Source organism: Thunnus maccoyii, chromosome 23 (genome assembly GCF_910596095.1).
Source record: "Thunnus maccoyii chromosome 23, fThuMac1.1, whole genome shotgun sequence".
NCBI classification, from domain to species: domain Eukaryota; kingdom Metazoa; phylum Chordata; class Actinopteri; order Scombriformes; family Scombridae; genus Thunnus; species Thunnus maccoyii.
In genome coordinates this window covers 25,914,154-25,985,537 of record NC_056555.1, presented here as the reverse complement: position 1 = coordinate 25,985,537, position 71,384 = coordinate 25,914,154, and the positions used below count along the sequence as shown (strand labels likewise).

The 71,384-nt window shown below is 37.1% G+C and overlaps 5 protein-coding genes and 1 long non-coding RNA gene across 10 annotated transcripts in view; 2 read left to right on the top strand and 4 right to left on the bottom strand.

Annotated features, from left to right (window-relative positions):
* cped1 (cadherin-like and PC-esterase domain containing 1) overlaps positions 1–4,332 on the bottom strand; it is a 50,984-nt gene extending 46,652 nt beyond the window's left edge. For both annotated transcript variants that reach the window (XM_042403410.1, XM_042403411.1), the window contains exon 1: positions 3,211–4,332. In XM_042403410.1, the coding sequence (XP_042259344.1) occupies positions 3,211–3,474 (264 nt within the window). In that variant the 5' untranslated portion in view covers positions 3,475–4,332. The remainder of the gene's footprint in view (positions 1–3,210) is intronic.
* Positions 4,333–5,970: 1,638 nt separating this feature from the next.
* On the top strand, positions 5,971–11,045 carry LOC121890926. The gene is made up of 3 exons (XR_006093975.1): positions 5,971–6,516; positions 6,680–6,829; positions 10,124–11,045. It is a non-coding gene; the product is annotated as an uncharacterized LOC121890926 (long non-coding RNA).
* Positions 11,046–12,092: 1,047 nt separating this feature from the next.
* Positions 12,093–14,962, bottom strand: LOC121891040 (erythroblast NAD(P)(+)--arginine ADP-ribosyltransferase-like). Its single transcript, XM_042403751.1, has 3 exons — positions 14,857–14,962; positions 14,574–14,658; positions 12,093–13,138 (listed from the first exon to the last, which is right to left on the bottom strand). Exons 2-3 carry the CDS (start codon positions 14,646–14,648, stop codon positions 12,425–12,427), a joined length of 789 nt encoding a protein of 262 aa, XP_042259685.1. The 5' UTR covers positions 14,649–14,658; positions 14,857–14,962; the 3' UTR covers positions 12,093–12,424.
* A 17,376-nt stretch (positions 14,963–32,338) lies between these two features.
* LOC121890974 (erythroblast NAD(P)(+)--arginine ADP-ribosyltransferase-like) lies at positions 32,339–36,035 on the bottom strand. Its single transcript, XM_042403649.1, has 3 exons — positions 35,629–36,035; positions 35,355–35,439; positions 32,339–33,919 (listed from the first exon to the last, which is right to left on the bottom strand). The coding sequence occupies exons 2-3, from the start codon at positions 35,427–35,429 to the stop codon at positions 33,209–33,211; spliced, it is 786 nt and encodes a 261-aa protein (XP_042259583.1). The 5' UTR covers positions 35,430–35,439; positions 35,629–36,035; the 3' UTR covers positions 32,339–33,208.
* A 5,646-nt stretch (positions 36,036–41,681) lies between these two features.
* Positions 41,682–50,177, bottom strand: ing3 (inhibitor of growth family, member 3). Of its 3 annotated transcripts, none has more exons than XM_042403733.1 (12): positions 50,034–50,176; positions 49,829–49,900; positions 48,009–48,109; positions 47,859–47,924; positions 47,042–47,138; positions 46,870–46,941; positions 46,520–46,639; positions 46,077–46,240; positions 45,794–45,984; positions 44,542–44,734; positions 44,418–44,456; positions 41,682–43,614 (listed from the first exon to the last, which is right to left on the bottom strand). In XM_042403733.1, the coding sequence occupies exons 1-12, from the start codon at positions 50,059–50,061 to the stop codon at positions 43,498–43,500; spliced, it is 1,260 nt and encodes a 419-aa protein (XP_042259667.1). In that variant the 5' UTR covers positions 50,062–50,176; the 3' UTR covers positions 41,682–43,497. The 3 variants fall into 3 exon arrangements, with proteins under 3 accessions (XP_042259667.1, XP_042259668.1, XP_042259669.1); XM_042403734.1 differs by having other exon boundaries at positions 46,523–46,639; positions 50,034–50,175; XM_042403735.1 differs by lacking the exon at positions 49,829–49,900 and having other exon boundaries at positions 50,034–50,177.
* A 2,479-nt stretch (positions 50,178–52,656) lies between these two features.
* On the top strand, positions 52,657–69,734 carry tspan12 (tetraspanin 12). 2 transcript variants are annotated; one of them, XM_042402547.1, is made up of 8 exons: positions 52,657–53,098; positions 53,175–53,331; positions 60,400–60,482; positions 60,863–60,998; positions 65,139–65,204; positions 66,753–66,860; positions 66,990–67,133; positions 67,729–69,734. In XM_042402547.1, exons 2-8 carry the CDS (start codon positions 53,266–53,268, stop codon positions 68,089–68,091), a joined length of 966 nt encoding a protein of 321 aa, XP_042258481.1. In that variant the 5' UTR covers positions 52,657–53,098; positions 53,175–53,265; the 3' UTR covers positions 68,092–69,734. The 2 variants fall into 2 exon arrangements, with proteins under 2 accessions (XP_042258481.1, XP_042258480.1); XM_042402546.1 differs by having other exon boundaries at positions 52,657–53,331.
* The last annotated feature ends 1,650 nt before the right edge of the window (positions 69,735–71,384 follow it).

Below are 71,384 nucleotides of genomic sequence, written 5' to 3'. Positions count from 1 at the left end.
CGCCACCTAGAGTCCGGTTCTGCTGGAGGTTTCTTCTTGTTAAAGGGGAGGTTTTCCTGCTGCTGATGGAGGAATGTTGGGTCTCTGTAGATTAAAGAGTTCAGTCCAGACATGCTCTATGTGGAAACAGCCCTGAGATAACTTCTGGTGTCTGTCTGTCTGCTATATAAATAAAACTGACTTGGCCTGAGAGTGTTTGTGGTTGTGTTCAGACTCGGTTAAGGTCAGAGAAAGATCACAGTCTCTGTTTAATAAGCTCTACATATCATACATCTGATCATGTATGAAACGTGCTGACATCAGTGTAACTCTACCTGAAGATCATCTCATCATCAGCATGTTGTTAAGCTGTAAACATTTATTATTGTCTCTGTAAATAAACTCATGAAGAAGATCAGCAGGTGATGACAGAAAGAACTGAAAATGTTTTTATGATCCTCTGCAGGCTGGATGATGAACCGACGAGGATGTTTTTGAGGATCTGATCATTCTGATTGATTTACAGCTGGGAGAAACCAGACAGCTGAACAGCTGACTGAACAACAACAAGCTTCAATAAAACAGTTTGAAACAAGCTGCTGCGGTCTGAGAGAAGAACAGCTGCAGCCACTTAGCTAATCAAATAATCAGTTTAGTCTTTTTTTTTCAGGAAAAATGACTAAAATGTGAAGATTTGATGGTTTTCGGTGTCGTACATGAATATCCTTGAGTTTCAAACTGAAGCGATTCATTGATTAACTGAAAAAATAATCAGCAGATGATAAAGATAATCAATTAGTTACTTGCAGTGCTAAAAAAACCAGTGAGAGAGCAGTCCATGCCGACATTGTTGACAACAAAGAATCTAATCTGATAATACCAATTACAGACAAATGGTAAGTGATACCTAAAAACAAACTATAAGTATGGTTTGTACCAAGTTTGGTGAAGATTAGATGAAATATCTGCCGACAGAAGCAAAAAATATGTTTATCTAAAAATCCAAAATGGTGGGCGTGGCCTATATCAGTCCAATCGGCTTCATCCAAGCTACATCCTGTTCAAATGTTGTTGTGATTGGCTGCAGGGTTCGTGGCCAGGTCATGGCGCTGTTGGTCTCATGTTTTAATGTCTCCTGAACATCAAGCATGAACACTGCAGCACCTCCCACAGACTTCCCATCATACATTTTAATACTTCCAGTGATCAAATAAAATCACTGGAATACGATAGAAAGAAGAAAAGTAACAGAATAAATGTTGAGTTGTTGCAGCTGAATGTTTTCATATCTGAATGGTTTCTGTAACTGAAAGTAGAAGAAGAATAAATAAAGAATTCTTTCATTATTCACACTAATAAACAACCTCCTGTGTGTGTGTGTGTGTGTGTGTGTGTGTGTGTGTGTGTGTGTGTGTGTGTGTGGCACTAATATTTATATCAGGGGACACGAAGCACCAGGAGCCACTTAAAATACTCAGCACGCATAGTCAGCATGTCTGAATCTGATTGGTTGTTGCAGCTGTCAGTCAGGTCACAGGAGCGGTAAAACAACACCTCGTGCAGGCCGCCGCTGAGCCGCCGCTGATCCTCTCATAATCTAAAAATACTGCAACAATGGCTGCCAGCAGGAGCTGCTTCCTTCTTCTGTTCATGCAGAACTCCGTTCAAACATCTGTCGATTTAAAGACGCCGAGCTCACAACCAATAACCAGACGAGTCTTAAAGCGTCCGGTGTTTAAATGGAGTCTGGCAGCTTTCAGGCTGTTAGAAAGTTAAATTAGATTCATTATATTTACACTAAATGAGTCTGAAATAATGTGACATGATCCTGCAACTCAAACTAATGTTGATAAAGTCAGTGAGGTTTGATAGTTTCCCCCCAAACATGAATGTTAAATGTGACTGTTTTTATTTAAATAACACTTTGTTAATTAAGTATTTTTATGCCAAACGTTAATCCACAAATGTTTGAAAAGGTGTTCGCCTGTGATGTCAGTACGAAGACAAACACATTTTAAAATGGTTTAATCTTGAGTGAAGTTTCGCCTGCTAGTTTCCAACCTCACGTTCATGTTTGATAGAAATAATATCTTAATTATGTTTACGTGTGACCTGTTAGTCAGGACATCAGATATATATTATATAAGATATATATTATATAAGATATATATTAGCTCATGATACTTCTGTTGTTACTTTGGTGAAATTAATGTATCAGGTTTTTAGAAATGTTGTTTGTTTTATTGAAGTAAACAAATATTCTAATATAAATATGTATATTTACTTTAAGTTAATCAGTGAGTGATGTTTGGTGACTTGATCCTTTACTCTGTAACATTAAAAAGTTAAATAGGCCTTTATGTGATTATTTTATTGAAATGAAATACCTTTGTAATTATATATTATATATATTATCTCATGATGTGTTCAAAGGTCTTTTTCCAACTAACTTTATAATGATGCTGCAGTTTCAGAAGGTTTCAGGCTGTTGGATGTGTTAAAATCGGTTGTTTGATTGAAATGAACATTATATTTACACTGAATTTATTAGTGGATTCTGTTTTAAAATGAACTCTGAGTGAAGTTTGGTGATATGATTTCCTGCTGCACATGAATGTGTTTAGTAAATGTGAGTGTTTTATTAAAATAGAATAACATTTTAATAAATTACAGAATCTGAAAAAGTATGATGTCATGATGTGTTCAAAGAAATGTTTCCAACAGCCAAACTAATTAAAAAATGACCTGATATAGTTTTCTCTCTAATATTCAGTAACGAGCTGTTAGAAAGTTTGTGAAAAGTTGTTTTTGTTGTTTTGACAGTTTAAACTTCCTTGTTGTTAAATCAGGTTTGAGGATGTTGAGTTTCTGTAAAATGAGAAACAAACTGACATTAATTATAATATTTTAATTACTGGCTTGTGCAGAGTTTACAAACTGAACCTTAAAATGCTCTAATCTCAAACGAGGTTCGGCAGGTCACGTGTTTCCCGTCACGGAAGTAGAAAGTTTGTTTATTTTGACCAAAAATAGAAACTTAGCTCAAAGCCCACTGAATAGCTTTCCCCAGAGCTTTCAACTACATCTCACAGTCTTCCTCAGCTGATAAACAGCTTTGGACAAACACTGTTTCTAAGGTGAAAGGTCAACTTTACCAACACACACACACACACACACACACACACACACACACACACACACACACACACACACACACACACACACACTCACCTGAGTCTCTTTCTGTAAAGTCTGCAGGTGTGTGATGAACTTCCTGGTTTCCTCCATCAGGACTCCATCTGACGGCTTCCTGCTGCGGACGTCTTCATCATCATCATCCTCCGCGGCGGCGGCGGCGGCGGGCTGCTGGTGTCCGGACCGGAGCCGGGTCCGGGCCACCATCAGGGTCACCGCCGCCCCCAGCAGCAGCAGCAGCGGCCCGGAACAGCACCGGCGGCGGAGCAGCATCCCGGCTGAAGCCCGGAGGCACCGCATCACTTTACATTCCTCCTCATCTTCATCACCTCCATCATCTTCATCTCCTCACTGCTGCCTCCTGATAGGCTCCCGAATCAACTTCTCTCATAAGTGTTAGACAGTTTATTAACGGATAAACGTAGGCCTACTGATTAACTGTATTAATGGATCTATCAGTGGATCCACCAGAGTCCAGACGGTTTCAGCAGCAACAAACTAAATTTAATCAGCTGTACCTTTGAACCGGACGCTGTGCGCGCGACGGGTCGTTTCCCAGACGCGCGGCGAAGGAGAAGAGTTCGCTTCAGAGCAGGCGAACTGCATCTCCTCTGCTCCTCGGTGGGATCATGCGGCTTTAAACAGACACATCTGACACTTCAAAGGAAAACTTTTCTCCTTCGTTTCTCCGATTATCCTCAAAATACAAAGTGCGCAACACACCGTCTTCATCCGCGTCTGTGCCAGAAACTACCGCCGTCCTGTCAGCTGATGAAACCTCACAGTAAAGCTGGAAACGTAACGGCTCCGTCTCATGAAAAAAAGCAGAAAAAGATCCTTTTACACAAAGTTACAACCGAGTGTTTCCTGTTCAAACTTCAGACGTTAAAACTCGAGGAAAACGCGAGAAGTCTGGTGGCGTCAGAGAGGAGTTAAAAACAGGCAGCCAGTCTGGCAGGCAGACCATCTGCTTCCACTTAAATCCAACAAGAGCAGAAGAAGAAAAACTAAAGAGCCACAGAAGAAGTCAGATTTCCGTTTGAACCGGATCAGTCAGACCTGGACCCGCCGGCTCTTCTTCTCTGCTTTTTGTTTTTCTCCAAAGAAACTGGAAGAAGTTCAGAGATTCTTTTCACTTGAAGTTTGAACTGAAACTCTGCTGCTCTGTAGGAGGTCAGCACCCCCCCCCCCCCCACCCCTCCTACACTGAAGGCTGAGTTATTTCTGGAAAACACACACACACGCACACACACAGACCACATATATGTGTGTTTGGGGGTTGAACTCATTGAAAGTCTGTCTATAGATTTGGTTTTTAGTTGATTTTACCAGCAGTGCAAGAAGAACTCTGACCTTTACTGCAGTAAAAGTACCAATACAGCAATGTACAAATACTCCATTATGAGTAACAGTCCTGCATGAAAAATCCTCCTGCAGTAAAAGTACATAAGTATTATGAGCTTGATGTAGTTAAAGTATTGCAGTAAAAGTACATAAGTATTATGAGCTTGATGTAGTTAAAGTATTGCAGTAAAAGTACATAAGTATTATGAGCTTGATGTAGTTAAAGTATTGCAGTAAAAGTACATAAGTATTATGAGCTTGATGTAGTTAAAGTATTGCAGTAAAAGTAGTGGTTTGGTCCCTCTGACTGATATATTATTATATATGACATCATTAGATTATTAATAGTGAAGCATCAGTGTTAGAGCAGCATGTTACTGTTGTAGCTGCTGGAGGTGGAGCTAGTTTACACTACTTTATATACAGTTAGCTAGTTTAGTCCAGTGGTTCCCAACCTAGGGGTCGGGCCCCTCCAAAGGGTCAGCAGATAAATCTGAGGGGTGGTGAGATGATTAATGGGAGAGGAAAGAAGAAAAAACAAAGTTCTGATACACAAATCTGTTTTCAGATTTTGGACTTTTTCTCTAATCTTTGATTTTTGCTGAAATATTGGATCATTTGAACATTTATTGAAATGAAAGCATGTGAGAAGTTTAGAGGGAAAAATCACTATTTGGTGGAGCTGTTAACAACTCATAGACATGTGAAATGTGACCCCGACTACACACTGCTTTTTGTAAGACGTCAAAAGCCAAAAAGGTTGGAAACCACTGGTTTCATCTTTAACAAGAATGTGCTGATAAGCGCATTGTGTCATTTCTGGTTGCTGACTGTGTTTACTGATAGCCTTTTTGCTGCTCCCAGCTCAGTTAACTTTGCTGTATTTCTAATTACTGCGGATAAATACCTGTTGTATATTTAAATGTATGTAGGTTTTGCTCAAGTACTCTTAGCTCTCTCCTTCTTTTACCAACTTTTCTCGCTAATCGCTTAGTTGTTAGTTATCTTTAGCTCAGCAGTTAGCTTACAAATCCCAATATGAAAAAATCCCAAATACAATACACCCACACCTAACAGCTGCTGCTGCAGGTTTTACAGACAAAAAAACAACACTGGAGGATTGAGCAAGAGATTGAGAAAAAAAAACAATGCTCACAGTCCAAAGTGTCTGAAGTTTGGCCAACAGTGGAACTACAAGACTATCTATGTGAATAATAGCAGATTTAAAAAATGTGACTGTAGCTGAATTGAGATCACACAATGTTAGCGGTTACATGAATAAGCAAAAATTGAAACATGTTTTTCCTCCCTCCCTGCACAAATGAAAAGCCCTTTTTAGCTAAGGAGATTTCATAAATCAAACTTTATCAGTCTAATCCACTTCTGTGCTTATCTAAAGGGTAGGATGACCACATTACACTGCTAAATATGACTCTCCTTGGCTATGTGTAGTAGTAACAGATTCCATCAAGTTGTGTGTTAACTTCTGTACATGAGTCCAAAATATTCCACTCATGTCCTCATGTTATCACAATTGAGAATATACCCAAATACATTGCTTTCGAAAAATGTGTTAATATATGAAATGTTACTCACCTTAAAAATGTCCTCTGTGCTATATTTGTTCAGCCTAGAGCGCCTCTAATATACAGTCTGAATGATCTGATTTTGTTATGCGGGTGGGGGACGATTGTTGAAATCCTGCACTCAAGGTGGGGAAAAATTAAGCCAATTTCATTAAGTCACCATAACTTGAATTTTGTTTTAAATCAATGAATGCAGAAATTTGAGTTGAAATTACACACAATATAAGGTTGATGTAATGACCAACATTATTATGTCAACACAACTCATTAAAGGTCCAGTGTGTAATATGTACTCCGCACTCCGCCGCTCACCCCTCCCCTTCCTGAGACTTTGGCGAGGTTCCAGAAGCTACGGTGGCCTTCAAGGACAAGAAGCTATTTGCTGAAGATGTCATCGTCCACAAGCTCACAAGTAAGATAGCAATTATGAGTATTTTATTGCTTTGGTAATACAAGCTAACATTAGCAACGTCATGCTAAACAGAACTTACATTATTTTATTCTAACGTTAGGCATTATTGATAGTGGGATAGCGTTGGCAGGATAACATTACATATTTTATTATCCATTTGCAGAGTCAAGTACCGGAGGTTAGAGGGACAGGAAGAGGGCGAGTTAGCGGTGCTGCTGCAGGCAGGACCAGGCGAGGGAGGAGAGCAAACACCGGCACCGCGGAAGATGGGGGAAGAGGCTGGAAACCTCCCCAAAGGGCCGAAGCGATTGAGGTTTGTGACGTTATTTATACAATTATTTTATCATATTCCTACCCGTTCTGCACGATATTAAAAATGCCAGTACAACACAAAGTGGTATTTACATAGCAGCTCTTTGCTTTACATGACTGTAGTCTGTTTATTTTGATGTGTTATCAGTGTAACGTGAGTCAGTAGCCCCTTTTACACAGCCCGTTCAAGGCGGGAATACTGCGCCTGTAATCCGCCTCGCTGTTCTGTTTAGCCCGTATTCAGACCAAATCAGGCGGTGCAGCACACAGCTGCAGGGTTGAAGAGGTGTGTGGGTGTGTTTGTGCTTTAGAAGCTAACCGCTGTAAAACAATCAGAAATTAACGTTTATTGATCTGATTCACCAGCTTCCTCACTAACGTTACTAGCGCCCCCTCTCTTCATTCACCCTCTAGCTCACTCGACCACAGCTACTCTCTCTCTCTCTTTCTCTCGTCTTTCTAAAATGAGTCGGGAAGCATTCACAGGCAGTACTGGGAGGACATTATGGTATTAGGCCAAACCAGGAAGCCTGGAGATGACAACCGGGAGTACCGTTATGCTGCCTATAGACATTTCATCTATTGACAGCATGGCTCTTTAGGCCAGGGAAACCGACTTGTCATCCCCAGTTGCTGTATTTTTAGGATCAGGGTCAAGTTCCCTGGTCCTTCAAAGACATCACACTGGTTTCACACCTGGCCTCTGAGTTCCCCTCCAGGTCCTCTGGAACGTCCGCACAGTATCTCAGGTACTCGCACACCTGCCTGTTCATCATCAAGGCATCAAATCATCTCATATTTATTTGTTACATTTCTGATATTTTATTTATTTTATACTTGTTCTATACATTTTCTGTATTTATATATTTTCTTGATAATTATTAAACTTTTTGTTTATATATTCACATTTGTTCAACTTAAATAAGTTTACCAAATAAAAGATATTCATCAGATGTGCTGTGATAACTGCAATGATAAACATATTAATATATACTTATACAATGACAGTATTTCCCTGCAGTCACTATATTGTCATTACTACTTCCACCATTAATTTATATTTTCATAAAACAGTAGTGAAGTTGGAATACCACTGATCCTCAGAACAGGGCACTGTAGTACATGTTATGGATTTATTTTCATTGCCACTTCAGGTTATGTAAACTGTAATTCACTAGTGTGAACCACAAAATAAAAATATAAAAAACAACACTAAGAATAATGACAATTGTAATAAAAATATCTTTTATTTAACAGAAACATTTTTGGACATCCCTGTGTATAAGCAGGTAACCAGGCAGGTAACTTACCAAGGTTATGGAACAAAACTATGATGCCAAAATTCATTATAAGATGATATTTACAAAGTGTAAAGAAAGCCTGAGAGATAAATGTAGCCTATATGTTAATGAAGATAACAGGTAATTAGACTGAGCTGTGTGAAATGATCTTGGTTCAGCCACATGGTTTCACAGCCTGTAATAGTGCTGCATCTTGCACATATGTCACATCGTCACTGTTGCACAGCTGCATTTTCTCCGTTACCATAAAGTGTAACATTGTGAGGACGTTCTGTATTTATTTAAATGATGTTGTGTAGAAACATCATGTGTTCTCCTCTGCATCACACACAAAGTCAGTCTCACTAATGATTCTGTTTTAGTCCAAACAATCTTTTAATAAGCTCAGTGTCATCAAGCGTTCCCAAAACATCTCTCCTCTCAGGGAATATCTCTGCCTGAACTTCATCTCCTGCAGCTCCGAAATATTGGCAGAGATACGAATCATTTACCAAGTTTGGAAAGTTGATAAAAGGCTTTTTCTCCTAAAAGTAGAAGCAGAGATGCGTCACTCTGATCATTTTTGGCCAGTTAGGAGTGATTTCCTGCTCTGAGACGCTTGATAAATACGGGCCCAGATGTGACAGATGTGACAGATTGGATGTCCACAAATTTCATTCAGTTCAATTGTGAAAGAATTTATCATTGGTCCAGAAAACCTGCATGCAGGTCAAATCATATCTTGGTTCTGTGGTGAAAAACTTTGTATTTTTTGATTCCAGTCTAAGTTTTGATGATCATATCAGCAGCTCGTCCAGTCCTGTTTTCACCATTAAAACATATTCAAATAATATGTATAAAACCAGCACAGAACACTGCTGCTGTCAGACTTTGAACTAAAAGCAGGAAAAGAGATCATATTACTCCATTTCTATCATCACTTCACTGGTTACCTGTTTGTTTTAGGATTAGCACTTTGAAATATATCTCTGCCATCAACAGTTTAAAACGAATGAATCATTCAATCAATAAAGTCAGGATTTGCATGAATGCAGCTTGTTTTTCTATAACTTGACACTGAGTGGTGGGAAATGAATTAGTGCTGATTATCAGCACAGATAAATATGGGTCCTGGTCTTTGCTGTCAGGGCTCTGGATCAACCTGTTTGAGGAGCTCAGTCTGATAAGTCATCATCTTCCTTTAAGTCACTTCTTCAAACTCATTTTATCCACTGATCTACTGATTATTTTTGCTTTATATGCTGCACATCGTAAAATTGAATCTTATGTGTGTTTTACTGGTTTATTTTCTTCCTGTATGTTTGTTAGTTTTGTGTAAAACATTGTGTAACGTTGGTTTTGAGAAGTTTTATAGACTTGTGAAGGGAGGGTGGTGGGATGATGATGGTGGGAAACAAAGACCAAATTCTAATAAACATCTGTGGAAATAAATGAAGTTGCAGTGTTTTTATTCTGTGTCAAGCTTCAGCTTCATGTATAACATCTATTTTTATTGTAGTTATTTTTTTCTGTCTTTGTGTATAAATGAACCATATTTGATTGAATCTGTGTTCTTTGTTTTGTTTCTGTGGATCTGTTAGATGTTTTTGTCGAACCACTGGACCACCAGGACGCCATCTGAGTTTATGGTTACACTTTATTTTAAAGCTCCATTATTCTTATAATTTCTTATTAATTTCTTCAAAGTTTCCAGGAAAGAATTGTCTGTATAATTTGGTCTATTTATAGATTTCCATTTCCACCTGAGTTCATATTTATTCATCAGTCTTTTATTATTGGAAACTTTATTCTCATATATGTTGAATTGTATGTTTTTCTGTAGCCGAAACATGTTTGCATGTTTGTCTGACCTGCTGTGAACTGACTAAAAGACTTTAGCTTATGCTAGCTTTGAACACTGTCTTTATTTGACCTATAAATTAGTGCTAAGTACTTGCCTCTTTCCAGGAAATTTACTAACTTCAGATTGTCTGTGTTTTCTTTATTCCTTCCAGCATGATAATGCACCATGTCACAAAGCTAAAATGTCTCAAACTGGTTTCATGAACATGACAATGAGTCCAGTGTACTTCAGTGGCCTCCCCAGTCACCAGATCTGAACCCAGTAGAGCAGCTTTGGGATGTGGTAGAACAGGAGATTCACAGCATGAATGTGCAGCTGACAAATCTGCAGAAATGATGAGATGCAATCATGTCGACATGGACCAGAATCTCAAATGAATGTTTCCAACATCTGGTGGAATCCTGCAACCAAGAATTGAGGCTGTTTTGGGAGCAAAGGGAGGCCCTGCCCAGTATTAGTGTGGTGTTCCTAATAAAGTGCTCGCTGAGTGTATATTCCTTCATTCACAGTTATACAGGAAGTACTTATTAATAATTAATCAATTATCAGGTCGTCCCTTATTTGTAATTTCTTTTATCTTTGGTAACTTAGTATTTCATGTAACTTATTGTAAAATGTTAAAAACACAAACGTTAGCAGCTCTACTCTGGATGATATTTCATGTGTTAGTGAATGAAATATTGATTGTGGTTGTAATGTATTCTTGTGGACAGCAGCAGGTAGTTTGTTGGTTTGGACAGCAGGTGGTGCTGCTGCATCAACAACGAGCTGACACTCAAACATACAACAGTGTGTTTTAGTCTCACAGGGAGACAAGCTGGGTTCAAACCTGTGACATGGACACAACTCCAATAAATTTACATGAATATCAGCTGTGAAACAGGAAGCTTTGACATTTTATGAACCTCTTCTAATCCAGTTTCCACCTTATATTTCCCCTTCAGTAGCTTTAAGGTTGTAAAACTGCTGCGGCAGCTGGATTAGATTCAGTGTTGAAGTAAAACATCAAACCATCATCTTTGTTTTCTTTATTTCCACTGATCCATTTACTCAAGTACTGTACTTTACTACAATCATCAGGTACTTGTACTTAACCTGAGTACACACATTTTAATAATACTTTATACTTTTTACTCCACCACATTTATTTAAGTTATTTTTACTTTTCTGATGTATTTGTTTGTAAGAACAGTAAAACAATTTTTTTTACAACCTTTAACTGTTGTATAATAATATATTCAGTGATTATCACTCAAGATTTGTACATTTTTATTGGCGACGGTGTACTTTTTCTTGTCGTTTGGGTTCTTGGTGGCTTTATACCTTGTTAAATTGACAAAATAATGAGTTGTACTTATAGCTGAGTTTGCGCTGATAACAATAATACAAACATGCTAAACAAAGACAAAACTTGCAAGACGATGCAAAGAAAGTCTCAAATGAACCAAAATGAAACTGATCTCCAAAGAGTTGAAACACAGAAATAAAGACCAATAAAATTAAATAAGAAGTGTAATTTCACGTTTTTTCTCTCATGTGTAATCCCACAATAGTCTGTGCTTAAACATCCAAACAACATTATTATACTGAATTTCACATATTAATATGATGTTTCTCTAATATCTTTTCAAACAGCTGATGTTGAATTTACATGTCAGGAAACGGCTGTCAGCTCATTCTTAGAAAACAAACAGGAGCAGTTTGTGTTTGTTGGGAGGAGATGATGAAAACATACAGAACAGAAAAATAATCTCACAGTTTACATCATGAAGCCTTTTATTTCCGTCTGATGCGTCTGAGCTGCTGCAGTCAGTCTGCAGGACGTCAAACAGCTGCTGGAAACTTTCCATCAACATAAACATGACTGAATGAGTTTCTGATTGTTTTTGTTTGTTTATTGTTGTTAAAACAGTTTAATTTCTGACATTGTTCTGCTGCATTTGTGTGTAAGAAAAACTATATTTTTTTACAACCTTTAACTGTTCTATAATAATATTTTCAGTGAGATTCACTTAAGATTTGTACATTTTTATTGGCAACTGTGTCATTTTTCTTGTTGTTTGGGTGATACTGACAAGAGACTAAAACTAAATAAACAAATTAAAAAATAATTTCCCTCAAACCACCTCTCTTGAAAAATGATCAAATAAAACAGAAAAAAGGAAACATGTTATATTTTGTAATTACACATATCCTAAATACAAATGTGCACAAATTAATTTGAGAGTGTGCATTTCATAATGTTTGTATGTGAAAGCATCAAATGTGATGTCACATGTGAAACTGATATTTTCACACCTGATTTCTAACATTTCACATGTGAAATATCTGAAAATCACATGTGACATTAAAGCTGCTCCACACGAACCAACTATGGAAGAAGTACTTAGATCCTTTACTGCAGTAAAAGTACCAATACAGCAAAGTAAAAATACTCCATTACAACTCTCCATCAGTTGGAGAAAACTCCGCCCCATAATCTGTATGCAGCTTTGCAGTTTAGGTTACTCCTAGTTACTGAACTCTTCAAAGTAAAGACCTTCTCACAATCACTCAGAACTGGAAATTTACCCTGACCGTTAATAATGTTGGTTATCTTGAATGTTTCATAGGGGGGAATAAGCACCTCATCCTCATTTGGATAATATGAATAATGCTTCACATACGCTCCAAAACAGGTCTTAATTTGAAAGCAGGTCTTGCTACCGAACTGTTTAAGGTCTGTTCTGAAAGAGCTGGAGGCAAACGTACCAAACCTAATTATGTCGTTAACTTTGCCAGTATATGCGGCCCTGGTTCTTCGATAAGTATTGTAACAGCGATATTTTTTATTCAGCTTTTGTATGGCAGTAGTCAGCCAGAAATGTAAAGAATGGAATCGGAAGGAGCTGCCATAGATGCTCCTACCAGTCCGGACTGCATTATTGAATTCTGCATAAATGTCGTTGGATGTATAGACACAGATTGCCTGCCGCTGGTTTTTGGTGAGATCCTGTGAGTATTTGTTTGAACATTTTTCTGCATTTTCCCAGGCAATTTTAAATGTTCCCACAAACTCTTTTCTGAAATATTCTTTCTTGACCCTCCTCTCCATTTTCTCGGTGCAGCCATAGTACATGTCATCAACAGCATCAGGAACCATGTTCAGTGGAATGGAGCTGGGGGCCTGGAGGGCAGAAGGAGGAAGGAACAGGTGATGTTACACAACAAAGCTTTTATGATTTATTCAAACCAACTTCTAGAAATGACACTTATATAAACTGCAACAGTAAATACAGGTTGAAGGAAACGTAATGCAGTCTGAATGATGTTTTCTGTCGACGTGATGAGAAAACGTTGACTGATGTGTTTCATTAGTTTGATCTTCAGTCTAATATCTGCTGGTAGTAACTCCAGCAGTATGAAACGTTTGCTTGTGTTCAGACTCTGGCAGCTCTTGGTTCAGGTCAGAGAAAGATCACAGTCTCTGTTTAATACACAAGAAAGTTTATTCATATTAAACTGAAACCAGCATATTTCACTAACCTGAACACACACAAAACTCCTCTGACCTCTGACCTTCCACTGCAGTCAGATACACACATGTAGCTTCACTCATTAACCGGCGGCGCAGTGGTGGATAAAAGGTTGGATAAACACTATATTACCTCACAGCTGTGAGGGCCTGATGGATGATAGATGGACCAATCAGTCTCTTTCTTAAAAACACATCTGGATTCACACACTGTCTACATGCTCTTCATTACAGACCCATGTTTGGAATATAGTGAAAGAAGAAAACTGACTTATGAGGAATTCATCTGTTTAAACTTGATTAAAAATCTGCATTTTGTGTTTCATTATAATGAAACTCTTTGCTGTTTACAACAAATACTGAGGTCACCAGCTGTTTAACTGGTTAAGCCATTCAGATCCCCCGACCAGTCCAGCGGACTGAACTTTTCTAGATTTCTATGATTACTGTCATCTGATTCCACAAACTTATTTGTCTGGATGTCTAGAAGCCAATCACAGTGTTCCACATCATGTACAGTGGACTGCAGTAGAGCCACACCCTCTTTTTCAGCCAGTATGGCCGACCGTGAGGCGAGGAGGAAGCACAATAATTTTAATCTATTAATCATATTGCTAAATTACATAATTGGTGTTTAAACTGTGTTTAAAGTAAATATGAGAATGAATGTTTGTTAAAATAATACAAAATATATATGCAATGAGTTAATATTCATGAAAAATAAATCAACACATGTTTTTTGTTGTAAAAAGGTCTCTTAAGACGTTTTATTGTCATTTTTACTATTAGTTAGTTTCTCATGGTCAGATTCTCTGTCCATTGGTATGAACAGAAAAAAATAAGATATAACAAAGTATTTTAATCTTTTTTATTGCTAATGATTTATGAAAGCATTTAGAGTAGAGGTCCAGCATTACAGCATTTTTTGTGTTTGGAACATAATGGGGTTCTGAACTGGAGACTGGGTCGCAACCACCAGTCACTCACTGGTACTGAGCCAAGAATCAACCTGACTCCATGGAGTCAAACAAGAAAGTAAATGTCCCTCAATGTGTAATTTGATCTTTTCTCAGAATATGGTACTCACCTTCCATTGACCCGCAGGCATCGTCCAGCAAGGGACCAGAAGTACTGCAGCAAAGATCAGCAGGTGAGCCTTCATCTCTGCAGCTCTACAATGTTAACATGCACACATGAAGAAGTCTGACATGCACAACAGCCTGCAGTCTGCTGCTTGCTGTATTACACATATATAGAAAACTTTGCTACAATAACTGTTCAAACAAACATTAAAACATTAAAAAAAGCATGATGATGATGATGATGATGATGATGATGATGATGATGATGATGATGGAAGATCAACTCACCAGTCTGATGTGAAGTTGAGCAGTAAGTGAAGCGCTGAGTCAAAAGGTTTGGTTGGACAACAGGTCCTTAATGTTTCTACAGGACTCATGATCATCTTTTTATACACATCACACACACACACACACACACATACACACACACACACACACACACACAAACACACCACACACACACACACACACACACACACACACACATACAAGGATGTAAATTTGGTTTGAGAAGGGGCAGGTCCACAAAAAAAATCATCATGCCAAGTCATTGTGCTAAATTAATTTAGCATGATGAGTTTCTGGGTTTTCACTTATTTTGTGAAAAGAAGAAGAAATTGTAAACCTATATTATATTCAACATCAATAACATGTATTCCTCATATTTCCCTCTCAGCTGTGGCTAAAGGCAGGGATTCCCAGTTTCACCAGTAATATTTGTAGCAGCTATGGAGCCATGGATCTCCAGAAAGGTTCATTTAAATATCATGAACATGGAAATGTTTAATTATATGCAGATGATTTCATCTTATACATTTAAACTCCATAAAGTCAGAACGTTCAGTACGTTGGTGTGGCAATCCACCTCTTGCACTTGACTTAAATGAAGAAAGAAACAGTTTCTCAACACAGTATTGTCACACTTTCTTTAATGCTCAGAGCAGCTCACTCACACTGATACTGACATACAAGCTGCTGCAGAGGACGGAGCCCTGAAGAGTGGGGTGAATCCTCCTTTATCTGTTTCACACCAACCTCTAGGAATAGTTGTCACTACTATATGCTGATTATACCCAAACAGACATGGAAGGATCTGCTTCAGCATGATCAGATGTTCTTTATTCTCTTTCACACAGGAACAAACTGTTCAGACACACAAACATGGTTTCTATGACTGTCACTAAGCATTTTTAACTTTTCACAAGTTCACACACATATACACATAAATATTTGAACAACATTTTCCCTCCCAACGTCCACTGTCTAATGAGTATAAAGACAAAGTAGAACACTTCGCCGCTGATGTCACATGACCTCCTGTATACAGATGACAATGCTGGTTGATGTCCGCCATCTTGTCTGCATCCAGGTTCTTCTCTTTTAGGGACCCTGAGGGTCTGGGGCCTCAGGACAGTTGCCCACTGTGCCTGGTTGATAAAAACCCTGCATGATGGTTCCTGGTTTTAAAGACCAGTTGTCGTGTAGCAACGGCTCCGGGGCTAAATATGACTCTGCATTCAACACTTCCTTATAAATGTATAAAGTCCCAACAAATATAATATTGTATCAACAATAATGAGTCAGTTAAATATTAGAAGAGTAAATACTTTGACTAAATACTTATTGATCGGTCTGATCCCATAAGGGGAATGTGCTGTATGTACAATGATGACCAGATGATGAGTCACGGTCCATATTAAAATAAAACCTCTGATGCTGGGATCGAGTGTTTCTACCAGGCACAGACTACAAGTCCTCAAGTCTTTTCACTTTTGCTAGTCTTTAACAGTAAAAACAACACTGTTTATAAGAAGAGATCCCATAATGCATTGCAATTTATAGTAATACACTGTAAATGAGAATATAAGTATTTTACTTTTGAATGTAAACTATACAAATCCAGAAGGTGTTAATAATGATATAATAATATAATTGTTCCAACAGTGAGTTACTGTAATCACCATTATATTACAGTAGTGAACTGTAACAATGGTTTAGACTATATTACTGGGAATTTAGCAGCACTTCAATATGTAAATTACAGCAAAGGATAACAGTGTTAACGGAACTATTATAAAAGGTAATACTGATAAATGCAAATCACATTTCTTAGTGTGCTCCAAATGATCTTATTGCTGTGAAAGGCTCGTCTTATTTAGAGTCCAAATGAGTCTTTGTGTGTGCAGGTAATTCAAATTAAGACGGTTTTACTATTTTATTCTGTCATTCAAATCATTTGGTTTTCAGTTGCAAAGGCCAAATAAATGACCTTCATAGTAGAGTCTTAGACAGAGTTGTAAGCTCCATAAAATGTTAGAAGTCCTCTCTGACTCCATCTGATGTGTTTTGGAGGACAAAGTGTTGATGAATGTTCACCTGTAAAAGAGTCAGTAACACAACGGTTTGTGTGTTTGTGTGAGTGTGTGTGTGTGTGTGTGTGTGTGTGTGTGTGTGTGTGTGTGTGTGTGTGTGTGTAAATGTGAAATAAGAAGAAGTAGATAAATGTAGGAAATTACAGCTACATACTTTACAGCACCAAAACATTTTAGTCTTTTTTTTTAGTGTTTTTGGTGGTTTGTCAAACATGGTTTGGATTAAAAAAGGATTGGATTTTTCACTCATACAGTCCTTATGAGTGAGAAGCTTTTAGAGTTTAGAGTATCCAACTCTTCATCATTTTCACTTAAATTATATGTTTGTTCGCTTTGATTGCTGCTTATGCAGTCAGATTTGCTCTTAATTCCAACAAATCCTGGTATAATGTGAATTTATCTGTCTGTTAACTTCCTGCATGGTCCACTCTCGCCTCTCAGACAAGAATCATAATGAAAATATTTGTCTTTGCTTTTAGGGGAAATATAGACCCCTCACCATAATGATAAGGTGACAGAGGCAGGAATTACAACATGTACTAAACATTTCTTAATGTGTGGTAAACACTTGCAAAAATTCTCATGAAAAACTTTCACTCTGCAAAAGGGAAGTCAGATCTTTCTCTGAACATTATCAGCATCAATCATGTGGTTTCACGGTGTGCTTAATAATAGCTAAATTGAAGACGGTTTATCTAGCTGAAGCAGCAGGAAGCACATCTTACACCATACTTGTGAATTTTTTTCCTCCTGAGAGAGGAAGCTGGTTTGTGAAAGATGAAAGTAGCTTTTTAAATTCAACAAGAAGAAGAAAGAGGAAGCTGAGGTCAGAACAGCATCTTCCTCTCTGTGACTAAAGAGCAGAAACTTCATCTGGAAACTCAAAGACAACCTTTAGTTGAAGTGTCAGATGGAATAATTTAACTGTATCATTCATCTTTCTACATTTGAAGAACTCTGAATCCTGAATCTGAACACTGAATCCTGCTTGATGGGCTTTATTAAATACAAATTAAAAAACACATTTATAAATTCCTCCATATTGATGGCCTTTAAATTATATACGTGAGTCTCTTTGTCTCTGCATTCTGGTGAGGTTGAATTTGGGAAGATGACTTTGTCCAGTCTTGTCTGACCAATCCTTGCTGTTCATCTCTTGTGAAGTTTAGTTGAAATTATTATTATTATCCACACGTTGTTTACATCTGTGGAAATAAAATGTCTAAAGAAAAAGGTAAATAAATTAGTATGTTCCTCTGGACATAATTAAATATTGTAAGTTAAGATTTATTTTTAAAGAAGGAGCAAGATGCATTTTAACAGCAGAGAAATGGTTTTAAAACCTTTGAAAACTATTTAGAAAAGTATGAAAACAACAGAAAATACTGGAGCTTTTGTCGTCTGTGTGATAAAGTCTCAGATGATTTGAGTTGCATTTACCATGCAGGTCTTGAACAGTTGCACTGGTGAGAAGGCATGAGATGAAATAATTATTAAATCCATATCTGTATAATTGACATGTTTATATGAGCAAAGGATCAGATGAGGACTGTACATGTGATGTGAAAGGTTGCACGTAGTGATGAACCCACAGTAAATTATTAGCAGACTCTGCAGTTCCCCTCAGCTCCAATCAGCCTTTTACACTGTTTGAACTCATTGTTTTGGTTTCACACATTTAGAGACTTGCTGGTGAATAAAGTGGAACAGCTAAAGAGATTCATATTTGTAGACATGGACAAAGACACCACTCCACACTGAAGCTACAGGTGCAGGTGTGATGGGGCAGGTGGACTAAATTCAAATAAACTTTATTGGCATGACAGATCAGAAACCTATATTGCCAAAGCAGTACAGAAAATTATAAACATTGACAGATGATTAATAATTATACAATAATATGTAAATATAAACAATAATATTAAATGCAATATAATAAAAGGCATTTTTACAGATGTAATCACACAGAAACATTTACTGTGTTACAACAGTCGACATACGTCTAATCACGAGATGCTTATCTTCTGATCGTTATGTTTGGTTTATTTAGATTTCCATGTTTTATTGATCGACGGGATTTTAAATAGTTGTTTTTTTATTGTTGTAGCTGTTGAGAGAAGTGAGACAGAGTTAAAACCTCAGAGATACTTTATATTTACAGACAATACATCCTTTTTATTGCCTCCATGTAGATTATTGAGCATCATCAATACTGCAGAAAGAAATAATTTTAATCACAACAAAAAACAACCGTAGTTACTAAACATGGAATTGATTTCATGTGTAAAGATGTGATATTGATCAGAGGTTTATTTATATGTGATAATATGTTTATCTGTTGACTTATTCACTGTTAATATGGATGTTATATGGACAGTTTTCATTGAAGCTAATCTAAATTAACAAACAAAAACATGTTCAGATCTAAACTACTGTGAGTGAACATAATTTAAAACCTTTATTAAACAATTTTAGTATTTCAGTGTTATTCAGTCCAAAGACCACTAGATGGCAGCAGAAGACCTGATTTATTCCTTATTAAACATGAATCTGATATTCATGTAAAAACATCTTGAAAGATGAAGGGAAACATTCAGGGAGGATTATTTATATAAATGTAAGATAATAGTGAAACATGCTTGTTGTCACTGTTCATCGTCTGTCTCGAGGAGACGGGAGGTTAATTGGTGTCTTCTCATATTAAACTGCAGTGGACACAAAGAGCTGCGAGCGCTGAGGACAGATTTAGACCCTGAACACACACTGAGCAGCAGTGGTGGAAAAACAGCGCCGCCTCCATCACTGCAGGCTCAGAGAGAAGAGAAGACATTTGTAGAGAAAACAGAGATGTTTGTGTCCGTCAGATGAAGGTCGTCTGCATCTTAAAACACGAGTGTGAAACATGAACCTGCTGTTTGTGTGGAGTCGCTCATTAAAGCAGCAAGAATTACTGCCGATTACTGTCTGTAATCATTTCACACACATGATGCTGTAAAAGTAATGTAACACTATGTCTGTCTTTAGCAGCCCCTGGTCGGCCCCAAGTCAGCCCCCGGTCGGCCCTTTGTTGGCCCCTGTTTGGCCCTTTGTCGGCCCCAGTCAGCCCCCGGCCCTTGGTTGGCTGTTTGTCGGCATGCCACCCAGAATGAAACATGAGGATTTTGTAGATTATAACCTTTATTTTATCAGTATATAATAATTATAGTGGTTCAACAAATGATTATTTTCATTATTGATTATTTGATTATTATTGTTTAGTCTCAGAAAATCTTCAAAAATGTCGTCACAGGTTTGTAACACCCAAGGTCAACAACTTGCTCTCCTAAACAACACATGAAAACCTCAAAATGTGTATTTTACTGCAGAATAAGATTAAGAAAACTACAAGAACTACAGAATGTTTTGATTAAACAATTAATTCATTATTAAAATAGTTGTGATCATTTTTCTGTCAATCGACTAAATGTTTCAGCGCTCATGATGCTGTAAAAGAAACGTAACACTAGTTCCGTCTTTTAAAGGCCCCTGATTGGTCCCTCGTCGGTCGTTTGTTGCAGGATTTAAGACGATTAGTTCCAGTCAGACAGGTTTGATGGAGCAGCGGTTCATCCTGTCAGTTTGTTGTTTGAGCAGCTGATAAAAAGTTCAAACTGGAACATTTAGTTTGTAGATTATTGAGCTGCAACAATTTGTTGATTAATCGATTAGTTGTGAACTATATTGATAATCAATTAAACATTTAAGAAGAAAAAGTCAAAATTCTCTGATTCCATCTTTCTAAATGTGAATATTATCTGGTTTCTTTAGTCTCTATGACAGCAAACTGAATATCTTTGTTATGGACAAAACAAGACATTTGATGACGTCGTCTTCAACTCTGAGAAACACTGATCAGCATTTTATGGACGAAACAACTAATTGATTAATTAAGAAAATAATTGACAGATTAATCGATAATGAAAATAATCATTAGTTGCAGCCCTAATAGATTACGACCTTTATTTTAATGCCCTTTGATGACTGTATGTTAAAAAAAAAAATAGAGAGCAGCAACAATAAATACAAAGAACATAAACAGACTGAGACAAATGACGCACACTAACGTACAAGATTTATTTTATTTTATAATCTACAACAAATGAATTAAGGTATTTTTGTCTCCTGCAGCAGTAGCTCTGGAAGTCCTGTGGTCTTTGAGAAAAATAAAAAGGGAGAAATGTATATTTTAGATCAGAACATCAGTTTTCTGTCTCTGTAGATGACTTTAGTCTCATTTTTATTTTGCATTTGGACTTCGAGGGATCAAACACATCTCGTCTCTTGGTGTATTTCTTCGTTTTGTCGCAGCATTGGTGTGTGAATAAAGTTTCTTGCAGCTTCTCTGCAGGATTTTAATTTGAGCTGATGGAGACAGAAACCCGCAGAGACAAACTGAGCTCTCCTCCATCTGAACATCTGACCGCTGAGCATGCTGGGAAGGCAGGGACGGCCATCAGGTAGAATATACATCTCTCTGTGTCTGATAATAATGAACGAGACGTGTTTTTAAAGAGGACTGAGAGTCGACCAGCGCAGAGACGCTGCTGAAGAGTTTTTATTGTTTGAATGTTGTTCAGGACTTTAAATGAGTTCATCTGCCTGCAGAGTGTTTACAGGCTGTGATGTTTTACAGTAAGAATAATGAACTCTGCAGATCTCTGGCTCCTCCATGTGGACGCCGACTGAACTGCAGCTTCATTCAGAAAAGGGACAAAACGCTGCATCAGCTCCATTTTCTGCTGATTGTTGGAAAAAGTAGCGTTTAGTTTACACATTGAGTTTCTGTCATCAACAGCAGCGTTTACACTCATTATTCATAAAGCAGCAGCTGTTTATTCTAAAGGAAAGTGCTTTTTCTGTAATTGATCACCTCTCACGAATAAATATTAGACTCTCACACTGTTTGTTTCATTTTTACACATTGTAATAAATGGAAATACAGAATATAAATGGAATCGGTAACAACTGGGCATAGCCTAGCAACATATAATGTAGCATAGCACAGCTAAGCAAGAATGTTTAACTCAATCAATGTACTGTACATGTATTGATTTGGCTAATGTTATTACATTAGTATAGTGAGCTAGGCAACTGCCTCATATGCCCGTTCAATGGCAAGATGAACCCCAAAGGGTCAAACTGACTGGCCAGTGCTTGATATGCCATCCTCATTGTCAGCACAGCATGTACGATGGGCCAGTATTGGTAGCCAAGGGTATCAGCAGCACAGTTCCATGAAAGTTCTAAGGCTGGCTCCCATAGGTCAGTCCGGTTTTGACTTAGCCACTGAAGATCTCGCATCAGGGGGAAGATGGGCTGCCACAGTTGGTTGATGGTTTGCCCACTGTCTGAGATCCAACCTTCCTTCAGCCAGCAGGATACACAGTTGGTTTACTCTTTGTGTGGCGGAAGGTATGGTGGGGATGCTCTCAAGGCAGTTGTCCATGTAGAAGCTCCTCTGCACTGACTGTAGCTGTCTATGTGATTACGAGCATGTTGCTGCAAAGCAAAGATGACACAGCATGAGCTGCTCATTGTGCCATATGTCAGCACCCGCCATTTGTACACATCCAGTGGGTCTTCACAGCGTAGGTCTCTCCAGATGAACTGAAGGAGCTGTTGGTCCTGAGCAGGCACATACAGGGGGAGGGGGGGGGGGGCGGGGGGTGCTCAAGTGCCTGCCCCTTTGCCCCTTGATGTCCAAAGTGCCCTTTTTGTCTGGGGTGCCCTGGTCTCCTGTCCTCTGGGGTGGGGTGGGAGTGAAGGTAGGGAAGGACGGGGGAATCTCTCTCCCCACAAGAACAGGCTCTCTCCCATTGGTTCTGGGGGCTGTTCAGGATGGGTGGGTTGGCGACGTGGTGCGCTCCCCAACAGCCAGCGTCCTCCCCAGGGTCTAAAGGCGGCTAAGGAAGGGAATACCCCAGCCTCATGCAGAAATAAACAAAAATCCAAACTCAAATTTGGAAGGAAAAATAGGATTAAAAAGAAAGGGCGGGGAAAAAAGGTACAAGAAACTACAGTGTACACTGCCGAAGCTGCCCTGGAAAAAAACACCCTTAGTGGTTCTGTTAAAAAACGCACACCACAGTCTTTTTGCTCAAACCTAACAACCACTGACCTCAGCACCTATGTACCATAAGATGGAAAATGAAATCAACTTGATATTAATAATAAAAATAAGATGAAATAAAGTGAAAATAGAATAAGAGTCTTTCTTGCTCTTAATTAAACAACATTTTTACCATGTTTTAACGTCAGTGTCAATGTTGTTAATAACACAACAGACGAGTACACAAGATCCTCTCAACTAATATCTGTTTTAAATTGATCAATTTTACTTGCTGAAGGAGAAATATTTCTTTATTATATTCTTTAATGTATTTTAATGAATATTATACCACAGTCTGAGTGAATACGCTTTTCTGATTGGCTGGCAGTAATACAAAAAAGGCAACATAATGGGCAGTAATATACTGAGAGACTTTATCTACCAAAAACAAAAGAACACTGATGTGGAAACATACTCTGCGGTTATGCTTAATGACACCTTACGTGAATTTTATGCCTCAGTTAAGGCTGGCAGCAAGTACAGTCCAGCAAGTTGTCATGACAACAGTAAGCTCTTGCTACATTACCTTTCGATTTTGAGTGCAGAATTTTCACCAAAAATTTGCAAATGCTTTTGTAAAACTTAATGATGTTTTCTGATGTAGGTGAATGCTCCATTTTAGTGCTGCTGGATCTTAGTGCAGCTTTTGACACTGTGGATCACAGAATAATGATTGAAAGGCTTAGACAGTGTGTGGGTTTCTCAGGGAGAGCCTTGGACTGGTTCTCCTCCTACCTCTCAGATAGGAGTTTTTCTGTGTCTCTTGGTCCTTACATGTCCGAAACTGCTGCTCTTTTCTTTGGTGTGCCCCAAGGTTCTGTTTTGAATCCTATTCTGTTTGCTTTATATATGCTTCCCTTAGGTCAAGTTATCAGCAAATTTAGTGATATTTCCTATCACTTTTACACTGACCATATTCAGCTCTATGTCTCTTTTAAGCCTGATAACCCCGACAAACTGTCTGTGCTGCACAACTGTCTGACTGCCATTAAGGACTGGATGTCAAACAACTTCTTACAGCTTAACACTGACAAGACAGAGGTTCTTATCAATGCTTCTGACAGTATAACTCCCAAGGTTGGTAAGAGTAATGGGTCCCTTTCCTCAGCTGTTTGATCTAACATAAGAAATCTTGGGCTATGCATTCTGATCAGCATATTAAATCATTGACCAGTACATGTTTTTTCCATCTGAGAAATATCGCAAAACCCAAGTCTGTCGTATCACAACTGGAGCTCGAAATGATTATTCACATTTTTATATCATCCCGGCTGGACTATTGTAATTCCATTTTCACCTCTCTCAGTCATCTCTGAACTGCCTACAAATGGTCCAAAATGGTGCTTGCATCACCTTGAGTTGTGTGTGATGTGAAGTGATTGTTCGTTTGTTTGTTTAATCTTGGGGTCCTCTTTTGCCTGTGTTTTGTTAACTTTAACTTGTGGCATATGTTCTTATTGTTTGTTTGCTTCTATGGTCTTAATTTTTAACTTTTATTCCTGTGAAGCACTTTGTTTTATTTTATTTTTGTGAAAGGTGCCATACTATATAAATGTATTATAATATTATATTACTTTTATTTTATATTGTTGGCAAATGACTGTGGTATAAGCAGGATAATCAACTTGTAGGTGTGCAGAGACATGGATGATGTCTGTATAAGGCTGACATCATGATGATCCACAATACCATAATGACAAAGTCACTCTGCTCATTTTAGGGAAAAGCTCATTGATTAGGACATAGTAATATTGAACTACACATTTAAAACCTGAACATATCTGATTGGATTATAAATGGACTTCTATCTACATCATTTATTCTTTATTCAGGTTGTGGTGCTGCAGGTTGTCCGAGATCAGCTGTGTTTCTGTGTTCTCAACCCTGAAGTCCGACCCCTCCCATCTGAAAGTGCTGGATCTGGGCTACAACAAGCTGCAGGTTCCAGGAGTGAAGCTGCAGGTTCCAGGAGTGAAGCTGCTGTGTGATTTTCTGGACAATCCACACTGTAGACTGGAGACTCTGGGGGCCGTTCACTGATTGTCTGTCACTATTGTTGATGTTGATGTTTAACAACTGAACCTAATTTATATACATACATAACTTACATCCATGAAGTTAATTTCCTTTTTCCCATATTTCATTATTATACTGTACAAAGTTTAATCTGTAGCTATAAAAGATGACAGATTGATTGTTAAAGAAACTGTAGAAAATGTCCACTGTTAGTTATTAAGGTAAATTAATTTTTTTTTTTAAGAGTCACATCTGTATACAGAAGATCCTCTCAAATAATATCTGTTTAAATTGATCAAGTTTACTAGCTGAAGGAGAAATGTTTCTCTATTATTGTCTTTATGTGTTTTAATGAATAATGTCTGATCATTGATAATGATCCTTCAGAACACACAAACCTACACGGAGGAACACAGAGAGGTCAATGCAGGTGTTTAAACTATTTTTTATGAATCAGTGTTGACATGTATAGATGTGTGAATGTTGTGGTGACATTTGGATGATGTCTGTAGAAGGCTGACATTATGATCCACAGTAACACAATGACAATGTACTTAATTTAGGGAAAAGTTAATTGATGAGGACATGGTAATGTTGAGGAACACATTTAAATCCTGAACACATCTGATTTGATTATAAATGGATATTTATCTACATAATTTATTCTTTATTCAGATTGTGTGGCTGTACTTTGTCAGAGATCAGCTGTGCTTCTCTGGTCTCAGCTCTGAAGTCCAACCCCTCCTATCTGAGAAAGCTACAGCTGAGTGAAAACAAGCTGCAGGATCCAGGAGTGACGCTGCTGTGTGATTTTCTGCAGACTCCACACTGTAGACTGAAGACTTTGAGGTCAGTTCACTGACTGTCTGTTACTATTGTTGATTTTAATGTTTAACTACTGAACTTATTCTATGTACATAACTTAAATCCATGAAATTGATTTTCTTTCGTCAATATTTAGTTTCTTTTTATTGTACAACATTGAGTCTGTAGTTATAAAAGATGACTGATTCTTAAAGACACTATAGAAAATGTCCACTGTTAATTGTAAAAGTAAATTAATGTTTATAATTTTTGGTAATGAGTAACATCTGTATACAGAAGATCCTCTGAACAAATATCCATTTTAAATTGATCAATTTTACTTGCAGAAGGAGAAACATTACTTTATTATATCCTTTGTTGTGTTTTAATGAATAATGTCTGATCATTGATATTGATCCTTCAGAACACATGCACACACACACACACACACACACACACACACACACACACACAGGGAGAGAGAGCGAGAGAGAGAGAGAGAGAGAGAGAGAGAGAGAGAGAGAGAGAGAGAGATCAATGCAGGTGTTAAAAGTTTTTTTTATGAATCAGTGTTGACATGAATATGTGTCTGAATGTTATGGTGATATATGGATGATGTCTGTAGAAGGCTGACAACATGATGATGTTCCACAATAACACAGTGACACAGTTACTCTGCTTGTTTTAGTGAAACACTCATTGATGAGGACATAGTAATGTTGAACTACACATTTAAAACCTGAACACATCTGATTAGATTATGAATGGATTTTTACTTACATAATTTACTCTTTATTCAGATTGTGGGACTGCAGTTTGTCAGAGATCAGTTGTGCTTCTCTGGCCTCAGCTCTGAAGTCCAATCCCTCCCATCTGAGAGAGCAGGATTGAGTGACAACGAGCTGCAGGATCCAGGAGTGATGCTGCTGTGTGATTTTCTGCAGACTCCACACTGTAGACTGAAGACTTTGAGGTCAGTTCACTGACTGTCTGTTACTATTGTTGATTTTAATGTTTAACAACTGAACCTAATTTATGTACATACATAACTTACATCCATGAAGTTAATTTTTGTTTTTCCATATTTTCATTTTCTTACTGTACAAAGTTTAGTCTGTAGTTATAAAAGATGACTGATTTTTAAAGAAACTGTAGAAAATGTCCACTGTTAGTTTTTAAAGTAAATTAATGTTTAATGTCTGTATACATAAGATCCTCTCAACTAATATCTGTTTTAAACAGATCATGTTTACTTGCTGAAGGAGAAATATTTTTTATTATATTCTATATCTACCCACCACCTCCTGCAGCTGCCTTTACTGGCCTTCAGTAGATTGCCACACAGTGGGCAGCCTATGTAGCTTCCAAACCACTGACACAAATACACAGAGGGACACAGAGAGATCAAAGCAGGTGCTTAAAGTATTTTTTATGAATCAAAGTTGGAATGAATATGTGTCTGAATGTTGTGGTGACATTTGGATGATGTCTGTAGAAGGCTGACATTATGATGATCCACAATAACACAATGACAAAGTCACTCTGCTCATTTTAGTGAAAAGCTCATTGATTAGGACATAGGGCTGGGCAATGTTGACAAAATCAAATATCATATTTTTGACCAAATATTTCAATATAGATATTTTGACAATAGTCTAATATATAAGTAATCATCAGTAATGTGGATAAAATGGATATAATGACAGATAAAGGAACAGCTAGAACAGTCTGGTAAGTTCAGAAAATCACATCACCTTGATGTAATGCAGCTTTAAAACCGGAAAAACACAACATTTGTGCCATGTCACAATATTACGATATTGAAAATCTAAGATGATATCTAGTCTCATTTCATGATATCAATATAATATTAATATATTCCCCAGTCCTAGGACATAGTAATGTTGAACTACACATTTAAAACCTGAACACATCTGATTATGAGTTCACACTGTAGACTGTAGACTTTGAGGTCAGACACCATTTTTTACTTCTGTGCTGAGATTAATATGATGTGACAGTTGTGGTGACACTAAACTGCAGTCATAAAGCTGATATTATTCCACACTGAGTATCTTAATGGGGAAGTCTGTTTTCTTCTTCAGTGGTTTAGTCCATTGACTGTGTCAGAGCAATGTTGAGCTGCACATTTAAAACCTTTATATAACAAGAAAAATCTACACTGGATAATTAACTCTGAACCACTCAAACTCTGTTTTTTGTCTTTTATATTTGACAGTTTTTAACCTGCATCCTGTTGGGTTCAGGTGTTTGGAGTTTCCATCTTCTAAACTTTACTTTCAGATTAATTGCGATTCTTTTTTTAATGATCAATAATCATTTCTTGAAATCCAGAGATCGATCTTTGCATTTGCGCCTTTACTCAGTAAATGTGTACATGTGTACTGTGTTGTGTGTATGCAGTGGTTATTTGTTGTAAATGGTTCAGTTAGAGCAGCATGATGTGTTAAATGTCAATTTAAATGTTTAAATTGAGTTATTACAATGTCTTTGGACCCACCACAGTTTACGGGACTGTGGTGACTCAGGATGGTCAGCTGACTCTGGCTGTCTCATAGGGGATCTAGAGATCACATCTACAAGAGGAACAGACTGAAAACAGACTCCACACACTGATCTGAGCTCTTGGTGTGTGTTTGTTAATGAGACATTATCTCTGACTATGAGATGTGAAACTGTGGAAGTGGACTGACCAGTGTGCAGATTCTACTGTATTGAGAGTGCATTTTCACTTGTGTTTGGCTGCACTATATGAGTTTGTATAGATGGAGTCACTGGTGGAGCTGCAGAGTTTAAGAGATGAAGTCACTACATCTTTATTGAAGTAGCAGCATGTTGTCATTAATATTAATGAAAGCTCTTTTTCACTGTTTGTATTTGGAAATTTTTGACTAGAATCCTGTTGGGTTCAGGTATTTGAAGTTTCCATTTTCTAAACTTCTACATTCTAAATCTTCTTCAGCTTAACAGATTATGAAACATTGAATGATTTCAAGCAGGAACTTTGTCTTCTAAAGTGACATCATTTATTCTTCATTCAGTTTGATGTCCTGCAGTTTGTCAGAGATCAGCTGTGTTTCTCTGGCCTCAGCTCTGAAGTCTAACCCCTCATCCCGTCTGAGAGAGCTGGATCTGAGAAGAAACGAGCTGCAGGATTCAGAATTGAAGCTGCTGTCTGATCTTAAGAAGAATCTACACTGTAGACTGGAGACTCTGAGGTCAGTATAGAGTTGGAGTCAGTCTGTGCCGGTTTCAGCAGTATTATATTAAACACAGTTAGTATCAAAGCAAAGGTCCAGTATTTCCTGCTGAATCTCCAACCTTCTCAGTGGCTGCTTTCCTCAGTGAAGTTGTGAGAGGAGAATGGTGACAGGCTTCAGGATTGGGCAGAAAGACAGAGAGAGAGAACAGTCAACCAATCAGAACTGCCAGAAGCTTGTTGTGATCATGTGTTTGAACTGATGTGAAGACGACTGTTGTTGTTGTGTTCATGTCTGCAGGAAATAAAGCTGGATTACAGCTGACAGCCTTACAAGATATATAGAGACAGCGGTCCTCATCATCAAATTGTCCTACCATCAAATCTGATATGAATATGTTTGTTCATTTCAACACTAAAGAACTGATCAGTTCATCTCTGTCAGAGCTCTAAGATCAGTCTGACTGAAGCCTGTAAATCACTGGCTCTGATTTCACAGAACCATCATTATGTTTAGTAACCATGTGTACAGACCAGAACCTCTGCTGAAGTCCAGGAATCACAGCAGGTGTTTAGCTGAGAGCTCTGACTGATTGCCATGTGATGATTTAACAGCAGGAAAGATCTTCAAATCCCACAGAGACTCTGTAGCTTTTAAACTTTTCTAACAGTTAACAGTAAATCCATCAGTAAACTGATGAGTGAATGTCTCTGTTTCTGCAGTAATGGTGTGTTCATGACTGTCAGCAGTTTATTTCCTCTGTGTACTTCAGTGAAATCTGCAGAGTAAACAAACTTGAGACTGAAAGTCTCTGCAGGTGTGTGAGCTTGGAGCTCAGTGTGTTCAACACGTTAACATGAGAGCTGAAAGGAAGCTGGCTACACTGCACAGTTGTTCCACTTCTGGTCTAAACAGGACTGAAGTCCCTGCTGCTCTTTATACTGGATGTGCTGCATCACTGACTGACAGCTGATGAAGTGAGTCTCACTAAACACTGATTTATGACCTCTATTGTTTCTTCTTCTCTCATCAGATGGTGATGATCTCTGTAAGAGTATGAGTGAACATCCAAGAGTGTGTGTTGAGAGAGGATCAGCTGCATCCTGATGATCCATCTGGACCGGAGTCTGGATCTGGATTTAGTCATCTTCACTTAAGTCTCTTAACTGACTACAAACTGAACAGTTATCTCTGGATTTTGTTGAATCAGCACTTTACAGATGTGTTATACATGAGCTGTTTGATGGAGAAAAGATTAAAAAACAGGTGTTATAAGTCAGACTCTGACCCTGGGCCCATATTTATCAAGCGTCTCAGAATCACACTGAGAGTTAACGAGGACTAAAACTAATTAATGAAGCAGAAGAGAATTTACTGTGACTGTCAGCAGGAGAAGGATTACTCCTGGGAGAGAGTGAGACGTCGCTGTTTTACCACAGTCAGAGCAGCAAAGTAGAAATAATGATGACGTGTTGTAGTTTTCTCATAGTCTCAGCTGGAAATATGAAACAGTGATAATTTGGTATATTATGTGTATAAGCAGGTAACCCTCTCCATGAAGAACATCTTCTCTTCCACTGTCCAATTCCTCTTTCAACTACACCCCAAGTTAACTTGTGTTCTCTACATGAAGGTAAATACAGCGTAACAATAGAAACATATATTGTTCAGGTGCATCCTCCTCTCTCAAATATCAGGCTGTAGCTCTGCTGTTATTTGAAGGAGCCTCAATAAAAAATAAGCCTATAAAATATTTGAGCTGTTGTAATGAAGTTGAGATATCCTTCATTATGCAGCTGACATGATTGTGTGTAAATCAAAGTTTTAGTGGGCTGTAACTGAGGACCCTCGTCATGCTCATTATCTTTATGACGTGTATTAAGCCAGATCAAAGTTTCATTCCATCATCGTCTGTTATGACAGAATTGTCATTGTTGCACAGCTGCATTTTCTCCGTTACCATAAAGTGTAATATTGTGAGGACGTTCTGTATTTATTTAAATGATGTTCTGTAGAAACATCATGTGTTCTCCTCTGCATCACACACAAAGTCAGTCTCAGATATTATTCTATTTTTGCCCAAACAATCTTTTAATAAGCTCTCTGTTATCAAGTGTTATTGTTTATTAATAATTAATCAATTATCAGGTCGTCCCTGATTTGTAATTTCCTTTTTCTTTGGTAACTTAGTATTTCATGTAATTTATTTTGTTATTGTAAAATGTTAAAAACACAAACGTTAGCAGCTCTACTCTGGATGATATTTCATGTGTTAGTGAATGAAATATTGATTGTGGTTGTAATGTATTCTTGTGGACAGCAGCAGGTAGTTTGTTGGTTTGGACAGCAGATGGTGCTGCTGCATCAATAGTGTGTTTTAGTCTCACAGGGAGACAAGCTGGGCTCAAACCTGTGACATGGACACAACTCCAATAAATTTACATGAATATCAGCTGTGAAACAGGAAGCTTTGACATTTTATGAACCTCTTCTAATCTAAAAGTAGGTTGTTAAACTGCTGCAGCAGCTGGATTAGATTCAGTGTTGAAGTAAAACACCAAACCGTCATCTTGTTTTCTTTATTTCCACTGGTCCATTTACTCAAGTACTGTACTTTACTACAATCATCAGGTACTTGTACTTAACCTGAGTACACACATTTTAATAATACTTTATACTTTTTACTCCACCACATTTATTTAAGTTATTTTTACTTTTCTGATGTATTTGTTTGTAAGAACAGTAAAACTATATTTTTTTACAACCTTTAACTGTTGTATAATAATATATTCAGTGATTATCACTCAAGATTTGTACATTTTTATTGGCGACGGTGTACTTTTTCTTGTCGTTTGGGTTCTTGGTGGCTTTATACCTTGTTAAATTGACAGAATAATGAGTTGTACCTATAGCTGAGTTTGTGCTGATAACAAGAATACAAACATGCTAAACAAAGACAAAACTTGCAAGAGGATGCAAAGAAAGTCTCAAATGAACCAAAATGAAACTGATCTCCAAAGAGTTGAAACACAGAAATAAAGACTAATAAAATTAAATAAGAAGTGTAATTTCACGTTTTTTCTCTCATGTGTAATCCCACAATAGTCTGTGCTTAAACATCCAAACAACATTATTATACTGAACTTCAAGTGTTAATACGATGCATCCAAATATCTGGAAATAAAACATTATTATACTGAACTTCACATATTAATATGATGCATCCAAACATCTGGAAATACAACATTACTATACTGAATTTCACATATTAATATGATGTTTCTCTAATATCTTAGAATTTACATGTCAGGAAACAGCTGTCAGCAGTTCAAACAGGAGCAGTTTGTGTTTGTTGGGAGGAGATGATGAAAACATACAGAACAGAAAAATAATCTCACAGTTTACATCATGAAGCCTTTTATTTCCATCTGATGCGTCTGAGCTGCTGCAGTCAGTCTGCAGGACGTCAAACAGCTGCTGGAAACTTTCCATCAACATCAACATGACTGAATGAGTTTCTGACTGTTTGTGTTTGTTTATTTGTTGTTGACGCTGCACACGTGTTAACATTCTTTATTTGGTCAGTTATGAGAATATTGAGTAGAATCAGAATCAACTTTATTGTCATTGTTCAAATCAACATTACAGTGCTGATAAAAAGTGACAAACAAAAATATTTCAAATAAAATTACAAATGAAAACAACAATAATAGTTTTTAAAAGAGAGAAACAGTATTGCTCAGAGGCTTTTGGACAATAAATGACGTTGAAACAGACCAGAAACACTGTTAGAGACAGTCAGTGTTCATGTCTGTGTTGGTAGTTTATCATTCATCATTTTTATTATATCACACATGTGTTGATTCCATACAGAGACATACAGTCTGCTGCACATAGAAATCAATGTCAAACAGCACAGATGCTCCTACATCTGATACTGTACACAGTAATAGATGATGTTGTGATGCACGATGATTGACTTCAGTACAGAATGTTTGGCTGTGTTGTATCGATTTATAGATTTATTTATTGATGATATAAGTTTAAAGAACAAGACTCATTTTCTTGCATTTTCCCCATCATTTGGAGAAAATGCTGCTCTCTAATCTGGGTGCAGCTTTGCAGTTTAGGTTACTCTTATATACTGAACTCCTCAAAGTAAAGACCTTCTCACAATCACTCAGATCTGGAAATTTACCCCGACCGTTAATAATTTTGGTTATTTTGAATCTTTCATAGGGGGGAATAAGCACCTCTTCCTCATTTGGATAATTTGAATGATGCTTCACATAAGCTCCAAAACAGGTCATAATTTGAAAGCAGGTCTTGCTACCGAACTGTTTAAGGTCTGTTCTGAGAGAGCTGGAGGCAAACGCACCAAACCTAATTATGCTGTTAACATTGCCAGTGAATGCAGCCCTGCTTCTTCGATAACTAATGTAACAGTGTTTGTTATTCAGCTTTTGTATGGCAGTAGTCAGCCAGAAATGTAAAGAATGGAATCGGAAGGAGCTGCCATAGATGCTCCTACTGGTCCGGACTGCTTTATTGAATTCTGCATAAATGTCGTTGGATGTATAGACACAGATTGCCTGCCGCTGGTTTTTGGTGAGATCCTGTGAGTATTTGTTTGAACATTTTTCTGCATTTTCCCAGGCAATTTTAAATGTTCCCACAAACTCTTTTCTGAAATATTCTTTCTTGACCCTCCTCTCCATTTTCTCGGTGCAGCCATTGTACATGTCATCAACAGCATCAGGAACCATGTTCAGTGGAATGGAGCTGGGGGCCTGGAGGGCAGAAGGAGGAAGGAACAGCTAATGTTACACAACAAAGCTTTTATGATTTATTCAAACCAACTTCTAGAAATGACACTTATATAAACTGCAACAGTAAATACAGGTTGAAGGAAACGTAATGCAGTCTGAATGATGTTTTCTGTCGACGTGATGAGAAAACGTTGACTGATGTGTTTCATTAGTTTGATCTTCAGTCTAATATCTGCTGGTAGTAACTCCAGCAGTATGAAACGTTTGCTTGTGTTCAGACTCTGGCAGCTCTTGGTTCAGGTCAGAGAAAGATCACAGTCTCTGTTTAATACACAAGAAAGTTTATTCATATTAAACTGAAACCAGCATATTTCACTAACCTGAACACACACAAAACTCCTCTGACCTCTGACCTTCCACTGCAGTCAGATACACACATGTAGCTTCACTCATTAACCGGCGGCGCAGTGGTGGATAAAAGGTTGGATAAACACTATATTACCTCACAGCTGTGAGGGCCTGATGGATGATAGATGGACCAATCAGTCTCTTTCTTAAAAACACATCTGGATTCACACACTGTCTACATGCTCTTCATTACAGACCCATGTTTGGAATATAGTGAAAGAAGAAAACTGACTTATGAGGAATTCATCTGTTTAAACTTGATTAAAAATCTGCATTTTGTGTTTCATTATAATGAAACTCTTTGCTGTTTACAACAAATACTGAGGTCACCAGCTGTTTAACTGGTTAAGCCATTCAGATCCCCCGACCAGTCCAGCGGACTGAACTTTTCTAGATTTCTATGATTACTGTCATCTGATTCCACAAACTTATTTGTCTGGATGTCTAGAAGCCAATCACAGTGTTCCACATCATGTACAGTGGACTGCAGTAGAGCCACACCCTCTTTTTCAGCCAGTATGGCCGACCGTGAGGCGAGGAGGAAGCATAATAATTTTAATCTATTAATCATATTGCTAAATTACATAATTGGTGTTTAAACTGTGTTTAAAGTAAATATGAGAATGAATGTTTGTTAAAATAATACAAAATATATATGCAATGAGTTAATATTCATGAAAAATAAATCAACACATGTTTTTTGTTGTAAAAAGGTCTCTTAAGACGTTTTATTGTCATTTTTACTATTAGTTAGTTTCTCATGGTCAGATTCTCCGTCCATTGGTATGAACAGAAAAAAATAAGATATAACAAAGTATTTTAATCTTTTTTATTGCTAATGATTTATGAAAGCATTTAGAGTAGAGGTCCAGCATTACAGCATTTTTTGTGTTTGGAACATAATGGGGTTCTGAACCGGAGACTGGGTCGCAACCACCAGTCACTCAGTGGTACTGAGCCAAGAATCAACCTGACTCCATGGAGTCAAACAAGAAAGTAAATGTCCCTCAATGTGTAATTTGATCTTTTTTCAGAATATGGTACTCACCTTCCATTGACCCGCAGGCATCATCCAGCAAGGGACCAGAAGTACTGCAGCAAAGATCAGCAGGTGAGCCTTCATCTCTGCAGCTCTACAATGTTAACATGCACACATGAAGAAGTCTGACATGCACAACAGCCTGCAGTCTGCTGCTTGCTGTATTACACATATATAGAAAACTTTGCTACAATAACTGTTCAAACAAACATTAAAACATTTAAAAAAGCATGATGATGATGATGATGATGATGATGATGATGATGATGGAAGATCAACTCACCAGTCTGATGTGAAGTTGAGCAGTAAGTGAAGCGCTGAGTCAAAAGGTTTGGTTGGACAACAGGTCCTTAATGTTTCTACAGGACTCATGATCATCTTTTTATACACATCACACACACACACACACACACACACACACACACACACACACACACACACACACACATACAAGGATGTAAATTTGGTTTGAGAAGGGGCGGGTCCACAAAAAAAATCATCATGCCAAGTCATTGTGCTAAATTAATTTAGCATGATGAGTTTCTGGGTTTTACTTATTTTGTGACTTTCATACAGATTTCAATCAAAACTACAGTTGTCCTTTTTCACCTAAACAAGGAAAACTATACACAATAAATACACATTAGAGCTGTTTTAAGATGTTTTTAAAATGATTTATAGATAGATAGATAAATAGATAGTTATGACTTTATTGATCCCCGAAGGGAAATTCAATTCAATTATATACAAGTTCCAGGATGTAACTGCCAGAAATAATCATGAAAAAAGTGTGAAATATGGAAGAAATTGTAAACCTATATTATATTCAACATCAATAACATGTATTCCTCATATTTCCCTCTCAGCTGTGGCTAAAGGCAGGGATTCCCAGTTTCACCAGTAATATTTGTAGCAGCTATGGAGCCATGGATCTCCAGAAAGGTTCATTTAAATATCATGAACATGGAAATGTTTAATTATATGCAGATGATTTCATCTTATACATTTAAACTCCATAAAGTCAGAACGTTCAGTACGTTGGTGTGGCAATCCACCTCTTGCACTTGACTTAAATGAAGAAAGAAACAGTTTCTCAACACAGTATTGTCACACTTTCTTTAATGCTCAGAGCAGCTCCACTCTCGCCTCTCAGACAAGAATCATAATGAAAATAAAGTTTGACTTTGCTTTTAGGGGAAATATAGACCTATAACAATAATAATAAGGTAACAGAGGTAGAAGTACAACATGTACTAAAATTCTACTTCATGTGTGGAAAACAAGAGGAAGAAAGTGGAGGCTGAGGTCAGAACAGCATCTTCCTCTCTGTGACTAAAGAGCAGAAACTTCATCTGGAAACTCAAAGACAACCTTTAGTTGAAGTGTCAGATGGAATAATTTAACTGTATCGTTCATCTTTTTACATTTGAAGAACTCTGAATCCTGCTTGATGAGCTTTATTAAATACAAATTAAAAAACACATTAATAAATTCCTCCATATTGATGGTCTTTAAATTATATACGTGATTCTCTTTGTCTCTGCATTCTGGTGAGGTTGAATTTGGGAAGATGACTTTTTCCAGTCTTGTCTGACCAATCCTTGATGTTCATCCTTTGTGAAGTTTATTTGAAATTATTATTATTATCCACAAGTTGTTTACATCTGTGGAAATAAAATGTCAAAAGAAAAAGGTAAATAAATGAGTATGTTCCTCTGGTAATAAGGATACTTAGGACATAATTAAATGTTGTAATTTAAGATTTATTTTTAAAGAAGGAGCAAGATGCATTTTGACGGCAGGAAAAAGGTTTTAAAACCTTTGAAAACTATTTAGAAAAGTATGAAAACAACAGAAAATACTGGAGCTTTTGTTGTCTGTGTGATAAAGTCTCAGATGATTTGAGTTGCATTTACCATGCAGGTCTTGAACAGTTGCACTGGTGAGAAGGAGATGAAATAATTATTAAATCCATATCTGTATAATTGACATGTTTCTATGAACAAAGGATCAGATGAGGACTGTACATGTGATGTGAAAGGTTGCACGTAGTGATGAACCCACAGTAAATTATTAGCAGACTCTGCAGTTCCCCTCAGCTCCAATCAGCCTTTTACACTGTTTGAACTCATTGTTTTGGTTTCACACATTTAGAGACTTGCTGGTGAATAAAGTGGAACAGCTAAAGAGATTCATATTTGTAGACATGGACAAAGACACCACTCCACACTGAAGCTAATTAAATGTGTGTAATTAATTAAACACAGTTTATCACACAGATCATCTTGGTAGCTTCATGTAGGAGGAGATACAAATCAAAGTGTCTTTAAAGGCCAAACAACCAAGTTTCTGTTATGATTGATGTTGTTCTACAAGAATCACTTGAATGATCTGATAATCACAAACAGACCTGAAAGAGTCACAAGGACATATCATTTATTAACGGGCCTTTCTGACCATAACATGACCCTGATTGTCAGAAAACTAACAAAACAGCGTCTACCAATATTAATGCATGAAAACACATCAGGGAATTCAGTCATTCCCAGAAATAAAATGCAACAATTTCAAAAACCAACTAAATAATATTAACTGGAAGGATGTTTTACAAACCAGTGATTTAGACAACTGCTGTAACACTTTGATAAAAACACTCACAGAATAGATTGAGAAATATACACAAATCTTTAAATGCAAGCCAAGAAGAGTCTCCTCACGGTGGCTGAATGATGATATTCATCAGTGAATGAAAAAAAGAGACCTTGCACTGAAAAAGTCACTATTCACCAAATTGAGTATGTACTTCCTTATTTTTAAGGGTCTGAGAAATATGGCAGTTAGAGAACTGTGCAAGGCAAAAACCACATACTTTACACAACGGATTCCAATCTGAATGAAATAGCACTTCTCCCTGGAAACACCTAAACAGTCTTACTAAACTTAAGCCCAGACAACGAAATTCAATAACGGAGCTGGAAGTAAATGGAGTGATTAGCAAATTAATTTTATAATCATTTCATTCAATCAGCGGAGGAGCTTGCTGAAAATTTTGAACCAGCAAAATTACCACAAGTTATCATTACCACAGATTCATCACAATCACAATTACTTAATAAATTAAGTAATAAAAAGGCAAAGGATCTGTTTGGGTTGGATACTGCACAGCTCCACCCTGATCAAACCTAAAACGCATGTGTATGTGATGTGCCATTGTGTGTAGTTTTGTATTTTGTATAATGTGTTCTGTGTGTTTTTTGCTTTGTACTGTTTGTTATTGTGCTGTTATATGTTTTAATTTTAAGGGAATGCAGATGAAAATGAGCTATAAGCTCACTCTGGTGCAGTACATCAAGTGTGAACATTTATGTGTAACAACTCTATTCTAGCTGTTTTTATCTGGTTGACCACTTTGAAAGTAATGAACTTATTTATCCTAAACAGTTCAGATTTAGATCAGGGTACTCAGTGTAAATGGCTGCAACTGCTACTTCACTGGTTAGGGGTTAGGGGTCATCAAGAGCTCACTAGACGAGGGTACTGTAGTGGGAGCAGTGTTTTTAGACTTCGAAAAGACTTTTGACACTGTGAACCATGACATACTTCTGAACAACCTAAACACCTTCAATTTTTTAGAGCAAGCAACTGTCTGGTTTGTATCATATGTCGAATGTAGAGAGCAATGTGTTAAAATCAGTGCAAAACTATGAATCCCCCCGACAATCCAGAACGGGTTTCCACAAGGCTCAATCTTCAATCTGCTTTTCAGCTTATACATAAATGATTTACAAACATGCTGTAACAGAGGTATGCTGATGACACAATCATTTATGTATCAGCTAAAACCCTCCTGTAGCCACAGAGTTATTAACAAACAAAACGGAGGGTGTATAAGTAAGTGTAAAATCAAAATAGATCAAGAGGAAATGACACCAGTGATTTTAAATTTTTAGGTGTCATTTTGGACTCAAATTTGATGAACATGTTAAAAAGATATGCAACAGCAAAGACAAATCTGAACTGTTTTATAATGATAAGACATTACATACCCCTTAAGACAGCTCAACTGTTTATGCATGCCATCATATTTTCACATTTATCCTATTGTGTTACTGTATGGAGCCTGGCTTCACAGTCAACTGTCAAACCTGTTACATCACTATACAAACAAGCAACAAGCAACAAACAATGGTAATAGCACCGTAAGATGTGCAGCATTTACAATCTGCCCCTTTTTAAAGTCTTATTCAAAAAAGATTTTGCGCTCATGATATGACGGCACAATTTGCCATGTTTTGTGTCTGATTGAGTGAGCAGAGCTGTTTCCAGTGTTTCAGGCTTTTCTCCACATTTCAGCACACAGATTGGTTCATAATGTAAACTGCAGAGAGCTCAAAAGCCTCGGATTGTGTGTCTTTAATTAACAGAGGTGTCAAACACACAGAGCTCTCCGCAATCACAAACCGACTGTCATGTATTTGCTTCTTTTACTTCTCTAGTATTTCACATCTATAATATGATCTACTGAAATGTCAAATATCAAAATACAGCGATTAATGTGACTCAGGCAGGTCTGAAACATGTTAGATAAATGTCTGAATGTCACTGAATGTATCCGGGATGTTACAGAAACATCAGTACTGATGTTCTGTTTGGTTCCCACAGCTGTCTGCAGCACAGAAGCTGAAACGATAAGTGCGTCTCCAAACTGAGAAAGAGGCTTTTTGCGCATTTACGCACACAGCACAGCAGCGGTGACTTCATTAACACCAGATAGGTCAGGATCTGACGGTAATTAATGTTCTGTGTTCTGCTGCTGCACATCTTTACAGGTTTATGACTGAAGATTTCACCCTTAATATCATTCAGTATCAATTCAATATCATTCAAGCTTTGAAGATAGAGAGAGAGAGAGAGAGAGTGAGAGAGAGAGAGAGAGAGAGAGAGAGAGAGAGAGAGGAGTGAGTGTGTGCCAGTGTTGTAGTCGAGTCACTAAGTCTCGGGTCTGAGTCGAGTCTCGAGTCCGAGTCATTCAGGTTGAGTCTGAGTCGGGTTCCTAGATGGACTCTAGTGCTCCACTCTGACACGGTCAAAGAGCCGACATACAAATAAAAAAGTTTACATTAAACAAAAATGACACAGCTGTGATTTCATATTAATATTAATGATACACTGATTGCAATTTTATTGGATTTTTGACAATTCTTCAGTCCAGCAGCGTCTTGTCAGGAAACTCAGATCCATCTCAGATTATATCAGATAAAGTGTGTGTGTGTGTGGACTGAGTTTACTGAATATTTAACCATGAGTCCTGAGCTGGTTTCACACAGATACACTTTGACTGTGGTTTAGATCTAATACTCATCAGTCTAGTTCCTGCTTGTTTGTATCAGTGTGAGTCACTCTGAGCATTAAAGACAGTGTGGAAATACTGAACTGAGAAACTGCTTCTTTCCTCATTGAAATCAAGTGCAAGAGGTGAATCGCAACGACAACATACTGAACATACTGACTATGGAGTTTAAATGTATAAGAGGAGATCATCTGCATATAATTTGACTGTCTGGAGATCCACGGCTCCATAGCTGCTACAAATACTACTGAGAGTAAAGAGGGAAATATGAGGAATAGATGGAATATAATACAAGTCTAAAATGTTTCCATCCATCTGGGTTTTTGCTCTTTCAGCCCTTCGGTACCCATCTGATGCCTGAGGAGACCACAGGGGCAGCCAGACTCCTTCCCTGCTGGTGTCCACCCATTTACCCATTTTATTTTAATTTCCTCTGTGCAGATGAACCTGCAGACCAGAACCTGCATCAGATTATATTCAGGTGGAGTTCATGAGGAGGTGTTTTCTCTCCCTGCAATTATTATCATTCCAGTTGTTGCTGCTGATGTGTTTTTATTTGAAAATGTGCAGCATGTTTGAGATTACTTTCATTCTCAATTAATCTGGTGTTTAATTTCACAATTAATAGTTTTGTTCATAAAATGACAGAAAAGACGACGTCATCAAACGTCTCAAAGATCTTCAGTTTGTTCAGTTGTCATAGAAACTAAAGAAACCAGAAAATATTCACATTTAAGACGCTGAAATCAGAGAATTTGGACTCAAAACAATTAATCAATTATCAAAATAATTGGAAATTAATTTTCTGTCAGTAAATGATGAATCATTGCAGCTCTAAACTGTTGACAAAGTGTTTCTTCAGAATTGAATAAAGACGCGTTTTTAAGGAAAACAAACGTTTAAATTTGAATTTCTGCACTTTATTGAAGTGTTTTACCTCATCGCTCCTCATCTTCTCATTTATGTAAATAAATAAACTCAACAGATACCAAAACATCTTTTTATTCAGACTGAAACAAACAGTCAGGCTTCAGCTGTGACTTTGTTCAGATTCTGTACATTCTGAATCATTTCCAGGTTTAACTGTAACATCGACTCATCAGGTTCAAACGTCTCAATAAATCACACGAGGAGGAGAATCAGTCCAGCAGCGTCTTCTTGTCAGGAAACTCAGATCCATCTCAGATTATTGGTCAAAACACTGAGTTAAAATATTCTCAGATTAAAACACAAAACTTCAAGAAAAAAAAAAAAGTCAGATTTCTGAGTTTAAAAACTTAATTTGGACATTAAAGACGAAGAAAAACCTCGTCACAGGAGACGGTGGAAAAAAGTTTCTGACAGTTTACACGTAAAATCAAGTCAGACTCATCAAATCTCAAACAAACACCAGATTCTCTCTTCAAGTCAGAATTCTGAGAGAAAGTTTGACTTCAAAACAAAATCTGATGAAATAAAGTCGAGATTCTTCGAGTCAGACTCATGAGAGGAAATAACGTCTGAAATCTGTTAATAAAGACAAAACGTAATAAAAACGTCGGGATTATCAGACGTCATCTTGAGGTTTAAAGTCTTTTTCTACTTCTGTTGTTACAACGTTTGATTTGATCAAATAAAGTCAGGATTCTTACATCAAGTCTGATTTTTGATCAAAATATGTCAAAGTCAGAAACTTTAGGGGAGAAAAAATGTGTTTTAGACACGAAGATGATTCTATTCTGTTATTCTATCGATTATCTCACAAACAGAAACGAGGAAATCTGAAAAAAAGTGAATTCTGACAATTTTGAAACGTCTAATTTCTGTAAATAAAGACAAAACTTGATCAAAGATGAATTAATATATATGACTGAAAAGAAGGACCTCTGACCTCTGACCTCTGACCGACATATCAGCCAGAATTAAAACTATCTCTCTGTTTCTTTTTTAATGTTTTTTTTTTATTGAACACTGGACAGAAGTTCTGGTTTAGTTTGATCACAGATTCACAGAAAAATATGATAAAAGGTCCTTTTGTTCCTCAACTGGACACACGAAACGTTTCAGTCTGCAGATTATTTTATTTTAGGATTAAACTCCTGATTAACAGCATCAGGTCGGCAGGTTTCACTCCGTCATCCAGCACAAAAGGTTTATTTTAAAGGACGACGTCAAGTCTTCCACAAAAACGTCCCGTTGTTGTTATTTTCATCCTCCTGGTTTCAGTTTTAGTGTTTTTGTGACGTTTTCACAGGTTTTCATGACGTTATGAGAAAGAAAATAACTGAACTCTTGTAGTTTCTCCAGCTTTAAAAAGGTCGAGTATGTAACAGGACGACGATTAGAAAAAAAGTCTGAGAAGAAAGTCTGAATTCTGTCGATAAAAACAAACGTCAGGATCATTAAAGCCGGAGTTCTGAGACGGTTAAAAAACAAACAAACAAACACAGAATTCTTGTAGTTTCTCCGACTTTAAAACAGAAAAATAAAAACAAATGTGATGAAGCCGATTATTAAAGTTAATAAAGAGGAAAAAACAGAATTCTTGTAGTTTTTCGGGCTTTAAACGGTTGTTTGTTGCTTTGAGAAACGTCGGGATGAATTTCAACATCATAATAACGACAGAAAGTTTTTACGTTCAGACTTTAATCTCAGAACTCCGAGATGATTTTTCTTCGTGTGGCTTTAATCCGAAGATGGTTTCTGTTGGCACAAAAACGTTCGATCCGTCTTCTGAGCGGCGGCTGCAGGTCGACGGTCGGCTGCAGCGACGTGACGTCAGGACGAGCTGCAGACGCACGGCGGCGAACACGTGAAGAGTTTCTATTTGTGGCGGCTGCCTCTCCTCTTCATGGCCGCCGTACACTGAGGACAGTACCACTTCCCCTTCGGAGCCTCCGTCAGACCCACACAGCCGTAGTGGAACCACTCGATCGGACACTGGACACAGAAAACACGTCATTACAAACAAATCAATCATCTGGTCATTAACTGATTGGCTCTGGATCAATACGTTCAATCAACCGTCTTGATAATCAAATAATCGTTGAAGTCGTCTCGATCGAAGTTTCACGAAAGATGTTTTATACACAAAATGATTAATCGATTAAATAATCTGCAGATTAATCAATAATGGAAATAATCAGCCCTAATTAGTCTATTGATCGTTTGTCGTTTGCTGCTTTCAGTTTTTAAAAATGAACATTTGCTGTTTTATATCATTCTAATTAAAAGAAACATTAAATAAAATGTAAATAAAATGTAAATAAATGAATGATTATAAATAAAAGTTGCAGCTAATCGATAACGATTAGATTTATTATTGATTAATCTTATTGTTTTGACCACAACTTAAAAAATATTCAGTTTACTGTCAGAAACCAGAAAATATTCACATTTTTCATTAAAATGACTCCAATCGATTAATTGATTATTAAAAACAGGTGATTAGTTTTCTGTCGATCAATCGATCGTTACAACTCTAAAATCACTTCCTGTAAAAACAAACTAATCAGGCTGCAGCTGACAAATCATCCAGTATCGATTGATTGATTGATTGATTGATTGTGTCCATCATGTTTCTGATTAATTGATTAGTTTGATAAATTAAACCAAAAGATATTTAGTTAATAAAGATAAAAACAGAAACTTTTTCTTTGATAAATGTGTTAAAAGTTTAAAATAGTTGATTGATTCAGTTCCAGACATGCGATCAATACCAAACCAATAAAGCTGATACTCACGTCTGTGTTGTCACAGCCGACCATCTCGCCGTAAGAAACCTGAGAAACAATAAACCAGTTTAGATTATTGATCAGCTGATGACAGGAAGACGTTGGTCCGGTCGCCGGCGAGCCGCAGACTCACCTGGTTGCAGATGCAGTATCGCGGCTCGTTGGGGTCGTAGGTCCAGTCCACCTGGCTGTTGGCCTCCGCCTCGGGCAGCGCCGACGCCTGCTGGGAAAGCTCCTGAGCCAGCGCCGACGACGAAGAGCACGACGACAGCGAGGAGGAGGAGGAGGATGAAGACGACTGGTGGTTGGAAGACTTGATGCTGCTTCTGGGAAACAAGAAGAAGAAGAGACGAAGACGCCGTTACGACGAATAAACACGTAGACGCGTAGAGGTTCGTTACAGGTGTGAACTCATTGATCTGGACTTCATGTTATCAATAAATAATATACAGCTGTTATTGATAAATGTTTACAGATGTTATGTTTGACAGTAAAACAGCACAACAGCAGCTTCCTGGCAGGTGGAGACTCGGGTCAGGGTCTACACCAGGTTCCTGGGGGGACTGTTTAGATCAGAGAGCTGACGGACGGAGTCGGGAGAAAAAGCTTGAGCAAAACCACAAAAACAGGAACCAGCAGAATAAACTGGTGACCTGGATGCTCTGCTGGACTCTTCTGCTTCGTTGGAAGCCATGATGGCGAGACCGAACCTAACAGTGGTGCAACAGATCATAGTTGATCTGTACGGATCGCCCCCCCCCCCACGGTACGGCACGGACAGACAGCGCGTCGCTAACAGGGATTTAGAAGAGCAACGATCAAACCAGCGTCTGACGGGTCTGATGTGACGTCTGCAGGTTTGTTTACATGATGTTTGATGTGCTGCAGCTGAGCAGCTAATTAGCATCTAGCTGCTAACTGACGTTAGCGGTGAACGTTTGTTTGGCGGCTCGTTCAACAAGCTGCAGGACGAGACGTGTGTTCATGTTTCTGAGTTATCATCAAGTTCTGATGATGTGGACAGAAGCTGTTTCACTACAGAGGAAGGTTTCAGCTTTGAATAGTTTATATATTTTAAGATTTTATTGGACATCTTGAATGTTCATTTAAGACCACGAGGAAAAGTTCCTTTCTGTGTTTTACAGAATATATAAAGCAAAGTTTTATTTGCCCTCTTTTTTTTTGGTGAGTTTTGTGATTAGTGGCGCCACTAGAATCTGACACGTTTATCTCAAAGGAAACTGGCGAGGGCCACCCTCATCCCGCGTCTCCCATCGGACACCGTGTTCAAGCAGTCTGATGATGAATGAAGTTCATCACATCCCAACATGCACCTGTGCACAGATTAACAACATCACCACAGCCCCAGTGGGCGCCGGTCTTACTTGGACTTGCGTCCCCGGGAGTCGGAGGCGGTGTTGGGGGTGAGGGTCTGGGTGAGGGTGGAGGCCAGAGCGGAGGAGGAGTACCCGCTGGTGTCCCGGGACAGAGAGAACTCTCTGCTCAGCTGGAAGTCGTTGTTCTTGATGGCCTCGTAGCTCGCCTTCAGACTGGACGTCCTGCGGCCCTCCTTCATCTGCACACACACAGCACAGCTTCATTCACACTCACGTTCACGCATACTCACTGGTTCACGCTCATACATGTGTGTTTCAGTGTGTGTGTGACCTGAGCGGTGGCCTGAACGGCCTGAGCGGCAGCCATGGTGATGGCCCCGGCGCCGGCCCCGGGCCCCGCCGGCAGCGAGCTCAGGTTGTAGGACGCCAGCGGCTGAGAGGAGTTCACACTGTACACGTTGTTGTTGGAGGACGACGTGCTGTTGGTACGGCAACCTGCAGAGGACACAGCTCGCCGTTAGTAACACACACAGGCTGACAGGTGGAGGTGTGACGGTTGTGCAGGTGGAGGTGTGACGGTGCAGGTGGAGGTGTGACGGTTGTACAGGTGGAGGTGTGACGGTGCAGGTGGAGGTGTGACGGTTGTACAGGTGGAGGTGTGACGGTGCAGGTGGAGGTGTGACGGTTGTACAGGTGGAGGTGTGACGGTGCAGGTGGAGGTGTGACGGTTGTACAGGTGGAGGTGTGACGGTGCAGGTGGAGGTGTGTAACTGCTACCTGGCGTGTTCTCCTTGGAGGCGTCTGAGGTGAGCGTTGACAGCAGAGCTTCAGACTTGAACTTCTTCTCTGGAACGTGTTCGGTGGTGTGGTGCGTCGGAGCGCTGTACTTCCTCTCTGTCGGGTTAAACGAGGCTCATCGTTAATCAGAATCATTTTAACAAACGTCAGAAACAGGTTTAGTAAATGTTGATGAATGTAAATAAGCAGCTTTTCAACACTTTTTCTTCTAAATTTAATGAGTCAATAATTAACTTGTTATTACATTGTGATATTTTCTACAACACTGATCACTTCTACAGCTGCAGCTGTCGTCATGGTAACGAGTGGGATACAGTCAGACTTACTCTCAGCGGTGGTGTGTGAGTGGACGTGATGGTTGTTGATTGGCTGAGACGGACTGTCCATCTCTAAAGACCCTGAGGAGCAGAAGAAGAAGAAGAAGAAGAAGAAGAAGAAGAAGGTCAGTCATCTCTTCAGTGGATCTAAATAAAGCTTCTGTCAGTCTGACAGACTCACGTCTCTCCAGGATCTCCGTGATGCCGGCGTTGTCGGCCTCCAGCTCCATCTTAAACTTGGCCAGTTCCTGGTCCAGTTTACGCAGGTGACGATCCACCTGAGCACACAAACCAGCAGCTGTCAGGTGAGACGGCAGGACGATAACAGAACAGACGCGTCTACGGACGACTCGTTCAAACAAAAAAACCTTTTAACCGTCGTTTCCTGGATCAATAGATCAGTTAGTTGAGTCCAAGACGACGTCATCAAACGTCAAACATTCAGTTTATTGTCACAGAGACCAAAGAAACCAGAAAATATTCACATTTAACGAGCTGCAATCAGAGAATTTGATGCTTTTAACTGAATATTCTGAATGTTTTAGACGGTTGATGGAATAAAACCAGTAATCAGCTGTAGGAAACTATAACGAGCATTTATATAAATAATCCTGCCTGATGATCAGATTCATGTTTAATAAATCAGGTCTTCTGCTGCCATCTAGTGGTGTTTAGACTGAATAACACTCAAACTGATTAATAAAGGTTTTAAATGATGTTCAGACACAGTTTAGATCTCAACATGTTGTTGTTTGTTCATTTAGATCATCAGGTCACAACATCCATATTAACAGTAAACAACAGAAATCAATAAACATATAAATAAACCTCTGATCAATATCACGTCTATGTTTAGTAACTATGTTTGTTTTGATGATGCTCAATAACCTGATGGAGTGTCTGTAAATGTAAAACATCATCATCTATGTGTTGTATGTTGCCTGCTGTTCATTCAACACGTCAATCTTTATTTAAACAGACGACTGACTGTCACTCACCAGATCATAGATCTGATTGGCCAGCTGCACCTTCTCGTCTGCGTCTTCCAGAGCTTTGTAATAATCCTGAAACGAGGTGATGAACGTTTTTTTATTCATTTGATTCTGGAATAAAAACAGTTGATGCTAAAAAGATAAAGACGAACAAACCTTTTTAATAACCTCCATCTGCTCTTCTCTCCACTCCGGTTTGTTCTTCTTCGCGTTGACGAAGAACTCGATGACCTTCTGCTCCAGCTGATCGGTGGCGTCTGAAGGAAGAGACGACAAGAGACTCAACAAACAGCCCCGAAAATTAAAGATATCAGGAACCAGCAAAACTCTTTTCCTTAAAGGACCAGTTCACAGTTTATCACCTCCTTCTTAAACCAACAGTCAGTGTGTTTCTTGCTGTAATCATTCCTCCTGTTCATACTGACCATTAGAAGATCCCTTCATAATGACCTTACAATGGAAGTGATGGGGGACAAAATCCACAGTCCTCCTTCTGTGCAAAAAATGTATTTAAAGTTAATCTGAAGCTAATATGAAGCTTCAGCGTCCAAATGAGACAAATCAAGTAGATATCTTTCAACGTTACAGTCTTTTTAGTGCCAAAGTCCCTCTTTTTGTTACTATACTTCCACCTGCAGCTCAACAGGGAAACACTGTCCGAGGAAACACAAAGAGGGAATTTGATGCTAAAAAGACTGTAAATGTGTCAGATATCCACTTGATATGACTAACTCAGACTGATGAAGCTTCACACTGACTTTAAATGACTGTGTGGACACACTGTGGATTTTGGACATTTGAAGGATCTTTTCAAGACATTTTAATGTTTAACATAAAACAGTTTAATAAAAGTATGAAAGATATCAATAAGAAGCAGCAGTGATGATGATGATGATTAGAATTATTTACATCATGAAATGTGAGATAAATGTCAATTAATTTAAATGTATTTCACATTTTGTCGTTACTTCCTGGTAGTTTATAACAATCATTCCCAATAATATTACTAATCAATCATGAGCTGGATGTGGACAATCAGCAGTAAAAGAATGGATCAATTAATCAATTCAAATGAATAATTAATTGAAGCTCAGAGGTTTGGGAACAACTGAATCAGGGACATTTTATAACCAACATTTCTGACTGACTATGGCAGGATGAACTAAATATTTCAGACCTTTATGAATTAAATTTGAGATTCTGAATTTTTTTTTTTTTTCAAGAACCTAAATCAAAGCTTTTCAAGACTTTTAAAGACACTTTGCAGTACGAACAGGAGGAAAACACACTGGAAACACTGTGAACTCGTCCTTTAATGCTTCATTATTCAGACCAAAGAGGTGAACAGATCGACAGGTGATGTTAGTTAGTTAATGGTAGAAAAATATCATGTGACCCATCTGATAGTGTAGAGGCAGCGAGTTTATCATGACTGAGCTTCATATTTAAATCACTTCTCAAACATTTATCTTCTTAGAGAGGCCTTTATTTACCTGATACCACACTGTTTTATTTCCAACATCTTATCTGTTTCATTACTAGTGTTTGATTTTTTTGATTTTTGATTATTATTATTATTATCATTAATGTTATATTAGGAGTATTTCATTGTTTTATTATATTTGAATTGTCTTATTTTACAGATTAATTATAGTACTTAAATGTTTTAGCCACATAAAGCACTTTGTGACTCTGTTTTGAACGTGCTGTATAAATAAAGTTTATTATTATTGTTGTTTCTAATGAAGTCACAGGATGTGACAGAATTTGCTGTAACACCGGTGTTCAGCACAGAAATGTTCCTGTCAGAAGTGAGTTCCTTCAGTTGTTGCTGTTAGCCTGAATAAACGAGTCTGATGATTAATAATGTTGCTATAATGTTGAAATGAAACGTTTCTGAGCTGTTTACGGTGCATTAACGTTAACTCCCGTGTGTCCCCGGTGTGTTTACACCGGAGTGAGCCGCCGGTACGTACTCTGCACCTGCAGGTCCATCTCCCGCATTTCCGTGAACCTGTCGCGGAGGTCCATGGGAAGCTGCTCGATCACTGCCAGAGAAGAAGAAGTGGTTAGCACGGCTAGGCTAACGGCCGGAGCCGCGCGGACCGCCACATAACACACACTTAACGCACAAAACGCGTCAGAAACGCCACTGACGCTCAGTTGGAGCCGCATACTCACTCTCCAGATAATCCTCCAGGTACAACATCGCGGCGACTTCGACGTTTTCTGCGTTTTATGAAGCGAATCTCTGCTTTCAATATGGCGCCGCCAGCCGCTGTCTCTCCCAGAAAAAAATACCCCGAAACACTGAGGTCAGAGAACGTGACGCAAACGGCTTCTCTGCGCTCTGATAGGCTGAAACCCAAGTGGGCGTTGATTAGCGTTCTCAGAACAGATGCCTTATGGGAGTTGTAGTTCAATACGTGTGTAGCTCGTTTCTCGTATAAAAATATCTCTAAATCGGTTCCCAAATGATTTTATTGAATTTATTTATGTGATAGCGTAAAACTGCGTCCCTAAGAAATGATTACATATTAGTTATTATGACAATTCTACATTCAACACAAAAAAATAGGCTAAACTAAGCTAAGAAACCCATTCATATATTAGTCTGTGAAATAGAGAAAATAGAAAATGTCTATAATCTCTATATACTTTTTTTAAACTTTATTTACAAAATGGAACTTACAACAGGTTTACCATTCCAACAATAGCAACAAGGCAACGTATGCTTGAGGTGGTGCACTGATCATAATACATCAATAAAGAAAGAAAAAGCAACAGAATGAAATTGGAAAATTACAAATCAAATTCATTCCATAAGGGTCGAGTTTATGCAGTATTATAGTGTGTGTTTATAAAGACTTTATCATAACTGAAATGATTCAACTCCACGCTGATGATTTTCATCCTGTATGTTTACAAAACCTTTTCACCGTTGTTCCCTGATAAACTGCATTTATGAACACACCACAAATGAAAAAGTCCTTGTTGTAGACACGATTACATCTGATCTGGAAAACCTCACTGATCCTTTAACAGCTGATTTGGAAACATTTTCAGATTCATCAAAGACTTTTTTTAATCTGAAGTGAAGTGAAAAATGTTCAGTCTGCTGCACAATGAAACACACCGAGGAAGAAGCCTGACATTAAACATCACATCATCAAAGACCAGAGGAGCTTTAACGATGATCCCGTCAGGGCGGATTTATGGCAACAGGAGCCATCAATCAGATAAAATCGAACTTTATTGATCCCAGGAGGGAAATTTAGCATCACAGCAGCACCAGAGAGGAAGTTTAGATACAGATAAGCAGAATATATCAAAAAAATCAATGAACAGAGCAACCCTCTGATCCAGGTGTGTGAATATAAAGTGGACAACAGGATACATATAAACATTAGTATATGATATATTGTGTTTAAATATGTAATATAAGGCCTATAACAGACATGAGATAACAGAATACAGCAGTTGTGTTGTTTAGTGGGTCTGTGCAGCCATGTTTGCTTTTGCTGTATTTAGATTTTTTTTTATTTATTATTATTATTTTATATTTATTATTGTATAATTACTCCTTGTACTATAATAACAGGTGATCAGTTGTACTTGTGAACTATAATAATAGCAATAAACTTTATTTATACAGAACTTTTCAGAACAAATGATTCAAAGTTTCACATGGAAGTAAAAACAAGATGAATGTCAAAGTAAAGACGATAAACAGTAAATATGTCACATCCACAGAAACACACACGCATGTTTTAACTCATTACATCACACCCAAACACACGTAACACTGGATCTTTATAAGAATCAGACACCTCTGTGTTAAACTCTCTGCATTCTGTACATTTATGTAAGTTTATTTACTCTATTTTGACACTTTTCTTTTTTAAATTGAGACTGAAATTTAAAACAGTTCATTTTATTTTTTATACTTGTTTTCATCTGTGAACAACAGGAGCTTCTCTGAGCTGATTGAGTTTCACAGTCAAATCTTTTTCCAGTCATTTGTCTTTTATTGAGCGTATGTATGACTTTATATCTTTATTATTGTTTCTGGGGTTTTGTGTATCTCCATAATTCTTTAACTTTATTTCCTAATAATATTTTCAGTTTGTTGCTTTTGTGTTCAGTTTTCTGCACAATGTTTCTGCATCTTTGTCATCTCATCTGGCTTGAAGATGGTTGAACTCTGTGGTTTATAGTCACACTGAGAGGAGGAACAAACACACTCCTGCGTCAGTTTGATATGTAATAAAGAAGAATATTGTAAAGGAGCATTTCACAGTGTTGTGTGTCTCTGAGAGAAACTTTATGAGAAGATCTTGCTTAAAAAGTCGTTTTTTAAAAGCTTTATAAACATTCAGGATCTTGGAGGCTCAGTTCAGATGCAGAAGCTTTAAAAGTAAGTTAAAAAAGTTTAAAATCAAGTCTCATGTAGAGGAAGCCCGGGCACTGATGCATGATAGCCATGTAATAGAGTTTGTATTATGTGTCTACATACTTTTGGCCGTATAGTATATGTTGCCAGTATAATGTGTCCATATACTTTTGGCCACATGTGTCTGCAGAGGCCTCCATGTGTCCGTGTGTTTCCTCTGTTTTGACCCCGCGGCTGTGCGGCTGGAGGCGGACACATTCCTCTGTCCTCCCCGGGGACTGACGGAGGGAGGAGGGAAGCTGCTGCTGCTGCTGCCGCATTTAATTAGAGCAGAAGAAGAAGCGGCAGGACGGACCGGGACAGCGCACCGCCCCCCCACCTCCCACCCCTCCCCTCCCACCCCCTAACTGCTCCGGGCTCCGGCTACAACAGCAGCAGCTCCCCGGACTCCAGCTCGCCTGTTTGGATCAGACTTTAACGCACCAGACGGAAAGTTTACGCGTGAAAGTGAGATTGTCGCGCGTGTTGAGGAGGAGTTGAAGCGGAGCGGCGCGTGTTTGTGCACTTTTTGGGTTTTGAGTTTGTGTTTTTTCCGGTTTGGAGTTTCGGTTTGAAGCTTTTGGATCACACACACACGCTTCACGAGTGGAAAATGCGGGATTTTACGCGTATATCCGCGTAAAGAGTATTTATAGGCCGGTCCGAGCTGCGGGTGTCGCTGCTAAGTGAGTGATGATTGATTTGGAAACGTCAGCGCCGCCGCACACTCCATCATCCCGGCGGGCTGAGGGGAAGTAAGAAACCACCTGTTGTGGATGTTTCCTGGAGCTTCTCACGGATCAACACACGGAGGGTATGCGGCTTTTACGCACGGAGCAGACGCAGTTTCTGAGAAGAGGCTCCTGTCTAATGAGTGATAATCTCCGCAGCGCCGTGCAGCTCCGGCCTGTTTGTTTGCAGTGAGCATGTTGCCATGGTGCCCCGGGCTCAGATGAGGAGGACGGCGGAGCTGCGGTCGGGATGGCACGGGAGGACGCGGTGAGGTGTCTGCGCTGTCTGCTGTACGCGCTCAACTTACTGTTCTGGGTGAGAAGCAGCTGCTCACATCAACACTGACATCAGTAACACGCAGAGTTACTGTCACACCACAGCTCACTGGATCATCACAGCTTTATTGATCAGTCATCGATCAGGAACTAAAGGAAACAAAAGAATTCTCAGTGGTTTCTGCGCGTTACTAGAGCAACGATTAGTCGATTAATCAGTTAGTTGATCAAGTGTTTGATCATTTAATGACGCTAAACTGCTAAAATCAGATGTTTCCAGCTGCTAACATGTGAGACTTTCTGTCTTTTCTTGGTCTGACAGGAAACTGAATGTCTGCTTGGACTAAATAAGACATCTGAAATAAGCACCACAGAACTGCACATTATCACATTAGTGAAACATTTCACATGTTAAAATGTCACATTTATGATCATGTGATTTTCAAACATTTAACGTAAAACATAAGATATTGATTCATAATATTACATGTGGAAACATGCAGGGACATGTAGTAAACCACACATGAAACACATGTTCACATGTTTACATATGTGATGAACCATCATGATGCAGATTTATTTCGTTATTAAGACATAACTGGATTAATATAGTTGTTGCATTAATCTGGAAGCAGCATTTGATTGTTGCAGCTGATGTTTATGTACTTTATACACTGTTAGGTCGGTTCATTTAGGAAATACGAGTGATTAGTTTCTGTACGTTAAAGTAAAGTTAAATAAGACCAACTCTTCCTTTGTGGTTGTTTTTGATCACGTCACTGATGACTGAACAGAAAGACTTAAAGTTTAAATTTAAGTTTTCAGGCTTAAGTTAAAGTCTGCAGTTTAGGTTTGCAGTAAAAGTCAAAGGTAAAGTTTAGAGAGAAAGTTACAGTAAAGTAGAGAAAGTAGAAGTTAACATTTAAAGTTAAAGTAGAAGTTAACAGTTAAAGTTAAAGTAGAAGTTAACATTTAAAGTTAAATTAGTAGTTAACAGTTAAAGTAGAAGTTAACATTTAAAGTTAAATTAGTAGTTAACAGTTAAAGTAGTAATTAACAGTTAAAGTTAAAGTAGAAGTTAACATTTAAAGTTGTAGTAGAAGTTAACAGTTAAAGTAGAAGTTAACAGTTAAAGTTAAAGTAGAAGTTAACAGTGAAAGTTAAAGTAGAAGTTAACAGTTAAAGTTATAGTAGAAGTTAACAGTTAAAGTAGAAGTTAACAGTGAAAGTTAAAGTAGAAGTTAACAGTTAAAGTTAAAGTAGAAGTTAACAGTGAAAGTTAAAGTAGAAGTTAACATTTAAAGTTATAGTAGAAGTTAACAGTTAAAGTAGAAGTTAACAGTGAAAGTTAAAGTAGAAGTTAACATTTAAAGTTATAGTAGAAGTTAACAGTTAAAGTAGAAGTTAACAGTGAAAGTTAAAGTAGAAGATAACATTTAAAGTTATAGTAGAAGTTAACAATTAAAGTAGAAGTTAACAGTTAAAGTTATAGTAGAAGTTAACAGTGAAAGTTAAAGTAGAAGTTAATAGTTAAAGTAGAAGTTAACATTTAAAGTTATAGTAGAAGTTAACAGTTAAAGTAGAAGTTAACATTTAAAGTTATAGTAGAAGTTAATAGTTAAAGTAGAAGTTAACATTTAAAGTTAAAGTAGAAGTTAACATTTAAAGTTATAGTAGAAGTTAAGAGTTAAAGTTAAAGTAGAAGTTAACAGTTTAAGTAGAAGTTAACAGTGAAAGTTAAAGTAGAAGTTAATAGTTAAAGTAGAAGTTAACATTTAAAGTTGTAGTAGAAGTTAACATTTAAAGTTATAGTAGAAGTTAAGAGTTAAAGTTAAAGTAGAAGTTAACAGTTAAAGTAGAAGTTAACATTTAAAGTTAAAGTAGAAGTTGACATTTAAAGTTAAAGTAGAAGTTAACAGTTAAAGTAGAAGTTAACATTTAAAGTTATAGTAGAAGTTAACAGTTTAAGTAGAAGTTAACATTTAAAGTTATAGTAGAAGTTAACAGTGAAAGTTAAAGTAGAAGTTAATAGTTAAAGTAGAAGTTAACATTTAAAGTTATAGTAGAAGTTAACAGTTAAAGTAGAAGTTAACATTTAAAGTTATAGTAGAAGTTAACAGTTTAAGTAGAAGTTAACAGTTAAAGTTATAGTAGAAGTTAACATTTAAAGTTATAGTAGAAGTTAACAGTTTAAGTAGAAGTTAACAGTGAAAGTTAAAGTAGAAGTTAACATTTAAAGTTAAAGTAGAAGTTAACAGTTAAAGTTAAAGTAGAAGTTAACAGTTAAAGTAGAAGTTAACATTTAAAGTTAAAGTAGAAGTTAACATTTAAAGTTATAGTAGAAGTTAACATTTAAAGTTATAGTAGAAGTTAACATTTAAAGTTATAGTAGAAGTTAACATTTAAAGTTATAGTAGAAGTTAACATTTAAAGTTATAGTAGAAGTTAACATTTAAAGTTATAGTAGAAGTTAAGAGTTAAAGTTAAAGTAGAAGTTAACAGTTAAAGTAGAAGTTAACATTTAAAGTTAAAGTAGAAGTTAACATTTAAAGTTATAGTAGAAGTTAACATTTAAAGTTATAGTAGAAGTTAAGAGTTAAAGTAGAAGTTAACATTTAAAGTTAAAGTAGAAGTTAACATTTAAAGTTAAAGTAGAAGTTAACAGTTAAAGTAGAAGTTAACATTTAAAGTTAAAGTAGAAGTTAACATTTAAAGTTAAAGTAGAAGTTAACAGTTAAAGTAGAAGTTAACATTTAAAGTTAAAGTAGAAGTTAACAGTTAAAGTTAAAGTAGAAGTTAACAGTGAAAGTTAAAGTAGAAGTTAACAGTTAAAGTAGAAGTTAACAGTTAAAGTAGAAGTTAACCGTTAAAGTAGAAGTTAACAGTTAAAGTAGAAGTTAACAGTGAAAGTTAAAGTAGAAGTTAACATTTAAAGTAGAAGTTAACCGTTAAAGTAGAAGTTAACAGTGAAAGTTAAAGTAGAAGTTAACATTTAAAGTTAAAGTAGAAGTTAACAGTTAAAGTAGAAGTTAACAGTTAAAGTAGAAGTTAACATTTAAAGTTAAAGTAGAAGTTAACAGTTAAAGCAGAAGTTAACATTTAAAGTTAAAGTAGAAGTTAACAGTTAAAGTAGAAGTTAACAGTTAAAGTTAAAGTAGAAGTTAACATTTAAAGTTAAAGTAGAAGTTAACAGTTAAAGTTAAAGTAGAAGTTAACATTTAAAGTTAAAGTAGAAGTTAACAGTGAAAGTTAAAGTAGAAGTTAACAGTGAAAGTTAAAGTAGAAGTTAACAGTGAAAGTTAAAGTAGAAGTTAACAGTGAAAGTTAAAGTAGAAGTTAACAGTGAAAGTTAAAGTAGAAGTTAACAGTGAAAGTTAAAGTAGAAGTTAACAGTTAAAGTAGAAGTTAACAGTGAAAGTTAAAGTAGAAGTTAACAGTTAAAGTAGAAGTTAACAGTGAAAGTTAAAGTAGAAGTTAACATTTAAAGTAGAAGTTAACAGTTAAAGTAGAAGTTAACAGTGAAAGTTAAAGTAGAAGTTAACAGTTAAAGTAGAAGTTAACAGTTAAAGTTAAAGTAGAAGTTAACATTTAAAGTTAAAGTAGAAGTTAACAGTTAAAGTTAAAGTAGAAGTTAACATTTAAAGTTAAAGTAGAAGTTAACAGTTAAAGTTAAAGTAGAAGTTAACATTTAAAGTTAAAGTAGAAGTTAACATTTAAAGTTAAAGTAGAAGTTAACAGTGAAAGTTAAAGTAGAAGTTAACAGTTAAAGTAGAAGTTAACAGTGAAAGTTAAAGTAGAAGTTAACAGTGAAAGTTAAAGTAGAAGTTAACATTTAAAGTAGAAGTTAACAGTTAAAGTAGAAGTTAACAGTGAAAGTTAAAGTAGAAGTTAACATTTAAAGTAGAAGTTAACAGTTAAAGTAGAAGTTAACAGTGAAAGTTAAAGTAGAAGTTAACAGTGAAAGTAGAAGTTAACAGTGAAAGTTAAAGTAGAAGTTAACAGTGAAAGTTAAAGTAGAAGTTAACAGTTAAAGTAGAAGTTAACAGTGAAAGTTAAAGTAGAAGTTAACATTTAAAGTTATAGTAGAAGTTAAGAGTTAAAGTTAAAGTAGAAGTTAACAGTTAAAGTAGAAGTTAACATTTAAAGTTAAAGTAGAAGTTAACATTTAAAGTTATAGTAGAAGTTAACATTTAAAGTTATAGTAGAAGTTAAGAGTTAAAGTAGAAGTTAACATTTAAAGTTAAAGTAGAAGTTAACATTTAAAGTTAAAGTAGAAGTTAACAGTTAAAGTAGAAGTTAACATTTAAAGTTAAAGTAGAAGTTAACATTTAAAGTTAAAGTAGAAGTTAACAGTTAAAGTAGAAGTTAACATTTAAAGTTAAAGTAGAAGTTAACAGTTAAAGTTAAAGTAGAAGTTAACAGTGAAAGTTAAAGTAGAAGTTAACAGTTAAAGTAGAAGTTAACAGTTAAAGTAGAAGTTAACCGTTAAAGTAGAAGTTAACAGTTAAAGTAGAAGTTAACAGTGAAAGTTAAAGTAGAAGTTAACATTTAAAGTAGAAGTTAACCGTTAAAGTAGAAGTTAACAGTGAAAGTTAAAGTAGAAGTTAACATTTAAAGTTAAAGTAGAAGTTAACAGTTAAAGTAGAAGTTAACAGTTAAAGTAGAAGTTAACATTTAAAGTTAAAGTAGAAGTTAACAGTTAAAGCAGAAGTTAACATTTAAAGTTAAAGTAGAAGTTAACAGTTAAAGTAGAAGTTAACAGTTAAAGTTAAAGTAGAAGTTAACATTTAAAGTTAAAGTAGAAGTTAACAGTTAAAGTTAAAGTAGAAGTTAACATTTAAAGTTAAAGTAGAAGTTAACAGTGAAAGTTAAAGTAGAAGTTAACAGTGAAAGTTAAAGTAGAAGTTAACAGTGAAAGTTAAAGTAGAAGTTAACAGTGAAAGTTAAAGTAGAAGTTAACAGTGAAAGTTAAAGTAGAAGTTAACAGTGAAAGTTAAAGTAGAAGTTAACAGTTAAAGTAGAAGTTAACAGTGAAAGTTAAAGTAGAAGTTAACAGTTAAAGTAGAAGTTAACAGTGAAAGTTAAAGTAGAAGTTAACATTTAAAGTAGAAGTTAACAGTTAAAGTAGAAGTTAACAGTGAAAGTTAAAGTAGAAGTTAACAGTTAAAGTAGAAGTTAACAGTTAAAGTTAAAGTAGAAGTTAACATTTAAAGTTAAAGTAGAAGTTAACAGTTAAAGTTAAAGTAGAAGTTAACATTTAAAGTTAAAGTAGAAGTTAACATTTAAAGTTAAAGTAGAAGTTAACAGTGAAAGTTAAAGTAGAAGTTAACAGTTAAAGTAGAAGTTAACAGTGAAAGTTAAAGTAGAAGTTAACAGTGAAAGTTAAAGTAGAAGTTAACAGTTAAAGTAGAAGTTAACAGTGAAAGTTAAAGTAGAAGTTAACATTTAAAGTAGAAGTTAACAGTTAAAGTAGAAGTTAACAGTGAAAGTTAAAGTAGAAGTTAACATTTAAAGTAGAAGTTAACAGTTAAAGTAGAAGTTAACAGTGAAAGTTAAAGTAGAAGTTAACAGTGAAAGTAGAAGTTAACAGTGAAAGTTAAAGTAGAAGTTAACAGTGAAAGTTAAAGTAGAAGTTAACAGTTAAAGTAGAAGTTAACAGTGAAAGTTAAAGTAGAAGTTAACATTTAAAGTAGAAGTTAACAGTTAAAGTAGAAGTTAACAGTGAAAGTTAAAGTAGAAGTTAACATTTAAAGTAGAAGTTAACAGTTAAAGTAGAAGTTAACAGTGAAAGTTAAAGTAGAAGTTAACAGTGAAAGTAGAAGTTAACAGTGAAAGTTAAAGTAGAAGTTAACAGTGAAAGTTAAAGTAGAAGTTAACAGTGAAAGTAGAAGTTAACAGTTAAAGTAGAAGTGAACAGTTAAAGTTAAAGTAGAAGTTAACAGTGAAAGTTAAAGTAGAAGTTAACAGTGAAAGTTAAAGTAGAAGTTAACAGTTAAAGTAGAAGTTAACAGTTAAAGTAGAAGTTAACAGTGAAAGTAGAAGTTAACAGTTAAAGTAGAAGTTAACAGTTAAAGTAGAAGTTAACAGTTAAAGTTAAAGTAGAAGTTAACAGTGAAAGTAGAAGTTAACAGTTAAAGTAGAAGTTAACAGTTAAAGTTAAAGTAGAAGATAACAGTTAAAGTTAAAGTAGAAGTTAACAGTTAAAGTTAAAGTAGAAGTTAACAGTTAAAGTGAAAGTAGAAGTTAACAGTGAAAGTAGAAGTTAACAGTTAAAGTTAAAGTAGAAGTTAACAGTTAAAGTTAAAGTAGAAGTTAACAGTTAAAGTGAAAGTAGAAGTTAACAGTGAAAGTAGAAGATAACAGTTAAAGTTAAAGTAGAAGATAACAGTTAAAGTTAAAGTAGAAGATAACAGTTAAAGTTAAAGTAGAAGTTAACAGTTAAAGTAGAAGTTAACAGTTAAAGTTAAAGTAGAAGATAACAGTTAAAGTTAAAGTAGAAGTTAACAGTTAAAGTAGAAGTTAACAGTTAAAGTTAAAGTAGAAGATAACAGTTAAAGTTAAAGTAGAAGTTAACAGTTAAAGTAAAAGTAGAAGTTAACAGTTAAAGTAGAAGTTAACAGTTAAAGTTAAAGTAGAAGATAACAGTTAAAGTTAAAGTAGAAGATAACAGTTAAAGTTAAAGTAGAAGATAACAGTTAAAGTTAAAGTAGAAGTTAACAGTTAAAGTAAAAGTAGAAGTTAACAGTGAAAGTCAAAGTAGAAGATAACAGTTAAAGTTAAAGTAGAAGATAACAGTTAAAGTTAAAGTAGAAGATAACAGTGAAAGTCAAAGTAGAAGATAACAGTTAAAGTTAAAGTAGAAGATAACAGTTAAAGTTAAAGTAGAAGATAACAGTGAAAGTCAAAGTAGAAGATAACAGTTAAAGTTAAAGTAGAAGATAACAGTGAAAGTCAAAGTAGAAGATAACAGTTAAAGTTAAAGTAGGCCACCGTCCGTGTGTGAGAGCAGGTTTCACATTCTGAGATGTTATTTGCGGGCAGCAGAAACTGATCCATGTGTGTTTATTTCTGTGTGTTTATTTCTGTGTGTTTCTCTGTGTGTGTCCAGCTGATGTCAGCATGTGTCCTGGGAGTGGCAGCGTGGATCAGAGACCCCCTGAACACCGTCCTGACCCTGACAGCCCACACCAGGTGAGTCTCAGACAGTCAGGTAACTCCAGAGGGTTTTACAGATCAATTAGCTGATCAGACATCCCCCTGTATGCTCTGTCTAGATATATATGTATGATTTTATATTTTATATATAAGACCTCAGGTACTCAGAAACATATTTTTGCAGTGTAACACGGAGAAAAGACTCCCGCTGATGTAAACTCAGCTCATCTCTCTGCAGACAGACTCGTCCATGTTGCAGGAGATGATTCAAACTGTCACATTCCTGCAGACTTGGCTCAGTGTGTGAGCTGCTGGATTCATAACAGCGGGGGAGCGCAGACACAAATAAATTAATAAATAAATGAAAACTCTTCCAGCAGCTCAGAGAGTCGCTGTGTTTGTGTGTTTCTCTGCAGGCTGGAGGAAGCAGCCGTCCTCACATATTCTCCAGCTGTCCATCCCGTCATCATCGCTGTGTGCTGTTTTCTCATCATCGTGGCCATGGTGGGATACTGCGGCACGCTCAAATGTAACCTGCTGCTGCTGTCCTGGGTACGTTTCCTCTGTGTTACTGTTTATATCATTCATTATCATTAATGATTCACAATCACTTCATTCAGTCAAACACATTTATCACTAAGGAATCAGTCTATAAAGAGTTAATACATGTTTATAACTCACTATAACGTATTAATAATCAGATATAAAGCGTTAACAACTGGTTTATAACTCACTATAACGTATTAATAATCAGATATAAAGAGTTAACAACTGGTTTATAACTCACTATAACGTATTAATAATCAGCTATAAAGAGTTAATAAATGTTAATAACTCACTATAATGTATTAATAATCAGCTATAAAGAGTTAATAAATGTTAATAACTCACTATAATGTATAAATAATCAGATATAAAGAGTTAATACATGTTAATAACTCACTATAATGTATAAATAATCAGATATAAAGAGTTAATACATGTTAATAACTCACTATAATGTATAAATAATCAGATATAGAGTTAATAAATGTTTATAACTCACTGTAATGTATTAATAATCAGATATAAAGAGTTAATACATCACAGCAGATCTAAGTGTTTATTAATGTATTTGTTGACACCCAGAAGTCTTTGCTGCTGTATAAACAGAATCACAACATAGTAAAACACAGCTGTAATAATATAAAATGTGTCTTCATAGGAGAAGTTATAATAAATACTGAACATTAATAAACACTTAAAATGTCATTATGTCTGCTTGTAACAACATTATAGTAAGTTATAAACTATTTGTTAATGTTTATATACTTATTATTAATGATAAATAAGGCCTAACATTCATTCTCTTTCTGATACAAATGATTACACAAATGTGGGAAATACGCTGTCCTGCAGTTACATTTGTGCATAAATTGAATTATGTGTAATATAAACAAACGTGCTGCTATATACACTCTCCTTTAGTTGCATATGTAGGTAGATTTATGTTATATGTCATACTATTTGAGTTTTTGGTAACATACGTAAATAAATTCACACACATTGGTTCTATGAGAGTCCTTAAGTTGCAGTTACATACGTATGAAAATGCATGATACACACAATAATGAACTTACGGTGTAATTCTCCTTCTGTTGCAGTTACATAAGTATGAACATTTATAATAAACACGCTGAGTTCTGGTTATTTTAGTGTGTTAATCCATGATACACATCATACACACACATTTGTGTTATATACCATCCTGACTTATGTACATATTTGAGGTATACATCACAAATCTGTGATATACACTCTACTCTAGTTAAATACGCACCTGAATTTATGTAAGTTTTGCTTACATACATCAAAAAAAATCACAACACACAAAGACACACAAATTTGTGATAAATGCTCTCCCTCAGTAGTGATAAAGCTTGTTTTGTTTTATACAAAGTACATACATGCTCTTCTCCAGTTCTTCTCTTTGTAGTTGCAGTTATGTAAACTTGCACATTCGTGATATACATGTAATGTATGTAAACACTCCGTAGTCATGTCTGAGGTGAGTCGTATCTGTGTTGTGGTTAAAGTTCTACTTAAATTTGTGTCACAACAAACAACAACACACACATTTGCAATATACATACATTGTATTTAGTTGTAGGGATGACATCAGAACACAGTGCTTTATAAATAATAATAATAATTATAATAATTATAACCCTCATTATCATTAAAATATGCCCTTTTATGAATTTACATGTTAAACGTTTTATGGTAATATTTTAGTTATATTTTGATCAAACTGACTCAGTTGTGCAGATCAGATCTCAGGTTAACACAGGTGGAGATGAGGGGGGGGGTCTGATCCAGATCACCTGTCTGCTGTCACCTGAGGGGGCGGGGCCAGGTGTCCGGTGTCTCTATTGTCCTTCAGTGGAGATAAGATTGTCCCTTCAGGCTGTTTCTGAAAGACGAGACGTTGGGACAGAGAGCAGCTTCAGGCTGCTGAACGGACTCCCAGCAGAGACAGGAAGTGCCCCCCCCACCCCCACCCCCCCTCCCCACACACACACACACACACACACACACACACACACAGAACGACCCCCAACACACCTGGGAGATGACATCACAATAGAGCCGAGCGCTCCACCTCATCCTGTACAGACTGAGAGAAGAAATAGTTGAAGACGTGACCTTTGATCAGAGCTGCAACTAACGATTATTTTGATTATTGATTAATCCGTCGATTATTTTCTCAATAATTGATTGATGATTAATGTTAATCAGTGTTTCCCAAAGATGACGTCATCAAATGTCTTGTTTTGTCCACAAATATATTCAGTTTAGTGTCGTAGAGACGAAAGAAACCAGGAAATATTCACATCTAAGAAGCTGGAATCAGAAAATTTGGACTTTTTCTTCTTAAAAAATGACTCAAAACAATTAATTGATTATCAAAATAGTGGGTGATTAATTTAATAGCAACTAATCAGTTAATTGACTAATTGTTGCAGCTCTGCTTTTTATAGATGAAATGATTAATCAGCAGGAGGATCAATAATGACAGTAATGGTTAGTTGGATGTGTGTGTGCAGATTATGTTAACGTAAAGACGCTGCAGCCTGTTAACACGTCGCTCTCATGTCTGAATATTTTATATAAAATAATAACAAACTAGTTTGATAATCAGTTCATTGTTTTTGAAGCAAATATTCTCTAATTTATATTATTTTATATTATTGTCAGTGAAAAATGAGAATATGTGACGTTGAGTAGTTTGAAACTTTAACGTGAATTTTTCAGTATTTTATGACATTTTAAAGAAAAAAACAATGAATAGAGAAAATAATAAATCAGAAGATGAATTGATAATGATTCAACACGTTTCACTCGTTTATTATCAATCAATCAAGTTGAATAAACTCACGTCTGTCCAACGATTAGTCAATAAATTTACCAGAATATTAATCAGCATCCGGGTTAAATGTGAGGACTCGCTGCTTTTCTTTGTTTTATATCTCTGTAAACAGCGAAAATGTCGACATTTTTCAATATTTTCTGACATTTTATAGATGAAACAATGAAACAATCAATTAAAAAGTAATGAGAATATGAATCTATAATGACAGTGATGGTTAGTTCACTATCTTCCCTCAAACAGTCTCAGTAATAACTGTGTGCTTGTCGGTTCAGACTGGTTCAGCTGCTCAACATGTTCAGCAACGCAGCAACGTTGACGTTCATCAGCCTGACCTTTCACCCTGAGAGCTGCTGTTCTCCTCCGTCATCGGTTAAAGACTGAAACTATCAGATATTTCAGGTGTGAGCTGAACTCTGCAGCTGCAGCTGGTCTGAAACAAGAAAGACGCCTTTTATTTTCTCACCTGCAGGTTTCTCCTCCGACAGTGTTTATATGAAAGAGGTCAAAAGTTCATCCTCCCACACGCCTGACAGGGAGGGTTTGTATGATGTGTGTGCAGAGAGTCTGCTCATATTTACACTCTGCAAACACTCACACATTCATCTTCACTGTTTGTAATTCATTTCAGATGCCTGATGTCTCTGTCGTCTAACGCTGAGCAACAAATACCTGAAAACACCTCAAATAATTAGAGTCCGTCCACTTCACGCCGGATTCATGTGAAAACGCATCTTTCTCTCACTTTTCAGCCTCTATTCAGACACTTTTTACCCCAAAAATGGAGGTTTTCCAGCTCTGTGTTATGTCAATACAGCTGAATACACAGTATTAACCAGATTAATGTTGATTTAGTCACAATTATAAAATGATGTTATCAGCAGCAGCTGGTGAACAGGCTGTAATGAAATTTCATACTCGATCTCGACAACAGAAACAATAAAATAACAAATGAAACCACAAATCATTTTAACTGGAAAACTGTCCGGCTGCATCTTTACTGTTCTGGTTCACTCTCAGTGTCTCGTAGCGTCGTTTTTACCTGCTAACAGTTAGCTTACCTGCAGCTACAGATCCTGATATTTCCCCTAAAAGAGAGAGAATATTGGACGGAAACACGACTCCACATGAACGATAATGTTGTTCTGTAACTAATCAGCCGTTTGTTGACAAGTTCGACACGTCAACTTAAAGCTGATGATTCCATTTCATCGGAGACTTTCTACTTTCTCTCTGACTGGTCTTCATGTCTTCATGTCTGCGTCGTCTCTGTTGTGTTTCAGTACTTCGGCAGTCTGCTGGTGATCTTCTGTGTGGAGCTGGCGAGCGCCGTCTGGACCTACGACCAGGTGACAAAACTCAACGCTTCATTTTTATCAACTGCAAAACAGAAATGTAGAATATTTTTAAGATATTTTAATGTTTAGTTCAGTTTTTTTTTTTAGAATCTGAGTCTACAAAACAGAACAGCAACAAAAAGTAAAAACAAGAAATTATCAAATAATCGAGGCAACTTTTTTTATCATAATTCTGACTTTTCTTTTTCCAAAATCATGTTTTCTTATAAAATTACGTCGTCTCTTCGGTCATTTTTAACTTATTCTTAAAATATGAAGACTTGTTTTCTCAAATAATTACAACTTTTTTCTGTGTATAAGAAAATAAAGCAGCTTTACATCATAATATTATAACTTCTTCATCAAAATGACCATTTTAACTGGTCATACAGTGACTTTTTCTCCTAAGATTACAACTTTAATCTCATAATTAATTACATGCAATCTCATAAAACTATTTTACACATTTTTTTAAAGAAACATTTTTCTCATAAAGTTGTGATTATTCTCAAAATCTCTGTTTTTTTTGTCCCTTATAATGTTTGTTTTCAGTTTTGTGAAGTTTGTGAATATTTGTGTCGACCACTGCACATGTGAAACCGACCAATCAGAGGAGAGCTGGCGAGCAGCTGCACACTCAGTTCTAAGAATAACCAGAAATGTGCGACACGTCCGGCTCGCTGCTGCTCGCAGCTCAGATCCAGTTTCACCGACCATGAAAACTCACAGCAACACGTCAGCGTCCAGATCAATCAGCTGACAGGAAATCACAACCGATAGTCTGATATCGATCATTACGCCATAAAAAACATGTTTAATATCCTGTAAAATATTTTAATGCTATGATTTAATGAAATGATCAGATTTACTGATATTTCTCCACTAATGACGCCTATTAAAGGCAGAAAATACTCAAAACATATAAAAGAACAAAGAATTTAACAGCATGATGACATTTTTTATTTGTTTTTAGTTTCTTCATGATGAGAAACACAAACATAAAATGCACTGAAGGAACTTTAACTGCTGACCTTTTGACCTTTTGACCTTTTCCCATCAACTAGTCCCAGGAAGTGAAGTCAGGACTTTAATGTAGAATTCAAACTGTACATGAAGCTGTGATAGACAGACGTCAAAGAGACTAAATACTGTGGCTGATATGATAATAATAATAATAATAATAATAATAATAATAATAATAATAATAATAATAATTTAATTAATATGACATAAAGACAAAGTGATCTCCAGATTTAAATGATTTACAGAATAAAGATAAAAATAAAGAGAGTAAAAGATATTTTAGTGCTTCAGTGTCGAGCAGCTGTGTGTGTTCTTCACCTGGCTGCCTGCAGGGGGTTGTGGGTAATGTAGTGAATGTGTCTTATCAGCAGGATGCTTATCTCACTGCATCATTCCTCTCATGTATTGATTAAAATATCAATGGTTTGTTTGTGTGTGTGTGCGTGTGTGTGTGTGTGTGTGTGTGTGTGTGTGTGTGTGTATGTGTGTGCATGTGTGTGTGTGTGTGTGTGTGTGCATGTGTGTGTGTGTGTTCAGCCCGCGGTGCAGCGCTCTGATATGATCAGCCTGAAGTCTCGGATGCCAAACTTCGGCCTGCAGCGTTACCAGTGGCTCACACACACCTGGAACACCTTCCAGACAGAGGTCAGAGGTCACACACACACACACACACACACACACACACACACACACACACACACATGCCCTGTGGTCATGTGACCTGCGTGCTGACTGACAGGTGTGTGTGTGTGTGTGTGTTTACCTGCCCGACAGTTTAAATGCTGCGGGGTGATCTACTTCACTGATTGGCTGGAGATGACAGAGATGGAGTGGCCACCTGACTCCTGCTGCTCCAATCAGTATCCAGGATGTGCTCGCCACGCCCACTACCACGACCTCAGCGACCTCCACCAAGAGGTGAGACACTGCTGTCTTCTTATTGGACGAGAGTCAGAGCTGCTTTTATCCAATCAGAGAGCTGAATCTACCCTGAAGGTCCTTTAAGTTTGGTGACGCTTTATTTTACAGCTCCTTTAATTTTACACTAATTTCCTGGAACATATTATATATAATAATAATATATTATTATATATAATATGTTATTATGAGATACCATCAGCAGAATGAATTTATGTTCTTCTACAGGTGACTCAGTTGGACTTGGCGTCGCTCTGTAATGATCTCTGCTCTCTTTGTCTATTGTTTTGCATGTGTGAACTTGTAAAGAGCAGAAGAAGAACCTGGTTACCTGAATACACACACCTGTGGAAACCAGGTTTCACATTAACAGTTTAGAGATGGAGGAAGCTGATGCAGCATCAGCGTCTTGCTGCTCTGGTTTTGTGCGTCTGTGTGTAATTACTGTGTGTGGATCGAGTGATTCTACTGTTACCTGACAACAAAGCAACACCTGGATACCTGATACAGATGATCAGCTCTTTCATTTTCAGTCATTTAGACAAATTCAAACCAGCAACATGATGTTTATTAACTTGGTGTATTTCTGTCTCAGGGCTGCGGTCCAAAGATCTACAGTTTTATTCGTGGGACGAAGCAGCTGCAGGTGTTGCGTTTCCTGGGCGTGTCCATCGGCGTGGCTCAGATCCTGGCCATGGCGCTGACACTCACGCTGCTCTGGGCGCTTTATTATGGACGCAAATCCCCAGAGCTGGACTCAACGCCGCCGCCGCTGCCAGTAACAGACGACTCTGCCCCCCTCTCAGTGACTCACGGACCCTCGGCTGAAGCCTCAAAGTCAGGCTGCACCCGCACAAATAAAGGCTGGGCTAATCCGCCCAACATCACCACCAGCAACGCCGCCGCCGCCGCCGCCAAGCTGGGCCAACACCAGTTTGAGATGGAGCGACTGTCGTAGCAAACGGCTTCAAGATTAAAGGAGAAATCTGGTTTGTTTTGGTAGTTTTAATGAGTTTCTATCAGTAATAACAACATTGAATACAGCAAGTTAATATCTGACATCTGAGAACACGGTGACGTCACTAAATAACTGTCAGACATTAGAGGTCTTTGTGGGTCCAGGTCTAGACTGGTCTGATCAGGTCCTGCTGTACAGCTGCAGGTTTCAGGTCTGTGTGTCAACGTGTCTGAAACTCTGTGTCCAGTTTATTTCAGACCAGTTCTGATGGTCTTGACTGTCCTCTGGTCTATTTTGGACCTGGTTTTCCTGCCTTTCAGACACACGATACGATACGACTTTGTCAGCTGACACTGAAATTCATTTAGCTTCTTTAGGCAGTTCAGAGTTTGACACACATCATATCCTCTGATTCAGATCTCAGTCAGCAGCTCGCTGGTTCAACAACAAGCAGAAACTTTCTGTTTAAAACATGTGAGGAGTCAGAAGAGAAGCTGAGAGCAGACATGATCTCTTTAGGTCCATTTTTAACGGATCTGTTTTGCATCCAGATGGAACGTTGTTGTCTGATTCAGGTTTGTTATTCTGGTTAACTCACTTTGCAAAGGTGTCGGTTTGAAATGTAATAAACAGAAAGAATACTTTCAACTTGTCCCTTTTTAAACATGATTCTTTAGAACCATCGCTGTTGTCATGGCGATGCTTTGTGTCAGTCGTCAGTTAAAGACTGAAGCTGTTTTTCTTTTGCATGTTAAGTTCAGGAAGGTTTTTCCGCAGGTTTGTTTGAGATAAAGTCCAAACAACAAACCAACAGGTTATCCTGATGATGACTGGGGAGTCAAACAGGAAGTGAGAGCAACTGAAACGTCTTTGCTCAGGAAAGTAGAGCAGAGGAACAACATCAGTGTTCTCAGATCTCAGATGTTAACTCGGTGAGAATAATGTGATCGTTACTAGAACTGAAGGATAAAACTACCGGACTGAGAGCAGAGTCGGGATTAAGCAGAATAATCCTTTAATGAGATCACCGCAGATGTGAGGAAAACACATCAGGAACTCTGTGATGACAAAGGTACAAAGACAAAACAGGTTGTTAACGAACTCGGAGTGAATTCTGCAGGAACACGATGGATTCTGGTACTTTACTTCGTGGTACTTTGTGTTTCTTCACTGGACGAGAACATGAACTTCAGCACTAATGGAAACAACCACTCGTAGAGAGACAGACCCACGTCTTGATGTCTCTGAACTTTTTCAGTCAGACTTGAAATGAAACTTTCGAGGAGGTGCGTCAGGACCCACTGGAAGCAGAGCAGACGGTTTTATCAGAGTGTTATATTGTATATTAGAAACTGTGCATGGTTCTGAATATTTAATAATATTTGTCTCACAGTTATTGGAGCGTTTTCTCACTGGAATAAAAACTAAACATTAAAGCAGGATTACACTGATCTGTGGACGTTTGATTTACTGATCAAACTCTACCAGCCGGGTGGATAATTGCTGTAGGTGGAGATCAACACGACTTACTGCATGTCAACAACTTTAATACAGAAAACAGACAACTGTATGTTAACCTTTAACACGCCCCCGTTTAGTGATGCTCGACATAAATAAAACACTTGTGATGAATGTGGACATTAGATCTTTCTCAAACTGCATTATTTGTCTGTACTTGTGTTCACGTCCATCTTAAACCAACAGTCAGTCTTCAAATGAACATTAAAGCTGTGTTTCTTGCTGTAATCATTCCTCCTGTTCATACTGACCATTAGAAGATCCCTTCATAATGACCTTACAATGGAAGTGATGGAGGACAAAATCCACAGTCTGAAGCTAATATGAAGCTTCAGCGTCCAAATGAGTCAAATCAAGTAGATATCTTTCAATGTTACAGTCTTTTTAGTGCCAAAGTTCCTCTTTTTGTTGCTATACTTCCACCTGCAGCTCAACAGGGAAACACTGTCCGAGGAAACACAAAGAGGGAATTTGATGCTAAAAAGACTGTAAATGTGTCAGATATCCACTTGATATGACTAACTCAGACTGCTGAAGCTGAATAGAAGCTTCACACAGACTTTAAATGACTGTGTGGACACACTGTGGATTTTATCCTCCATCACTTCCATTGAAAACACATTTGAAGGATCTTTTAATATCCAGTATGAACAGGAGGAATGATTACAGACACCTGACTGCTGGTTTAACACACTGGGAACACTGGGAACTGTCCTTTAAACGTCATCAGTCACAGGTCAAAGTCTGACTCCATGTCTTAGTCCACGTTAAGATAAAAACACACCAGAAGTCATCCAGAGACACTGAATTCATAACATGATTATTTCCCTTTCTGTAATTTTTGAAACGTTTCACGAATCAGAACAAACACTTCAGTACTTGCATGTATGACCCCTGTATGACCCCTGTACGACCCCTGTATGACCTCAGCCACCATCTGCAACCTGAGTCACTTTTATGATTCTTTCAGATGAGAAATCATCTACTTAGACTTTGAATATGTGGTCAATTTATCAAAAATAACGTCTACATGAAGGTTTGGGAGGCTCAGTGTTTACGGTCATGATCTCTGACTGGAGGAAAAGCCTGTAAGTGGACCTTTGAGTTGAGATCGTTTTGTCACACAGCAGGTGAACAGGTGTGTAAAAGTGCTGATGTCATCAAAAAAGCTGTTTTCCTGGTTACAAACTGAACATGCTGCAGCTTCCTGAGTTAAATTAGTTCTCAAGGATTGGTTAACTGTTGAGCGTCAGACTGCTCTGAAGGCAGACGATTAATCAATTAATCAACCATTTTTAATATTTCATTAATAATTTCTGTCATTATTCAAGCAAAAGTTCCAAATGTTCTGTGGTTCAAGCTCCTCAAATGCGACAACTTGCTGTATTTCTTTGTTTTATGTGACAGTAAAGTGAATATCGGAAGGTTTTAGATCATTAGTGACACAAAACAAGCAAACTGAAGACATCGACGTGGACTTTTTTAACATTTCATTGAATAAATGATTGATCAAGAAAATAATCAGAAGATTAATTGATAATGAAAATAGCCGTTACTTGCAGCCCTCCTTAATATTTTAAGATTTCAGGTGTATGTTGTGCTGTGCGTTGTACCTGGATTACAGTCGGACCCTCTAAAGACGTCCCAACGTAAACCTGAGTGATCGCAAGGTGTTTAAAGGAAAAATATATTTAAAAATGTCTATTTTCTTGTGAAATAATTAGGGATGCGTGATATTATAGGCATGTCATCAGTATCAGGAAGTGAACATTTTC

Excerpts from the sequence above, each read along its gene's own strand:
- tspan12 (XM_042402547.1), top strand. The coding sequence starts at position 53,266 with ATGGCACGGGAGGACGCGGTGAGGTGTCTGCGCTGTCTGCTGTACGCG. Across the intron at positions 65,205-66,752 it reads CCGTCTGGACCTACGACCAG|CCCGCGGTGCAGCGCTCTGA; the intron begins GTGACAAAACTC and ends GTGTGTGTTCAG. Across the intron at positions 67,134-67,728 it reads TCAGCGACCTCCACCAAGAG|GGCTGCGGTCCAAAGATCTA; the intron begins GTGAGACACTGC and ends TTTCTGTCTCAG.
- ing3 (XM_042403733.1), bottom strand. The coding sequence starts at position 50,061 with ATGTTGTACCTGGAGGATTATCTGGAGA. Across the intron at positions 48,110-49,828 it reads GATGGACCTGCAGGTGCAGA|ACGCCACCGATCAGCTGGAG; the intron begins GTACGTACCGGC and ends CTCTTCCTTCAG. Across the intron at positions 47,139-47,858 it reads CCAATCAGATCTATGATCTG|GTGGATCGTCACCTGCGTAA; the intron begins GTGAGTGACAGT and ends TTGTGTGCTCAG.
- LOC121890974 (XM_042403649.1), bottom strand. The coding sequence starts at position 35,429 with ATGAAGGCTCACCTGCTGATCTTTGCTGCAGTACTTCTGGTCCCTTGC. Across the intron at positions 33,920-35,354 it reads TGCCTGCGGGTCAATGGAAG|GCCCCCAGCTCCATTCCACT; the intron begins GTGAGTACCATA and ends TCTGCCCTCCAG.
- LOC121891040 (XM_042403751.1), bottom strand. The coding sequence starts at position 14,648 with ATGAAGGCTCACCTGCTGATCTTTGCTGCAGTACTTCTGGTCCCTTGC. Across the intron at positions 13,139-14,573 it reads TGCCTGCGGGTCAATGGAAG|GCCCCCAGCTCCATTCCACT; the intron begins GTGAGTACCATA and ends TCTGCCCTCCAG.